Source organism: Vitis vinifera, chromosome 15, assembly GCF_030704535.1.
Source record: "Vitis vinifera cultivar Pinot Noir 40024 chromosome 15, ASM3070453v1".
NCBI lineage: Eukaryota > Viridiplantae > Streptophyta > Magnoliopsida > Vitales > Vitaceae > Vitis > Vitis vinifera.
The window spans coordinates 3,517,782-3,589,870 of NC_081819.1; the positions used below are offsets into that span (position 1 = coordinate 3,517,782).

The 72,089-nt window shown below is 30.6% G+C and overlaps 4 protein-coding genes across 4 annotated transcripts; 2 read left to right on the top strand and 2 right to left on the bottom strand.

Annotated features, from left to right (window-relative positions):
* Positions 1–18,768: 18,768 nt before the first annotated feature.
* On the bottom strand, positions 18,769–22,256 carry LOC100247260 (cysteine-rich receptor-like protein kinase 44). Its single transcript, XM_010662909.3, has 7 exons — positions 21,437–22,256; positions 20,519–20,635; positions 20,294–20,412; positions 20,012–20,222; positions 19,645–19,882; positions 19,268–19,415; positions 18,769–19,168 (listed from the first exon to the last, which is right to left on the bottom strand). Exons 1-7 carry the CDS (start codon positions 21,888–21,890, stop codon positions 18,857–18,859), a joined length of 1,599 nt encoding a protein of 532 aa, XP_010661211.2. The 5' UTR covers positions 21,891–22,256; the 3' UTR covers positions 18,769–18,856.
* Positions 22,257–29,598: 7,342 nt separating this feature from the next.
* Positions 29,599–31,921, top strand: LOC132252577 (uncharacterized). The gene is made up of 8 exons (XM_059743149.1): positions 29,599–29,728; positions 29,846–30,421; positions 30,528–30,668; positions 30,762–30,842; positions 30,939–31,119; positions 31,243–31,329; positions 31,456–31,651; positions 31,749–31,921. The coding sequence occupies exons 1-8, from the start codon at positions 29,693–29,695 to the stop codon at positions 31,864–31,866; spliced, it is 1,416 nt and encodes a 471-aa protein (XP_059599132.1). The 5' UTR covers positions 29,599–29,692; the 3' UTR covers positions 31,867–31,921.
* On the top strand, positions 31,916–33,165 carry LOC104881716 (uncharacterized). Its single transcript, XM_010662852.3, has 5 exons — positions 31,916–31,990; positions 32,082–32,180; positions 32,308–32,439; positions 32,529–32,632; positions 32,742–33,165. Exons 1-5 carry the CDS (start codon positions 31,922–31,924, stop codon positions 32,845–32,847), a joined length of 510 nt encoding a protein of 169 aa, XP_010661154.2. The 5' UTR covers positions 31,916–31,921; the 3' UTR covers positions 32,848–33,165.
* A 2,130-nt stretch (positions 33,166–35,295) lies between these two features.
* On the bottom strand, positions 35,296–36,981 carry LOC104881737 (uncharacterized). The gene has a single exon (XM_010662908.1). It carries the CDS (start codon positions 36,979–36,981, stop codon positions 35,296–35,298), a length of 1,686 nt encoding a protein of 561 aa, XP_010661210.1.
* Positions 36,982–72,089: the final 35,108 nt, after the last annotated feature.

Genomic DNA, 72,089 nt, shown 5'->3' on the forward strand with positions numbered 1-72,089 from the left:
TTCATCATCAATCAAGTACAAATTCTTTAATACTGTGTTTCTTTTTCTTGATATCCTTGAATTCTTTAATCCCATATTGAATTCTTTTCATAACAGTTCTCATCACGCCCATCATCAGCACCACCAGTAGACCATCTGTAACCAAAAGCAACATCAGGCTCATCCACCACACACCAGAACATATCTCACCTGTGCATCGAGCCACACCATCGTCTTCTCACCTCACTGCTCCATCATTAGCATCACACGAGCAGCACACCATCAGTGGAGCACCACATGAGGAGTGCACCATCGGTGGAGCAGCACCACTGCACATCTCCAGTTGCTCACCACTCACCAGTTCATCACCAAATTTGCAGAGACTCCAAGTCAGTTTTGTTTTCAATTTTGATTTTTAATCTCTTTTTCTTTTCTTTCTCACATAATTATAGAAATATTAGGACCTGTTTGGGTGTGGATAAATTAGGCCACACATGAGTGTTGTTAGATGTATTGTATAGGTGGTTATGTGACTAACTCTTGTTGTTTGATGATTTAGAATTGAATTTGGGCTAATTCATCTCTAGTTATTTTTACCTAAACAAGTCATATGATAATCATATGATAATTGGCTTTGAATGAATTTTTTGATCTTGATTCATGTCTTTTGATTTTTTGTTTTTAGTTAATTAATGTTTGTAAGTTTACATCTCATAATTCACATACACACTTTATGTAAATAGGTGATCATATGCTTAGATTTAATTAGGCACTTGTTTAGGATTCTTTTAGTACTAGATTTTTGACACTTAAAACGGGTTTTTAATCAATCACTTATATGGTTGCACATTTGACTTACACATTAGCTCACATTTAGCTTTTTTTCAGGACATTTTTTATTCTCAATTTGATGCATAATTGGTTCTAATTTTTGATGCATTGGTGTGTTCTATGATCTACTTGTTTAGGCACTTCCTCAGGTCACTTAGAGACATATAATTAGCTTATTTAGGTTTGGTTTTAGGTCACAAATTGATCTTATGCACAGCTGCACCCTAGGTTCTTATTTAGGACACTTGAAGTTCATATTAACATGCTAGAATTCTTATGTATACACATGCACTTTTTCTTGATTGTTTTTGTTGTTTTATGTGTTTTGATGTTTTTGAAATTGCTTTTAATCTTTTCTTAAGTAAATCAATCCTCCAACTTCTCTTTAAAGTTCATCATATGTGATTAAGCATGAAAATCTGTTCTCAAAAAGCTATGCTACCTATTTCATTCGGTATGCACTTTTTCTATTGATTTTTAAATGAATTTCAACTCTGAAACACATGAAAATAAATTCATGCATGGCTCCACATCAATTGAGTAGTTCCTTGCCTTGGTGAGCTTATCCATAATAACTTGAGGTTAAAGAAGTATGAATAATTTTCATGGGCATTAATTTGGGAAGTGTTAAATCTCTACATTGAAGTTCTTCAAGAACAAGTATCCTATTGACTATTTGGTTGATTTGCCGAATATTTTGAATAAAAAATTAGATTTGGATTATTTGTAGTCTTCCTAAAATTTTCCTCATAAGTGCATAATGTTGTAGACTTCCTAAATATGTCAATAGAATTTTCTTTATATCAAAAATCATTTTTCAAATAGGAGATATCAATCAATCTTTAAACCCTTAACCAACCTCAATTTTGTGATTGGTCAAAATAGGTTGGTAGCACCAAACAAGACACAACTTTGCTCCTTTATGCTCTATGACATAACTTCCATAACCATCCTTGTAATGAAAATAGATGTAAATGGGTGCTTTAAAATTTTTAATAAATATTTATATAATATACCCAATTCTTTTATCCTAAGATATATATACAAAAAATACCCAATATAACTAAATGAGTCATACCTAAACTCTTTTGGTATATCAAAATATGATTTTTAGTACTTGGGGATAACCTACAAGATGTTAAGGATAATCAATCATAGACAATTCAAGTAGAATATGAAGTATTAAAAGATAAAGAAATATAGACAATGAGGCACACAAATTTTTTACATGGAAAATCCCCACACTAATTGTAGAGATAAAAAAACCATAAGGTATAATACTGTTAATCTAAATCCACTATTCAAAATCAAATTACACAAATTTACCTAACTGCTTTATCCTGAAGACTTACCCTCTAGTACCTATAACTTGATTCACATCCACAATGCAACAACCAAAAATTGCTCCCTAATAGATCCTTCAGCCATTCTGAAAGGATGATGGTCTTCAGCCAAAAATTCAAAGATCAAATCCTTGAATGAGAGATTGAGAATGGTGTGACACTTTAGGCTTTCTCTCTAGGAAACCTTCTCTACAGAAAACATGGTTTCTCAATAATCTTTATGCGATCTCTAAACCTTTAGGGGTTAATAGGGGGGAATTTATAAGCAAAGGCCCAAAAAGTATTTATTTTAAAAGGTTTTTCAATTGAAATTGCATGAAAATCTCAGTAGAAATTGCATGACTGCTTGAGCCAACTCATTGATTACTTGAGCAGCTTGGGAGCTTGAGTGATCCTAAGCACTTGAGCACTCGAAGCAGTTTGAGTGGTCCTACTCAATTTAAAAATCCACTTTTAAGTCATTTTAAGTTTAAAAAAAACAAAAAAACAAAAAAAAAAAAACCTGATCCTCTTAATACCTCAACAAATCCTAATGTGTCACAAGTAAAACATTTTTAGACATACCTGTGACTTCCTGGTTGGACGAACAACAACCCTTGATCTTCTATCAGAGTAGGTCACTTGACTTCTGTGGCCAAACATAGAGTGAAAGGCCTGAAAGCTTAATGACATAATAAAAGTCTTAATTAAGCTTAGTGAACCATGCCCATGGTGCTTACTTCAAACCATAGATGGATTTGTGCAATTTATCCTTGCAAATTTACGAAGCATAATAAAAGTCTATCTCATGGTTGAATCCTTGTAAAATTTAGCCACTAAAATTTCATTTGATTAGGGCACGTCAAATGACAAGAAAGATTTATGAAGCTTTAAGGAATACAGTGTATGTATAAAGGAAATGATTAATTTTAATGTCTCAACTACATACGTCACTCTAATGAATACTTTGCAATCTAATAATTATCGTTAATTTTCAATCCACAAAATAATTCAATTTATGAACATGTTGTGATAAAAGTCTTAATATCAAAGGAATATTTCTTCATCAGAATTATTTATACATACATGTATATTCATATGGCACACAAACGCCTAAGAAAGAGGGCACTGACCATTCATTCATCATCATTACTGCACTGAATATTTAACATACAGGCAACATGATGAGGCTGAAACTTATTAATAAAGTCGAGGGGCTGAGACATGAAGATCTCTTCATGCACATGTCCATGAAGGAATGCATTGTTGACATCAAGTTGATGCATTGGCCATTCCCGAGAGAGAGTAATGGAAAGAACAATCCAAATGATGGTAGGCTTGATCACAAGGTTGAATGTCTTATGATAGTCAAGACTAAGGTGTTGGTGAAAGCCCTTTTCTACAAGGTGAGCCTTGTATCAAGCAATGCTACCATTAGGATTTCATTTGATCCGAAACACACACTTACAACTAATGATGTTTCGTTAACGCTCGTAAGAGACCAACTATCATGTATCATTATAGGAGAGAGCTTGGAGTTCTTCACTCATGGCATCTCAACTTTCTTTGTGCTTTAAGGCTTAGGTGATGATGGTAGGTTCAAGGCTTGGAGGTATGGGGTGCTTAGTGGCATGGTGGGCAAAGAATTCTCTGGGTTTAAAAATGTGTTTTTGACCGAGTTTGCATGGGATGATGAGGAATTTGGATAGGAATAGAGGATATGTGTAGAACCTCCATTTTATTCTCTTGGCACATGTTTTCTAGTGTTTATCCTTTTTTATCTTATGCTCCCTCATTGTACACTTAATTATGATTCATTTTTTAGCTTTTATTGAGTCTCCATTGGTGGTCCACTATAATTTACTTGTTCGTTGTTTCTAAAATTCCTTTATAGACATCTTGGAAGGGATTTTATGAAACCTTATTGTGATTATTAGTGTCCTCTGATTTTAGTTTAGGATTTTGTTAGTTTTGTTGATTTTAGTGCATTTAGGTTTGATTTTTTTTTTCTATTGCAAGATTTCAGGATTAGATGAGTATTCGATTGTTATTTGATTTTTGATTGCATGAGAGATTGATATTTCAATATTTAATTAAATATGATTGACATTTTCATTTTGATACACGTGATTGATATTCTTTATTTTTAGATATGCACATGGTTGACATTTTAATTTTTAATTTCATGAATTTGATATTTGATTTTTTTTAGGTGCATGAGATTGTTTTATGTTTTTTCTTAATTGTATGGTTTTGATTTTTGGATTTTTAGTTGCATGAGAGTGATTTCTAATTTTTTAATTACATGTGAATTAACCTTGATTTTATTTTTGTTTGTGATTATAACTTTAAATTTTCTAGTGTGTGATTTGTATTTTGATCATTCATACATGATTTTTTTATTTTTATGTGAGCATGAGTATGTGGGGGGTATGAGATTCACTTAAAAGAAAATTCTAGGAGTGTTCTCTTGCAAGTGGAAATTTTCTAGAAGGGGCCATTTTTAGAAGAGGGAAATTTTTATATTTTTGGTGTGAGGGGAAGAATTCTCTAGAAGTATTTTTGAAATTCCAGAATAAAAATTCAATGGGAAGAAATAGAAAATTCTGGAGAAGACTATAGAAGGGGAATTAAAAATTTTAGAGGGGTAACTTGGAACTTTTGGGGGACTTGGAGAGATTTCTAGAATTTTGGAGAAACTTGAGAATAGAGAGAGGTTTGGGAAAACTTGTTTGGATGATGAGAAAATCTTGGAGAGAAAATTGAGAGAATTTTGTGAGAGATTTGAGAGAAAATAGAAAGTGAACTTTGAGAATTTTTTAGAGAACTTTGGAAGAATTCTCTAGACTTTTTTGGAGCCATTGAAGACACTTTTGGCGTGAGAGATAATTAGCTTGAGTGGATGAAGAATTAGAGCTTAGATTTTGAAGAAATTTGAGGTAAGTTGATGGTTTTAATTTTTTATTTCAAGTCCTTCATAATCATCTTCATTTTATGATTTTGAATATATTAGGTTAGGTTGGGTGTGGAAATAGGCCACAAATAAGTGTTGTTTATTTGGATGTTGATAGATTGAATGTTTCTTGAATGTGAAATATTGCTTGTTGATAATTTAGAATTAAGATTAGGTTGTTTTTTCTTCTAAATTTGTTACATCAAAATAATCCATTAAAAAATCATGAAAATAGGCTTTGAGTACTTATGTTTTAGTATTGATTCATGTCTCTTAATTTTTATTTTTAGGTTAGTTGATTTTTGTTGTTCTCCATCACAAACCACACATACATAAGCCACTAGTTCAGTTCACAATGTGCCTCAATTTTTGTATCACTTGTTTATTCCACTTTTAGGTCAATTTCGTATGCTAGTTTAGATCACTTTAGAGGCTTAATTTTGGCTCACTTTAGGGTATATTTTCTGGTCACTTTTAAGATGCACAAATAGGTCACAATTCATTTCACTTTGAACACTCAATTTTTTATGTACACATTTGTCTTTAGGTGCCTTTTTTTTTTAGTGATTTATGATTTTGTGTTTTAATGGTTTTGAAAGTCTTTTTAATTGTTTCTAAAATAAAATGAATTTTCAAAGTTCATATTTCCAATTCATCTTAGGTCAATTAGGTGAAGAGAAGTCTATTTTAAAAAATAATGTTGCCTTGTTCATTTAATACACATATTTCAAAATATTTTAATTGATTTTCCATTTTTCTCATTACATGAATTAAGTTCATAGTTCCAAACATTGGAGTGATTCCTAGCCTTAGTGAGATTATTCATGATCACATGAGGTTAATGACGCATGGATGAATTCATGGAAATTAAAAAGAGACTCAGTGAATCCCTACAAAGTTTTCCAAAAATTGGTTCTCTATTGCCTCTTCTGATAGTCCACTGCACCTTCATAGTTGTAAATTAGAATCTGACTTCTAAAATTATTTCAATTCTTTAATATTGTTCTAGACTTTTTAAATGTGTGAAATGAATTTTGTTTGGGCCTAAAATACTTTTGAAATTAAGAGATCTAAATTAATCTTCCAATAGGTTCAATTTCAATACTATTCTGGAAACCTGAAATGATTTTGTAAAACTAAATTAGTTATCACTTTTATAATTATTTTTGATATTTTTCTCTTAATTTAGACTTTTTAAATTGCGATTTAGACACCTGTAGCACTCAAAATTGATCTTTCAAGTAGGAAAAATAGTTTTTCCTTTTTCACTTATTGCACAGGTCCTTTTCTAGAGTTAAGGGGTTGTTTATTTAATTTTAAATATGATAAGTGTATGATCATGATTTGTGATTATTTTTCATGTAAACTAGACATATTAAATAAGTTATTTTAGCACATCTCTAAGTAAGTCGAATAAATTAGTCTTTGTATGCCATGGAAAAATACTTTGTTTTGGACTAATTGAGACTTTATAAAAACTTATTAAATGGGACATAATTAATTAATTTGGTCTTTTAGTTTGTAATCAAGACAAATAGGAGATATTGCATAATTTTTTCATGATGAAATTCCACTTCTAGATATTTCCTTATCATTTATTTTGTAAACTCTTTTGTTCTAGTCATATGCAAATTATTCTATGTTGTATCCCAATTGTGGTTTAATTTAATATTAATTAGCACCTAATTAATTAATTTGGGTTTGTGGATTGTGATCTAGACATATGGAATATGTACTCTAGCTATTTTTTTATCTTGATGAAATAATACATCTAGATATTTATTCATGAATTATTTTGTGAATATCTCTAATCTACCCTATTGTATATTTTTTATAATTCAATCACCTTTATGCATGCTTGTGAGCTCTTTTGAATGTTGATTCACATTGTAGATATATTTACATATTAGTTACCCTAAACCCTAAACCCTAAACCCTAAACCCTAAATCCTAAACCCTAAACCATAAACCCCAAACCCCAAACCCCAAACCCCAAACCCCAAACCCCAAACCCTAAACCTTAAATCCCAAACCCCAAACCTCAAACCCCAAACCCCAAACCCTAAACCTTAAACCCCAAACCCCAAACCTCAAACCCCAAACCCTAAACCCTAAACCCCAAACCCTAAACTCCTAATCCCAAACCCCAAACCCTAAACCCTAAACCCCAAACCCCAAACCCTGAACTCCAAACCCTAAACCCTAAACCCTAAACCCTAGATAAGATATTTATTAAATTGGAACTATATAAAGAATGAGAATTTTATGAAAATAGATTTTAAATTTTGAGATTATTTTTATTATCAAAATTAATTTTTTTTTTTCATAAAACACCTTACAAAGATGTTAAATTTCAAGATTGCATTCTCCTATTACACTAGGCTTCAATTAGGATATAAATATTTTCTAAATTTCTCATAAAAGATGACCCATTCATCAATGTAATTACTAAAGTTTTAAAGCTCTTAATTAAATCAAAAGAGTAAGAGTGTGCTTGGTAGTGATTATAGGAAGTGTTGCTAACATCTTTAAAACTTGAAACATAAAAAATTTCAAGTGTTAGAAAGACCAGAAACCCTTCCTAAAATCACTATCAAACGCACTTTAAATGAAAGAGGGTTATAAGTAGGCCTACAAGCTCCAAGATCAAGCCCATCTTGATTAGGTCATTACCACCCCAATGGTAGATAGGTCCAAGCATCAAGGGATGTGGAACTTAAGACTCATCTTAATTTTGGGTCATCATTACCCCTACAGTGGGTTGAGTCAAGGTATCAAAGAATGTGGATTTTCTTAAGAACAAGACTAGATATATTAGTAGTGGGAGAAACCACCCCAATAGTGGAATTCTCTATAGTATAAAATTGACATCAAAGATCTTGGTTATACACTTAACTTAAAATAAGAAATTGGTCTACCCAACGTAGGGACTTTCACTTTCATGGACTAAAGGCTAAACTAAAAGGTATGTTCATCTTGCTTTAAGAACTTTCCAAGTTTAAGGTAGAAAGATCAATTTGAGAGAGTTTCTACCTTTACCCAATCTAGGTTTGATACTTATGATACTAGGATATCTAACGAAGAATATGTAGTCATAAGAGTTCTATAATTGTTAAACTATTATTTGCTTGGAATGCTTAACATTTAATGCATGCTTTTAATTTTTTGTTATAGATATCATCTCGTATAATTTTGTCACCTTTGTTCTCAAAATTAGTTAATAGACCAAACCTAACTATATGGATTGGAATGTGAACTGGATATAGTAATAACAACATTGAAGTTAAAAATATGTATTTCTTATAGCCAACTATTCCTTATGAATAATTCCAGTAGGAAGAAAAAAAGTTACATTAAAGGTGGCATAAGGTGGACCAAAAAACTAGTTGTCCTATACTTGGATATTTGGATAATGTGTCGTAATAATGACACATTTTATTACCATGGTCTATGATATTCTCTTTACTCTACAAGGAATTTTTGGTGACAAAGGCAAGTTAGCTAAATAGGCTACCCTTAAGGTCATTATGAACACCAAGCTAGGCTTATATGTTCTTAGAAACCTTATCAAATTCCTTTAGGATGACTAATGGGAGTTCTCAAACACCAAAAGAGTGTTCATATGAGAGTCAAAGGATAGGTTCTTTTTTATAAATAAAAAAGAAAAGAAAAGAAAAATAAAAACAACAACAACACCAAATAAGGAAAGTTTAAGAAAATGAACGAAAAAAAAAAAAACAAACTTTTAGATAGTAATTCCTTTATGGCTTATGGAACATTGGAAAATGATTACCTACGAAAAAAGAAAGTACACATCATACTCTCATTATTGAATATATAGTGGATGGATTCAAAGCTCACTATCTATAATTCTTTATAGGGTTTTCAATGAGAGTGAAGATTACATGATGGGGATGTGCTTACCTTAACTTCATTACCACTTTTCCAAGTGTTGAGAATAATCAAATCTCACTAAAAGGAAAAATAACATAACACTAATCAAATATTTGGTTTCTAATGTCAAAAAAAATTAATCTAAATAAGGTCGAAATATTGGTTAAGTTAGGGTCATTATACATAATAATTTTGAAGGATCTTCCAATCTGTGAATTCTTTATAGATGACAAAATGACCAAGAGGTCATTTACTATTAAAGGATGTAGAGACAAGGAATGTTTGGATTTAGTTCACATTGACTTGTGTAAACCTTTGTGATCATATTCAAAGAGGGTACGAGTATTGGGTATATTTACATAATGCATATGAAATTCAATGCCTTGGATAAATTTGTAAAATTTAAGGTAGAATAAAAAAAATCAATTAGGTGAACATATCAAGGCATTTTAATTTGAGTTAGGCGGTGTGTACATGTCTAGTAAGTTTGATTCTCTTTTTAAGGATCATGGGACTATGTCCAATTAAGTGTACTCGAGGATTCGTTGCAAATGAAGTAGTAGAAAAAAGAAATTGAACTTTGATGGACATAGTGAGATCGATGATAAGTTTTTCATCACTTCCCATATCCTTTTTGGGATATGTTTTAGATACAGTGTCTTATCTCTTTTACTTAAGACCTTCAAGTCATTACTTTTAACTCCTAGAGAAATGTGGACAAGTCTTAAACTTAGTTTGCAATATTTTTGCATGTTGGGTTGTCCAACACGTGTTGAAATCGAAGGTAAACAAATTGAAAGTAAGGTAAGAGGTATATTAGTCCATAGGTTATCTAAGAGGAACTTGTAGGCTACTACTTTTATAGTCAAGATGATAATAAGGTATTTATTGGTACAAATGTCCACTTCTAGAAGAAAACTATATCATAAGTAATAACAGAAAGAATATATAAACTAGAGAAAACTAGAAGATAATCTCACATTTGCACTAAATTTATGATTAGCCAACCCATTCATTCCATTCTTCCAAAGAGAAAGCAATAGCCTCTATTTCTTTGCCTCACAAGTGTGTAAGCACTCTACACCTATGTTTTATTTTTCCCATATTTTGTTAGATACATGAGCGCTTTCTAAATTTATTATATATATATATAGATAAAGAGAGAGATTTATTAAAAACATAGTCATTCCTATAGTTAAGAATTAGAACTTTGAGATTTACAATTTAATAATACTTCAAGATTCACACCAAAAAAGAAAACAAAAAAAAACACAGAACAAAACAAAAAAGATCAAAATGATTTATATTACAACGAATGAAAAGTATGATAATGATGGGAAAGTACTTCTATTTTATTATAAACAAGAAATCCACATTGGATCATGACCTTAAAAAGAATAGCAGTAACACCCCAAAATTTAATCTAGGGGTAAAATAGTAATTTATAAAGTAATTAAATAATTAATTAAATTCATTAAAGGTGAAAGAGTCCTTTTACAATTAAAATTCCTAGGTATAAATTGGACTTTTTCCTCTTATCTTCTTCATTCAGAAAACCCTATCACCCAAAAGTAGAGAATTGGAGATCGTATGGCTCAAAGGTTAGAGATTCAGAGTTGAAGTTCAAGTTTTTCCAGGTAAGATTCTAACCCTAAATTAATATATTATATTCGTTAGTTAGTTCTGAACATGCTAGTTTTTCTTTGGAAAAAAAAAATTAGATTAGGGTTAGTTATTTTTTTAGTTAATTTTTTTAATTTGTTTTGATATGAAAATATTGAAAATTTAGGATTATTGGTGGTTTTATTGTTAGAAATTGGGAAATCTTAAGTTTTTTAAAATAAATAAATAAAAATGATTCTTTGGAAGATTTTGATTTAGGCTATGGTTAACCTATTTAAAACTTTTAGGTCAAAATATTGAAATTAGGAATATAGATTGTTCTATTGATGAAAATAGGTAAATTCAAAATTCTTAGATGAATAGATCTAAGTAATGATTTTTTAAAAAAATAAAGTAAAAATAAATGAGTAAATAAATATATTGTTATATGTGGCTTAAGGGATTAGAAAATATTAGGAAAAAAAAAAAAGAAAGAAAGAAAGAGAATACGTGTGCAGAGGAGGAAGTTTTTTTATAAAACAAAAAAAAAAAAGAAAAAAAAAAGAAGAAGAATGCGTGCTTGTGGAAGATGAAGAATGGTGAAAAGAAAAAAAAATAGTAATACTAATAATAAAGGAAGATGTGTATGGATGGTATTTGGTGATTATATATATTATTATGTTAGCAATAATGGAAAATTATTGGGGATACAATTTATGTTTAGTGAAAAGAAAAAAATTGAAAGTGGGAGAATAGAAGTTATCAATATAATTATACTAATGATGAGTGCAAGTTCATAAGTAGCATAAAATTTAATTAGTAGAACAAATTGTAGTTTAATTAAATTATGTCGTGTCCTAAGAAATAAATTGAAAATAAAATTTAAGTTTTAAATGAATTAGAAATTTATTAATTTTTCTAAAATAGGAATGGATTAAATTATCTTTCATAATTAAAAACATTAATTTGAATACCTAAAATTTTAGGATTGTCAAACCTATAATTTTATATAAATAGTAATGGTTATTTCTCTTATACTTTGTTAGGTGAAGAGTAGATTTTCCAAAATTATTTTTCTTCTAAGTTTTTGAGGACTTCTTTTGAGGTAAGGGAAATTAATGCATTTTTTTTTAGAGACAAATTTTTATATACAGCATTTGGAAACGTTTTTAGTTATTATTCATTTTATGGATGGATCAAACATGTTTTGCATGAAAAGTATGTTAGAACCTTACATTTTGTTTACAATAGAGAAATTTGAAGATATTATGTTTTGCAAATTTGAATAATTGAAATAAGTGTTTGACTCTGGTTTGTTTGGCCCTTGTCAACGAAATATAATAGTTAACTTTTGACTTTTTGGTCCTTGTAAACGGGATATAATAGTTGACATTTACATTTCTTGGTAGAGAATGTAATTGCTTTGGATCCCAACCTGTAGGGGTTTGGTTAGAGGTTACTAGTACTAGTAGTGTTTGGTTTTGTCCACCTGAAAGGAACAATTTGAGGCTAGCCACCTATTTGAGAAGTCCCACCTAACTGGGCACCATTTGATGTTTGATAACTAGAGTAAATAAATGATTTGAATGTTTTGACTGAATTTGATATGAAATTGTTTGAATCAGAAATGAAAGTGTACAGTTAAAAGTTTTGAATGTATTGGCAAAACTGACTCAAAGGTTTATGAAAATAATTAGTTATAATATCTCCTATTTTGCAAGTGAACATGAAATATTTGATCCATGAAATTGTATTAATGTTCTTTATTGGGCTTTGAGCTCATTCCTATTTGTTGATTACTTTTCAGGTACCCTTAGTTCGGGTGAGGAGTGATGGCTAGGTTAGAGAATGGTCATCATTAGGATTTTGCTTAGGATGTTATTTTTGGACATTGTTAGCTTATAAGTTTATGTTTATTTGGATTATTTGGTTTTTGGAAGCTATTTAGATATTGAACTTTTAATTTTTTTTTTTTTTATGATAGTTTGAAGTTGAGTTTTGGAGATTATGAAAATTTTTGTTAGCACTTGAATTGTTTGAGTTTGCAATCTATTTGGATAATGGATTTTGGTTGTTGGATGCTTAGTTTTAAAGTTAAGTTTTGAATAGAATTTTGTTCCACTACTCTGAACAGGTATTTGGTAATTGGTGACTTCCAATTACAAGATAATTGTTTGGGTTTGGTTACACTTTAAGCCTTTAGGTTTGAGGTGTGAAATGACCGTCACGCCCTTGGAGTGGGTCTTGGGGCGTGATAGAGTGGTAGCAAAGCACTAGGTTGTGATCTTGATGGGAACTTGCTTAGTTTACCTTTGGGAATAGATGAGTGACGCATTAGTTTAAGTTTCAACTTCATCTAGTCTGATTCTTTTTATTCCTTACAATTCTGATATGCTTATTGGCTTCTTAGTGACTAATTTAGTTATATCTTTTGCTTGTTTGTTGGGTATGTTGATTGATAACATGGACTTTGATTTATTTGTTGCTACTCCTTTGAGAGATTTTTTTGTGGTTAATAAAATACTTAGAGATTATTATGTGATGATTGGGTATAGAGAGATGACAGTTGACTTAGTACTTCTTAACCTCCAGGATTTTGATGTGATTTTGGGGATAGATTGGTTAGCGTCATACCATGCATCTGTTGATTGTTTTAGGAAAAGAGTGACGTTTAGCATTCCTGGTCAGCCTGATTTTAGTTTTGGGGGGAAGCATGTGGATAAACCATTGCATATGATCTTAGCCTTGCAAGCAAGTTCTTTGCTTAGGAAAGGTTGTCAAGGCTTTTTGGCTTATGTTGTGAATGAGGAAAATGATTTAAAGTTGGAAAGCATACCCATTGTATGGAACTATCCTGATGTCTTTCCAGATGACCTACCTAGCTTGCCACCAGAGAGGTAGGTGGAGTTCACCATTGATTTGGCACTAGGGTTGGCTCCTATCTCTAAGGCCCCTTATAGGATGGCACCTATGGAGCTTAAAGAGTTAAAGATTCAACTTCAAGAGTTGTTATATAAGGGCTTCATTAGGCTTAGTGTTTCACCTTGGGGAGCACCTGTTTTATTTGTAAAGAATACAGATGGATCTATGAGACTCTGCATTAATTATAGAGAGTTGAATAAAGTAATGGTGAGGAACAAGTATGCCCTCCTCGGATTTATGATTTGTTTGATCAACGTCAGGGTGCATGTGTGTTCTCTAAGATTGATCTTTGGTCTGGTTATCATCAGTTAAGGGTTAGAAGTAAAGATGTACCCAAGATTGCTTTCCGAACTAGATATGGGCATTATGAGTTTTTGGTTATGTTTTTTGGTTTGACTAATGCATCTGCTGCTTTTATAGACTTAATGAATAGGGTATTCAAGCCCTATCTATATCAGTTTATGGTGGTTTTTATAGATGATATTTTGGTGTACTCAAAGAGTAGGGAGGAGCATGAGAGCCATTTGAGTATTGTATTACAGACTCTCAAAGATAAGCAATTGTATGCTAAACTAAAGAAGTGTGAGTTCTAGTTAGACAAAGTCTCTTTCCTTGGGCATATGGTGACCAAGGATGGCATCTCTGTTGACCCTAGAAAGGTAGATGTTGTGTCAAATTGGAGGAGGCCTAATACTGTGACCGAGATTCGAAGTTTCTTAGGACTAACTGGTTATTATAGGCAGTTTATTGAGAGGTTCTCTAAGATCGTCCTACCTCTGACCAGGTTGACTCAGAAAGGGGTTAAGTTTGAGTGGTCTAATGATTGTAAACATAGTTTCCAAGAGTTAAAGAACATATTAGTGACAACTCCTATTTTGACTATCCCTTCAGGCTCAGGAGGGTTTATGGTGTATAGTGATGCTTCTCGTCAGGGTTTGGGTTGTGTTCTTATGCAAAATGGGAAAGTTGTAGTTTATGCTTCCAAATAGTTGAAGCCTTATGAACGAAATTATTCTACTCATGATTTGAAGCTAGCTGAAGTGGTTTTTGCTCTTAAGATCTGGAGACGTTTTCTTTTTGGTGAAACTTGTGAGAGATTCACATATCATAAGAATTTGAAGTATTTATTTTCCCAAAAGGAATTGAACATGAGACAGAAGAGGTGGATTGAACTACTTAAAGACTATGATTGCATTATTCAATATCACCCAGGAAAGGCGAATGTTGTGGTTGGTGCGTTGAGCAGGAAATCTGTTGGTTCCTTAGCAACTATTAGAGGTTTTCAGAGGCAGTTATTGGAATATTTGAGGAGTTTACAAGTCCATATAAGAGTTTTGAACTCGGGAGCTCTTGCAGCGAACTTTAGAGTGCAACCAAACTTGGTTGGGAGAATTAAGACCCTAAAAAAGAATGATATGCAATTAGTGCAGCTTATGAAGGAAGTTAAAAAGGGTAGTAAGTCTGACTTTGTCTTATTAGATGATGGGATGGGATTTTGAGATTTGGGACTAGACTTTGTGTCCTAAATGATGGAGATTTAAGGAGAGAGCTATTAGAGGAAGCTCATTGTTCTAAGTTTGGAATCCACCTAGGAGGGACGAAGATGTATAGAGATTTGAAGCAAAATTATTGGTGGCTAGGTATGAAGAGGGATATTGCAAGATTTGTGGCTCAATATTTGGTGCGCCAACAGGTGAAAGCTGAGCATCAACGACCAGTAGGATCATTACAACCACTTTTTATTCCTGAATGGAAATGGGAACATATTACCATGGACTTTGTGACAGGGTTTCCAAGAACCTTAAGGGGTAATAATCTTATTTTGGTAATTGTGGATCGATTAACAAAGTCTGCTCATTTTCTGCCTATGAAAGTCAATTTTTCTATGGATCGCTTAGCTTCTCTTAATATTAAGGAGATTGTGAGAATGCATAGTGTACCTATTTCTATAGCATCTGACAGAGATCCTCATTTCACTTCTAGATTTTGGCATAGTTTACAGAAAGCATTAGGTACTAAGTTGAGTTTTAGTACTGCTTTTCATCCGCAAATTGATGGTCTATCAGAGAGGGTAATTCAAGTCTTGGAAGATTTGTTTAGAACTTATGCCTTGGACCTAAAAGGTAATTGGGATGATTATTTGCCCTTCGTGGAGTTTGCCTATAATAATAGCTTTCAAGCTAGCATTAGGATGATACCTTTTGAGGCGTTATATCGTAGGAGATGTCGATCTCTTGTTTGTTGGGATGATGTTAGAGAAAAGAAACTTTTGGGGCCTGAACTTGTGCAGTTGACTGTTGAAAAGGTTTTTTTAATTAAAGAAAGATTGAAAGCAGCACAAAGTAGACAAAAGAGTTATGTTGATAATCGCAAAGGAGATTTGGAGTTTGAGGTGGGTGATCATGTTTTCTTGAAAGTTTCACCTATGAAGTCTATAATGAGATTTAGAAGAAAAGGGAAACTCAATCCTCGTTTTATGGGACCATTTGAGGTATTAGAAAGAGTAGGCCCTTTGGCTTATAAAGTGGCCTTACCCCCAACTCTATCTAAGATTCATAATATATTCCATGTTTCGACTTTGAGGAAATATATTTATGATCCCTTTCATGTTGTGGAGTTGGAGCCTATTCAAATTTCTGAGGACTTGACCTATGAAGAGGTGCCCATTCATATTGTGGATGTGATGGACAAGGTACTACGTCATGTTGTTGTCAAGTTAGTAAAAATCCAATGGAGCAATCACAATATTCGAGAAGCCACTTGGGAATTGGAAGAGGAGATGAGAGAAAAGCACCTACATCTTTTTCAAGACCTAGGTATGTCAAGTTTAGAGGACTAAACTTTTTTTAAGGAGTGGAGGAGGTAACACCCCAAAATTTAAACTAGGGGCAAAATAGTAATTTATAAAGTAATTAAGTAATTAATTAAATTCATTCAGGGTGAAAGAGTCCTTTTATAATTAAAAGTCCTAGGTATAAATTGGATTTTTCCTCTTGTCTTCTTCATTTAGAAAACCCTATGACCTAAAAGTAGAGAATTGGAGATCGTATGGCTCAAAGGTTAGAGATTAAGAGTTGAAGTTTAAGTTTTTCCAGGTAAGATTCTAACCCTAAATTAATATATTATATTTGTTAGTTAGTTCTGAACACACTAGTTATTCTTTGAAAAAAAAATTAATTTAGATTAGGGTTAGTTTTTTTTTTTAATTTGTTTTAATATCAAAATATTGGAAATTTAGGATTATTGGTGGTTTTATTGTTAGAAATTGGGAAATTTTAAGTTTTTGAAAAAAAAAATGATTCTTTAGAAGATTTCGATTTAGGCTAGGGTTAACATATTTAAAACTTTTAGGTCAAAATATTGAAATTAGGAATATACATTGTTCTATTGATGAAAATAGGGAAATTCAAAATTCTTAGATGAATAGATCTAAGTAATGAATTTTTTTAAAAATAAATAAATAAATATATTGTTATATGTGGCTTAAGGGATTAGAAAATGAAGTTCTTTTTATAAAAAAAAAAAAGAAAAAAAAAAGAATGCGTGCTTGTGGAAGATGAAGAATGGTGAAAAGAAAAAAAAAAGTATAGTAATATTAATAATAAAGGAAGATGTGTACGGATAGTGTTTGGTGGTTATATATATTATTATGTTAGCAATAATGGAAAACTATTGGGGATACAGTTTATGTTTAGTGGGGAAAAAAAAAAAAAAAACTGAAAGTGAGAGAATAAATGTTATCAATATTATTATACTAATGATGAGTGTAAGTTAATAAGTAGCATAAAATTTAATTAGTAGAATAAATTGTAGTTTAATTAAATTATGTTGTGTCCTAAGAAATAAATTGAAAATAAAATTTAAGTTTTATATGAATTAGAAATTTATTAATTTTTCTAAAATAGGAATAGATTAAATTATCTTTCATAATTAAAAACATTAATTTGAATACCTAAAATTTTAGGATTGTCAAACCTATAATTTTTAATAAATAGTAATGGTTATTTCTCTTATACTTTGTTAGGTGAAGAGTATATTTTCCAGAATTATTTTTCTTCTAAGTTTTTGAGGACTTTTTTTGAGGTAAGGGAAATTAATGTAGTTGTTTTTTTTTAAAAAAAAAAAACAAATTTTTATATACATCATTTGGAAACGTTTTGAGTTATTATTCATTTTATGGATGGATCAAACATGTTTTGCATGAAAAGTATGTTAGAACCTTACATTTTGTTTACAACAAAGAAATGTGGAGAGATTATGCTTTGCAAATTTGAATAATTGAAATAAGTGTTTGACTTTGGTTTGTTTGGCCCTTGTCAACGAAATATAATAGTTGACCTTTACATTTCTTGGTGGGGAATGTAATTGATTTGGACCCCAGCCTCTAGGGGTTTAGTTAGAGGTTACTAATACTAGTAGTGTTTGGATCTGTCCACCTTAAAGGAACAATTTGAGGCTAGCTACCTATTTGAAAAGTCCCACCTAACAGGGCACTATTTGATGTTTGATAACCAGAGTAAATAAATGATTTGAATGTTTTGACTGAATTTGATATGAAATTGTTTGAATTAGAAATGAAAGTGTATAGTTAAAAGTTTTGAATGTATTGGCAAAACTGACTCAAAGGTTTATGAAAATAATTAGTTATAATATCTCCTATTTTGCAAGTGAACATGAAATTGTATTAATGTTCCTTATTGGGCCTTGAGCTTATTCCTATTTGTTGATTACTTTTCAGGTACCCTTAGTTCGGGTGAGGAGTGATGGCTAGGTCGGGAAATGGTCATCATTAGGATTTTGCTTAGGATGTTATTTTTGGACATTGTTAGCTTATAAGTTTATGTTCATTTGGATTATTTGGTTTTTGGAAGCTATTTAGATATTGAACTTTTAAATTTTTTTTATGATAATTTGAAGTTGAGTTTTGGAGATTATGAAAATTTTTGTTAGCACTTGAATTGTTTGAGTTTGCAATCTATTTGGATAATGGATTTTGGTTGTTGGATGCTTAGTTTTAAAGTTAAGTTTTGAAGATTTTAGAATTTTGTTCCACTACTCTGAACAAGTATTTGGTAATTGGTAACTTTCAGTTACAAGATAATTGTTTGGGTCATGTTTACACTTTAATCCTTCGGGTTTGAGGTGTGAAATGACTATCAGGCCCTTGGAGTGGGTCTTGGGGCATGACAATACCTTTATGAAGAGAACTTTGAATTGTGTTGACCTTTCCATGCTAAGATGTTTGTAAAAGATCAATATCAAATAAATAATACAAAAGGACATATCTACAATTAATTGCAATATATATGATGACTAGTTACAATATATCTAATGATCTTACACAAATTGGAATTTATCGAGGATATAAATCAGTAATTGAAACTTCATTCACCGTAAATTGGGTTGAGATTCTCATTTGAGAACTATGCCCCGCTATCTGTGTGCTACTTTGCAATAAAAATCCAGGTCGTGAGGGACTGGGAAGAGGGAGATAATAGCTGTTGAGCATGGAAACAATCAATGCCATTGTTGGCCTATTAGCTACACTTTCTTGTACACATAGCAACCCAATGTGAAGGCATCTTATTATTTCATTTCTTAAATTAGTCCCCAAAATTGGATCGACAATATCTACAACCCTCCCTTCATTCCAATGTCTCCAAGCCTGCAAGAATTTATATATTAGAATATTGGTTAGTACTCTGGATTGTAATTTCCTTTTTCAGGCGATGAAGAAATGTATTCTGTCCATGTGCATACTTACATAGGTTACAAGGTGCTCTAACTCCTCTCCATTATCAAAACAAATCTTTTGGCCACTTACAATTTCTAGAATTAATACGCCAAAACTATATACATCCGACTTAGTAGAGAAGTGGCCTTGATGTGCATATTCTGGAGCCATATATCCACTGCATAACATGATGAATTAGACCTTAATTCAAATCCATTGCCAAAAGAGCTCTTGAAGGTAAAGTTATTTTCAAAGTACTCAATATATGTTCTTTTACATAGAAAAGATGTCTCTCTATTATGCATGCAAGAACTGTCCTATTTCTTAAGACAAATCATTTTCTTTAACATCAATAACAAGAACATCAAAATATTTAATATTCAATAGCTTTGGAATGATTTACTTACTAGGTTCCTGCAATTCGACTCGCATTAGCATGAGTTTCATCCATTGAAAACAACCTTGCCATACCAAAATCTGAAATTTTAGGATTCATATCTTCATCTAGAAGGATGTTGCTAGCTTTGAGATCACAATGGACTATTCGAAGACGAGAATCTTCATGCAAGTATAGAAGTCCACGTGCAATGCCTTTTATGATTCTATGACGCCTCTCCCAGTCCAAACATACCCTATTAGCAGGATCTTGATGTCCATATGTACATACAATAACGTAGAGCTCAAATGAGCACTGTTTACTCTACTATTTATAAGTGAATAGAAGCTTCGAATTAGAAATAGTTTCAATAAAAGAAAAAAAAAATGGATTCTTACCAAAGATGAAGTGATCAAGGCTTGAATTGAGCAGGAACTCATAAATGAGAAGTCTCTCCTCTCCTTCTAGGCAAAAACCTAGGAGTCTAATCAAATTCCTATGTTGAAGTTTGGCCAATAGTAGAACTTCATTTTTAAACTCTGGTTCACCTTGATCAGTTTTCTTTGATAGCCTCTTCACCGCTATTTCTTGTCCATTTGAAAGTACTCCCTAAATATACATAAGATTAAGTCAAGATTGAAAGTGATAAGCTAATCTATGAGTTTGCAAATATATTTTACCTTGTAAACATCACCGAATCCACCCCTTCCAAGCGTATTACCATTTGAAAAATTGTTTGTTGCAACTTTAATAGTACTAAAGTTGAATTGTAAGGATTCCACACTTATAATTTCATCATCTTCACAAAAAGGAACTATATCAATGAGAGTTTTGGCTGTACATTATGTAAGCTTTAATATCATTTAGAATATTAACTAGAGAAATGAGAAGTTTTATGAACTTACTTTCAACTTTCTCTTTGCAATTCCACCTCACAATGAACCATATGAGAATGATAAGCACAACTATTACTGTAGGAACAGCCGTAGTCAGGACAATTCTGGATATCTTACTCCTCTTTTCTGCACGAATTTCACAATTGTTTTGTTGATTAAAATTTACTTACTACGATGCATTAATAGCAGTCCCTCCTTGCTGCTTTTATTCTAAATTCCTGATCAAATAGTGGATGGAGTTTAAGATATTGTATAGTGCAGGCAGCAAAAACTTGGGCACATATGTATTCCTAAAGGAAACTTTAAAACAAGAGTGTTGATATCATAAAATTCATGTCTTGTTTATGCCATATGAGGGTCAATCTATAACTATTGTAAGCAAGTAAAGTCATCAACCAACTTTAATTTTTTAAAAGAATTTTTATTAATTTTTTGAATTTTAAAAGAATATACAACATTAAGTTTGTTAATATATAGCCTTGGCTTTGAGAATGAAATGTAGAGAGGAAAGAGTATTCCAGAAAAGGACAATGGACGGAGGTTTTTTTAAAGCTTATTCCACCTCATCCTTGATAGAGCATATTTGATTATTTACTATGGTCACCCACAAGGAGTCAAATCTGGCATACTAAACTTTTCTTTTACGTTTGTTTTTCTATTAATTATTTATTGCAACAACTTTAAAGAACATTGATTATATTGCATTAAATAATTAATTATTTAGATTTCAAATAAAAAAATAAATCTCATACTTTATTAAATTATATCAATATATTAAAAAATGGGGAAAATATTAAAATATTTAAAAGATTTTCTAAGATTTTTTTTTAAAAAAATACATTTTTAATTTAATAATGTATTTTTTTTTCTTCTACATTTCTATATAATGATAAAAAAAGATAATAAGAGAGAAGAAAAATTAATTACCAGGAGGGATGGTTGGGTTGGTTGGTGGCTGCGAAGATGAAGTCGCAGCAGGAGACGATGGCACTGTTGTTCCATTGGTTTCGAAAAAGGGGCCTGATTCATATCTTATAGTGCAACTCGGTGCAAGAACTCTTCCACCCTCCCTTCCGCCACAGCACGTTGGAATATCACCTAATGCATTTCTCAAGCAAACATTACAGAAATGTTGAGATATATCTGGAGTGCACTGCACCAATCCATACAAGTTCCTGAAATCTGTTACTTTCACTTCTTCAATAGCAAACATGTCCTGAGGAGATCCTGAGACGGCTCTTGTCACCAGCCTGTCCATCAAATCTCCCAAAATCCTATTAAACTCACCCGAGTCTGAGCGGGTAGCAGTTGGACTCTGTGCAGACCCTCTAGGCCTTTGTTCCATGTAGGAGAATATGGCACGGTTGGCGTACCGCACCATGCACACATCAAACCATATGATTGCCTCTTTCTGGTTTGGGCACCGATTTACTAGGTCCTCACTGGCAGCCTTGACACAATCTTGGCATAGCTGGGGTTTGGTGTCCCCTCTGCATAGGAAGATGCCATAAACCCTGTCATCAGGACTCAGGCCGGCAGTGGTGTTGTAAAACCGGTCGGGGCGGCTAGCATTAGCAGACAGAGAAGAGAGGACGATGTTAAGGCTAGTGGAGTATGTGCTGTTGGCGCTGTAATTACCCGAAGCTACACACGCATGTTTTTTGAAAGTGAATAGCACTTGAGCAGTACCGAGTGAAAGGTGAATGGTGATGGCACAAAGGAAGAAGAGGATATTACAAAACCGGCCCATTTATGCCATGGCATGATTTCAAAGGCAATTTATAGTTTGTTTCTGATGAGAATGGCCCCAGTTTTCCACGTAAACCCTGGTTTGGTAGGTGAAGGTCTTAGTACAGTTGAATCTTTTTCCGAAGACACACGGTCTCGTGGAAAGTTTCAAAGAAAGCTACTAGGGTTGTGTTGTCAGTCAAAAGGCTCTCACATATTTTAGGGTCAGGAATATTCTAAACTATAATAAATTTGACCCACAACCAATGCCTCCGCGTCTTTGAAAGGCTGTCAAGTCTGACTCTAAATTTGGTGCATTGAATTGGTGTAAAATCTGCGAATTGGGATTGAAAGCTCAAGGAAGGTGCCCTTCTTTCTTTACTTAATAAAATATACCTTGTTGAAATCAAAACCCTCATGATTATAAATTCTCATATGTACTTGAGAAGCCCGCAACCAAGACGTACAAGTCTAATTGGGGTTCACAAAACTTGGTGCTGGCTCAAACCAGCATGACATATCTAGGTGCCATGCTAGTTAAGCATTTATTATGATAGGACATGAGATATCTTGGTATCACTTATTAAAATATGCCAATTTTTTTGTGATATATCGTCGAAATATCGCTGTATCAATACATATGGATACGATATTTTCAACCGAAATATCAACGGTCAACATGGGTCGAAGCTTTGTGTTGACCGAGTCAAAGCTCAATAAAATAAGTTATTGTGTTGTTCAAAATGAATTGTTTTACTGCTAGTTGCCCTTTGTTAATTATCATGCATCAATAAATATATATATATTAAAAGTTTTTATATACACAAAATATTAAGGTGTATCCGTACATATGGATATGATATTTTCAACCCAAATATCAACGGTCAACATGGGTCAAAGTTCCATGTTGATCAAGTCAAAGCTCAATAAAATAAGTTGTTGTGTTGCTCAAAATGAGTTGTTTTGCTGCTGATTGCCTTTGTTAATTATCATGCATCAATATATATATATTAAAAGTTTTTATATACACAAAAGATTAAAATAATGCTTTAAACAACGAATTAATTATAATTATTTTATATGTAAATAATTTTTTTTCATTTAATTAAGTAGTAAAAAGTTTTTAATATCATTAATATATTAATTAAATATATCATAATTTTAATATGAAATATATTTTAAAATTAAATATATTATAATTAAATATCACAATATTATTATTGAATAAGATTTTATATAATTTAATAATTAATATATATTAATTTCTTTAATAAAATAATTTTAAAATATTTATTATGCTTTTAATTTTATTTATAAGAGTTTTATTTTATATTTTTATAAATTTTGATTAATTTTAGGTTAATTGATATTTTATATTAAAATATTTATTAATATATTTTCGACATATCCATCAAATCGAAAATCCTTGGCTGGTGCGACTCTCAGAAGCAGGGAGACAATTCGTGGTGATATTTTATTTTGTTGTAGTAAGAAGAGAGGCAAGAAAGTCAACCGTTGTAATCCAGCTTAACATGATTTAGTGATTCATATTATAAGTGTCTTGTCAATTGTCATGACTCATGAGATGGGTTGGAGATAGGGTTGAAATAAGAGAGGTTAGTGTAACTCAATTTGACGCGTGTACGGACTTACGCCATCATTTTTAATACTTGAGTTCTTGAGTTTGCGGCCAAAGTAATCTTTGCTGAAAAAAAAAAAAAAAAAACTAATACAACTTTCAAATTATTTGTCAAAATAGTCTTTTGAATCCACATCAGCAATCCACATCAGCAATCCACTACTCTGAAGATCCAATTTTTTCATCCGAAATCATTCAACAAAAACGCTAACTATTATTTTATCTTCTCTGCGGCTTCCACCGTCTCTCCTCATTGTCTGCAAATCCCACCATCTACGGCTCCCACCATCAACAGCTCCCACCAGCAGCATCTACTAAGTAAGTTTTTTTTTCCCTCATTTTCCTTAGCTTTCTTACTAACTTGTTTATTTTCCTTTTTTAATAAAAAAAATTAAAAGTCCACTAGTTTATTTTCCTTTTTTGAATAAAAAATTAAAAATCCACTTGTTTATTTTCCTTTTTTGAATAAAAAATTAAAAATCCACTTATTTGTTTTCCTTTTTTAAATAAAGATAAAAAATTAATTAAAAATCCACTTGTTTGTTTTCTTTTTTAAATAAAAAATAAAAAATTAATTAAAAATCCACTTGTTTATTTTCCTTTTTTTAATAAAAAATTAAAAATCCACTTGTTTGTTTTCCTTTTTTAAATAAAAAATAAAAAATTAATCATAATCCACTTGTTTATTTTCCTTTTTTTAATAAAAAATTAAAAATTAATCATAATCCACTTGTTTTAAAATCTAGTGTGAACAAAAAAAAAGAAAAAAAAAAGAAAATTAAAATAAAAAAAAAAAACCACAAAGGAATATATATATATATTTCACTTATTATTATTATTATTATGAAAACTAAAAAATATCAAATTGTGTATAGTTATTAATTGTTTTCAAACACAAGTTTTTGATAGATAAAATATTATAAATAAAATATATTTTTAATAAATATTTAAATTTTTAATAAATATTTGAAAAACAATAAAACATGTCCAAAATCTTACCATATGTATTTTTATTCTAAAAAAAATATTACAAATAGAATAAAATTCCCATATGTATTTTTATTCTAAAAAAAATTCCCAAATTAAAAAAAAAAAAAAAAAAAACAATTCCTGAAAGGAAATATCCGGAGAAGATGCCTCCCCCATCCGGATGTGACCATATCACATCCCGGATATGATGAAATAGGATGAATTGAGACGGTATTTTGTAAATACGTAATTATCTTGAATAGATTAACCATTTCTTTATTTTCCGATATTTCCCTTGAGGAATTGTTTTTTTTTTTTTTTTAATTTGGGGATTTTTTTTAAAAAAAATATATTTTTTTTTCATTGGAACTCGTGAGTTTAAGACCAAAATAATTTATTTATAAAAAAATGATAAGAATAGTATCCATTTCAAAATATTTGTCAAAGTAGTCTTCTTTATCCACGTAAGCATCCACATGGATTTTAAGTGTAAAAAACCACCGTTGGTGACTGTGGTTTTAAAACGGACTTTTCTCAATAATACGGTAATTTTAAAAAGTTATGCTTAAATTATTGTAGTAGAAGAAATTATTACAAATATATGGTAGTTTTTTCCACCTAGGAGAGAGGAGATAGGAGAGAGGAGAGAGGGTTTAAAAAAATTTCAAAAGGGAAATCATCTTCAAGAGACGAGTTCCCATGAAATTTTTTTTTTTTTTTACAAAAATAAAATAAAAAAAATTCCTCAAGGGAACTCGTCTCTTGAAGAGACGAGTTCCCATGGAAAAAATATATATTTTTTTTTAAAAATCCCAAATTTATAAAAAAAAAAAAAAAAAAAAAAAAAAAAAAAAAAAAAAAAAACAATTCCTGAAGGGAAATATCCAGAGAAGATGCCTCCCCCATCCGGATGTGAGATATTCACATCCGGATGGGGGAGGCATCTTCTCCGGATATCTCACATCCGGATAGGGGAGGCATCTTCTCCGGATATTTCCCTTGAGGAATTGTTTTTTTTTTTTTTTTTTTTAATTTGGGAATTTTTTTTAGAATAAAAATACATATGGGAATTTGATTCTATTTGTAATATTTTTTTAGAATAAAAATACATATGGGAAGATTTTGGACATGTTTTCTTGTTTTTCAAATATTTATTAAAAATTTAAATATTTATTAAAAATATATTTTATCTATCAAAAACTTGTGTTTGAAAACAATTAATAACTATACACAATTTGATATTTTTTAGTTTTCATAATAATAATAATAATAATAAGTGAAATATATATATTCCTTTGTGGTTTTTTATTTATTTATTTTAATTTTCTTCTATTTTTTATTTCTTTTTGTTCCCACTAGATTTTAAAACAAGTGGATTACGATTAATTTTTAATTTTTTTATTAAAAAAAGGAAAATAAACAAGTGGATTATGATTAATTTTTTATTTTTTATTTAAAAAAGGAAAACAAACAAGTGGATTTTTAATTTTTTATTAAAAAAAAAGGAAAATAAACAAGTGGATTTTTAATTAATTTTTTATTTTTATTTAAAAAAGGAAAATAAACAAGTGGATTTTTAATTTTTTATTAAAAAAAAGGAAAATAAACAAGTGGATTTTTAATTTTTCATTCAAAAAAGGAAAATAAACTAGTGGATTTTTAATTTTTTTATTAAAAAAGGAAAATAAACAAGTTAGTAAGAAAGCTAAGGAAAATGAGGGAAAAAAAAACTTACCTAGTAGATGCTGATGGTGGGAGCCGTAGAAAAGAGAAAATAATAGTTAGAGTTTTTGTTGAATGATTTCGGATGAAAAAATTGGGTCTTCAGAGTAGTGGATTGCTTATGTGGATTCAAAAGACTACTTTGACAAATAGTTTGAAAGTTGTATTAGTTTGATATTTTTTTTTTCAACAAAGATTACTTTGGCCGCAAACTCTGAGTTCTTTTAGCCTGATATCAAATACTCGGACAACTCTCATTTAATAATTTAATATGTATTATTATTCTTTTTAGATTTTTAAAAGAAATTGGTTGTTTTTTTTTTTTTTTTGAATTACACTTGGATTAGTTATTAACTTGATTAACTTTTTTTTTTTTAAAAAAAATTACTTAAAGTAATGTTTGATTAATTAGATATAACATGAAATAGAATAAAAAAAAAATAGATATTATATCATATCCTATGTTATGATTGGTAATTATATTAGATAAATTATCTTATTACTTATCATGCATATGTTATGTTCAATCAAACATGAGATAAAAATAAATGGGGGAATTACCCTTAAGGGTAGGCTGGGGAAAAAAATGATTGAAAAGGGTGGGTAAGTTTACTAATTCCTTTGAAGGCCTTATATTTTTATTAGACTAATTTACCCTTGATTTGACCATTGAACCAGCCACTGTCAAACGATTGCTCCATTTGGATCTGCCTCGATTTTTCCCTTCATTTCTTCCATTCTTTCCCAAACTTACACCCCCCCTTCTTTCCAAATCCTCAATTCGAAACAAACCCTAAATTCCTCGAAACAAGCATAGAAACACATAAAACCCAAAACACACAAAATTTCACCTCGAATCGACGGCCTCCGACTGCACAGTCTTCTCCACTAAATTTCACCTTGAATCGACAGCCTCCGACTGCACAGTCTTCTCCACTTCATCCACAGCCGAATCAGCCCCTGCCTGATTCCTCCTCAACCACTGCTGCTGATTCTGCTGCTGAAACTGCTGGTAACTCTGCCCTACATTCCTTTGAACGTACTGTTGCTGGTTAGGGTTCCGATACTGAAAATTAGGATTGGGGCCGCTAGGGTTTCCGGTCCCCATTCCGTACTGTTGCTGGGAGGTTTTCTGTAAATTTTTTGGTGTTTTAATGTTCGTGTTTTTGCAAATATTAAATATTAAAATATTAATTTTAATATTAAAATAGCTTAGTTTTAGATTTTATTTTAATTTTTCTAGCATGACTTTGTATAATCTATTAGTCTATAATTTTAATTTCATTTCATTTTCTTAGTATATCTTTATTCTTTAATTTTTCAAAATTGTTGAGGAATGTGTTTTCTTAAACTTAGAAAAAATCAAATTAAAATAGAATATGAATAGTGAAAAGAAAAAAAGATCCCTGAGAAGAACTTGTGGAAAAAAGATTTAGGCAAGAAAATGAGAAAATTAGAGAAAGAAATGAACTTTCCCTTCAATTTTTTTTTACCTATATCAAATATCAAATTTGATAATCAATTCATATTAAAAATCATATGGTAACGGTGAAAGGTTATCGAAATTTTTTTCATACAATTAATTGATAAGGTTAATTTTATTGATCTTTTATGAGATTTTGATGAAATACATCTAACTTTCATTAATTTGAAATATCAATAAATATTTTTTTTTAATTCAAAATAAGAAAGATATTTCTTAAATTTTCAAATTATTGAGAATCAATTGTATTTAATTAAAACATTCGAAGAAGAATGGCAACGAAAATTAACCTTTTCAAGTATCACAATTTTACCTGAATACCATGAGGCAAAAGAAATCGGGCACTGTTGCTTGTGATCTTTGACACGTTCCGTGTGATGAGGTGCGAGAGGCAATCTCCAAATAAAGCCTATTTCTATTTTCTACCCATTTGCTATTTCTACAAGGAATTTGGTGAAAAAGGAAAGTTGTTGTCAGCACCCCCACCACAATTATTAAAGGTTTTTATTATTTTTTTGGGTAAGCATTGAGCAACAATCACGAAATTATATTTAATACAAAGAAAATATTAAATATTAAAATAGCTTAGTTTTAGATTTTATTTTAATTTTTCTAGCATGACTTTGTATAATCTATTAGTCTATAATTTTAATTTCATTTCATTTTCTTAGTATATCTTTATTCTTTAATTTTTCAAAATTGTTGAGGAATGTGTTTTCTTAAACTTAGAAAAAATCAAATTAAAATAGAATACAAATTTGATGGGTTTGATGTGTCATTGTTTAACGTGAAATCATTATGTAATTATTTTTGGTTTTTTTTAATGGTTGGAATTTTGGGGTTTGGCGTAGGTTTTCGATTATGCTGGGATTTTGAGATGGCATTTTCATGTTTGGGCTGAGATTAATTTTGGTTTTTGAAGTTATCAAATAGTGAGGTTTTGCTCAATATCCACTGGGGTGTTTTGATTTGAACACTTTTGGGCATGTGCATAATGGCTTAGAAAATGTTGGATTGAAACATCAGTCACTGAGTTTAATTTATTTCCTTTGATCTTTGGAGGAATATGTTTGTATTCCATATATCTGGGAAACTTGTATTTTTGCATTTAATATATTAGAGAATTTTGAGGTGGTGTTGGTGCTTTTCTTGAAAATGGCATTATAACCATCTACCCAATCTGAATAGAGTAGGACTAATTTTTGGTTTCACTGCGGTTACTTTGATTTTTTTCATGGGCTGTTTGGGCATGTGTTTCTTGGTTTCAAAAGCTTAGTTTGAACTGAAGATGTGATAGGTATCAAACATTGGGAATTTGATGTTGACAATTTCAGTTGGTCCAAGGAATATGCTTTTGTTGAATAGATTGGTGGAATTGAGATGATGTTGATTCTCTTGTTGAAAATGATGTTGACAATTTCAATGGCTCTGTGTGTTTTTAGTAGCATGTATGTAACTGTATTTGGGATCACTAATAGTAGTTAAACCAAAATAAATAATGGTACAATACAAATGCCCTACATTTACAATACAAGTGCACTAGAAGTACAATATATTACAACATTACTTGATTCATTATACATTTAATTATGACAATTGATTATTTGATATAAATTCCATAGTGCAGTGTGGAGTATAATACATGGATAAAAGGAAAAAAACAATACAATACAACCAGGTTTGAACATTATTTTAATTAGTATTCTTTTATTTTGACTATATTAATGTTTGACATTGTTGTTTAATTTGACCGTTTTAATTTTAATTTTATATTATCATTTATTTACTTTTACAGGAGATCAAAATAAATAGTCGATGCTCCAGCAAAAAACTTAGACATCTACTTGATGAGCTAAGTGATGAAAAGAAGAGTATAATTCAACATATTGGCTTTGGTGGATTACTTCAGCTCTCTTCCACAGAGATAACGCATAGCTTATGTAGATGGATAATAACTCATTTCAATATAGCCCACTGTAGGTTAGACATAGGACAAGAAAGGCAATTTCCAATAACTTGTTCTGATGTAGGTGAAATTCTAGGTATTCCATATATTGGTAGGAGGCTCCTACTTTCACCTACCAATAGGAATAATAGGATGGAAAACCTATCAGATCTTAGAGAGAGGCTGATTTTAATGGAAGACATGGCCGAGTTCAAAAAATTGTTTATCTTCTTCTCATGTGCTACATTACTTGCTCCAACATCAAAGTTGGATGGTAGTCATGAGTTGTGGTGTACTTTGATGGCTGGAGACTTTGACATCAATGTTAATTGGGGTCAATTTGTACTTGACACACTGGTTGCTGGAATTAGACATTTTCGATTGGGTAAAGGCTCATGGTTTACAGGTTGCCTTATTTTTTTACAGGTAAATACCTTTTTTTATTAAATGCTGAAGGTTTCCATATCATTTTCTATGTTTTAACAAGTCTTTTCTAAATAACGTATTAATGTGTGGAATATTTGTGTTTCAGCTTTTTTATGTAAATAAATTTTACACTCCAACCATGTTGGTGCCATGTACCATCCCAATATGTGCAGCGTGGACTGATGACTTGATGAAGAAAAGGGTGCATGCCGAATTGCATGATTATGGTGATTATGGACTAGCTGATGTAAGAGACAATTTTCTTTCAACATTTTCGTTTATTTTCATATTTGAAAATTAAATTTATAAAAATTATATATTCTTCTTTTTATTATTGTAGGTTCAAGAAGATGAAAGGGAGGAAGATGCACATGAAGACCTTGGTAATCCAGTAAATGAAGTTGAAGAAGAGACTACTGATGTGAGAACCTTCTACATCTATTCTTTTATTTAAAGAGAAAACCAAACATGTTATGCATAATAATATAAATCTTTGACACTTTGTACCATTTTGTAGGAAATTATAGCAGAATATAATGCAGCGGAGAGACAAATTCACCAATTGCTGCGAACAATGAGAGGAGCAATTGATAAACTAGCAAAGTGGCAGAATACAAATAAAACCCCATCATCTTCTCATCAAAGTAGAAGTCATAATCAACCTGATATCAATGATTCTTTCCCATCACCACCACATGGTAGTACGATTTTTATAGCACTCGTCATTATAATTTTGTATAACTTTTAATTTAATTGCAAATGTTGTATAATTTTTTTTTTTTGGGAAAATTAATTTTGGTTATTATGCATTCTGAAATTAGCTTATGGATCGCCACTGAATGATCATTTTGCTGATGGTGAAGATAATGTAGGCCCATCAACCTCACAGCCAGCAGCGCAGCATAGCAGTATACTTTCTGCTTCTTTATGGTTTAATATCAAAATAATAGTGAGTATATAATAATGGATAGTATTTCCTGTGCGTGTTATTTTCATTAATGAATTTTATTTTCCTTTATTTTCTATACATATAGTTGAGGATGAAGTTCAGATGAATGCTATTATTCCTTACGAGACTGGACATCCTCCAATACGTTCATATCAGCTACGTCGACATGCTACTGCCCTTCAATCACCATACGTGGTACAACCGTCAATCAAATTTTCAGCTTCTTCATCTGTAGCAAAGCAAGTTTTGGCATATGCATTGGACGATACACATGATGAAAGGTAAGGTTGAACTTAATTTAGTATAAACAAATACAATTAAGATAGGCAATTGAAATAATTAGTTTTAATTTCTAACATCATAATTATTTATGTGTAGCCAAATATTATGTTCCATGCACAATTTCTTCTTGACAAGGTTTGACTTGAAATGCTTGGGACCCGACAAATTGGTTGACAATAAGGTATTCATATTTAGTTATGTAAAGTTAGGATAAAATTACTCTAAAATTATATATCTAATTTTCATTAATTTACATGAAGGTTGTAACTATGCATTGTCGAATTTTGAATGGTATGGATAAAGAAAATAGGAAGCATTTCTTATCTCCAAACTTTGTGGTAAGATATGTTGTAAGAATTATAGATTGGTTTTCTTGTTTTACGTAGATTGTTTTAATCTAATGTATGGTTTATAATTTTTTTATTACAGTCTGATGTGGAAAAGAAGAGGGGTTCCTTATCTCCAAAATACATATGTGACAATTTATGGAAATATTTCAAAAATACTCGGTTGTGCACATATGAACAGGTTTTATTTAGTTTAATAAAAGTACTTTGTAGTTGGATATTTTTAAGTATTGTGCAGAAAATACATGAACACAACTAATTTGATAAAATCATTGTTTTTTTTTTTTTTTTTTTTTTGTTCCTTGTAGTTGTTCATACCAATATGCAGGAAAAATCATTGGTATTTAATAATTTTGAATATTCATGCGAAAAGAATCGAGTTATTGGATTCATTAATTGACGGAAGGAAAAAACGGATGGATGCCTTCATAGAGAAACTGGTAAATATAGTTATAGTCCAATTACTTATGAGAATCGTTGTCATTATTTTTTAAAGATGTCCATATTTATAATTGTATATTGTGTTAAGGTGAACATTTTGTCAACTGTCATTGGGATTCAAGAAAGAAGACCATCAGTGGACATGATAGAATTTGAATTTGTTGTTCCAGAAGTTGTCCAACAATTGAATCCGTAAGTTGCAAGATTTGTATTCCTCTTTAACTATGGAAAGCAAATCAGGTTATAAATTTACTAATTTGATACCCAATTGACTTATAATTTCCTTAATTACTATTTGCAGAACGGATTGTGGCATATTTGTAATGAAGTTTATGCAATTATGGAGTAACGGTGGAATTTCTCGTGCAATTGCAAATGTATTATATTTAAATTATATTCCAGTTTAGGCATGTAATCTGTGAAACCCTTTTTGGGTTGACTAATGGAAACTATGGAGTACGTTCTTGCAGGTTATACAGGGCTAAGAAATTCCCTGTTATCCTGATAACACTGCATGGCAAGTGGAGAAGCCCCACTGCCAGTAATTATTGTATGGTATATGTGCTGCTGCAGTTTTAATCTGTATATAGAGTTACTAGAGGATGAACATAAGATGTTTTGTTATATGATCCAGCTTAAATAGATCCATTGTGTACTGACTGCCCTCATGAGATGGACAATATTCTTGTCAATATTATCTACATGCAAATGCATATTCTTATGTAGCTGATTTTTGCCTCAATTATTTCAATTTGTGAACAATATACTTTATTGTTTTATGAACAACTGATAATGTCTCCAAAAAATTTCTCTGAATTGCTGTAGGCATCATTCATCAACGCCATCACTCACTTACTCACTTGTTTTGATGGGTCTTTTAATTATCTTAGTAGAGGAAAAATAATTTAAGCTCAGTTTGGTTAATATTTTTTAAACTAATTTTTATTCTCTTGAAAATATATATATCTGAAATTAAGATAATAGGAAAAAAATTAAAAGGAAAAAATAAAGTATTTTTAAAATTTATTTTTTAATTAATTTTTACTTACTCTTGTCATAATTGTTTTAAAAAATAATTATACAAATATAAAAAAAATCAAAAATAAAACATAACATATACAAATTATTTTTAAAATACATTCAAAAACAAAGAAACAAACAAATATTTGTTTTATAAAATAATAGATAATAGTTTTCAAAAAATTATTATAAAAAATTGTTTTTAAAAATTATTTTCAAAAATAAATATCAAATAAGGTCTTAAACTTTGTTTGATAACTATTTTAAAAAATAATTTTATGTTTTTTAAAAATATATTTCAAATAACTAAAAAAAGGTTTTTTTTTGTTCTTAAAAAGGAAAAATATATATTCTTGAAAAATAATGGTATAAATATAAAGAATAATTAAAAGTAAATCATTATATATAAAAGTTATTTTTAAAATCCATTTAAAAATATAGAAAATAAGTTTAAAATATTTTAAGTTTCAAAGTGATTTTTATTTTATAAAACATAATGATTTTTCAAAAATTACTTTTAAAAACTGTTTTATAAAATCAAAACAAAATCTTATCCCTTTTTTCGGAGATCTCTATCTTTTCTTTCCCCAGCAGTCCCAAAATTATACCTATGCACCTGCATTTTTATACTATGCTTGTTCCTAAAAATTAAGCCCATAAATTAGTTCTAGCTATACCCATCAATGAACTGACAAATCAACAATAAAAATGGCTCCACGAGAGCCGGACAAAGTGGAGTTCACAGCAATACATTGATAACTGTAGGCATTGCACTGTCAACTCATCATTTCCCAAACTAATTTGAGGTTACAAAAAAAAAAAAAAAAATTATTGAACCATTATATATAAGAAATTGGTAATCGACCCAAGAAATTGGACTTTATTTAGTCAAAAGACTGCATTGTTAGTTTATGTTGTAATTTATCATATAGTTAGTGTTTTTTTATCGTAATGTTAGTGAATTTATGTTGTAAATGTAATTAAAAATGTAGGCAAAACTGTGAACTATTATAATTAAAAATCTAATACAAGTTCACATAATGGAGATAAATAACCTATTACAAATAACTCCAAATACAAATACATCAAAGTACAATACAATTAAGCATTACATATATAATCCAAAACTTAATAGACATGAAGTAAGTGTATGATTAAGCAATTTTCAAACATAGAACAAAAAATAAAAGTAGTCCTACTACAATTACTTTCTGCATGAACTCAATTCTTGTTAAAATATGTTTAAAATCTTCATCCACGCCATACATTCTTCTTTGAACAACCTCTTCTGGTTCTTGGTAGGTGTTGCCATCACCATTTCCTTCCGGGAATGCCCATTTAAAGAAATGACAGTCATCTCTAGTATTTGCATATTGACAACAATAATATAACCTATTTGGGTTATCCTTTGATTCAGAGATTCTAACAGCCGCCCTCTGTCTGGGTGAACATTTACACATACAGTTATGATAAAGTAGATATTCACCATTTCTAGTATTACCTCTTATATTTCTAAATGAAGCACTTGAAGATGCCATGATGTAACCTGTATTTCAATGGAAAACAAGTTAAACAAATGTAATGAACATGTACAAAGTCAATAATGATCTTCAAAATAACATTAAAAACATGGTTACAAACCACCCTAAATAATGATAAGATCATAAGTCTAAAATAGTGGCATATGTAATACAAACATCTTTGTCATGACAATCAAGTAAATAAGTAAGTTCCAAAACAAATTCTTACAGATTTTAATTTCATAAACCACACATATCATCACAATCAAAATAAGATAAAAAGTAGCATGTCACCAAACAAGCATAACATTAGAATCATGGAGCGGGTAATGGATTTTTGCATGAAGCTCGATTATGGCCTGCAACTTGACATCGTGAACAGAAGATAAGCCTTTTTGAACTAAATTGAGACTCTATTCGACGGTTTCGAGGCCTTCCAGGTGGTCGTTTTGAGCATGGAGGTTTAAGTGAAGGATATAAGCGACCTTGAGCATCACGAACACATCCATCAGCATCAACTATAGGCATGTTGTGATTTGGAATTGAATTGAAGTGTCCAAAATATATCAACTGTTGCATTGGAAGCTTGAAATATGAGTCAACATATTCATAAACATCTTGTTTCATCTGGCGTATTGCTGCACATGCATGCTCACAAGGTATTCCGGCCATTTGCCAAGCCTTACAAGTACATGTACGCTCTCTCAAATTCATGTCTACATATACTTTCATATTGAATACCTTAAACACACCACCAACATAGGGATATACAGGCAATGACCCACTCTTTATAATGTTTTCCAACAGCTTTTCCTCGGTCTTTGGGCCAATTGCAGCTTTCCAATTTTCTGTAGAACCCATATGATCACATGCTAGATGAGCAAACTTATCCATATGTGTCATTACTAAGTTGAAAATTGTGTAATGACGTTCCTCCTTCAGCCAAGCATTGAATGATTCAGCAAGATTAGTTGTCATCTTATCCCATCGTTTTTTGGCAAACTTTGACATTGCCCAATGTTGTGGACTGTTCTCTTCAACCCACTTCGCTAGGTCACTGTTATATGTCTTTAATTTTTCCATGGCTACAACATAATCATCATCCAACCTAGCATACGCAACATTATCAAGTAACAACAATGCATCCATTTTACATTTTTTTCCCTTCATACTATGTTTCGTCACATAGCTACTAAAATTCTCTTTCACATGACAATAACAATATGCATGATTTTCTACTCCAAAAAGTTGAGAAACACTACGAAGGATTGCTTGATGCCTATCTGATATTATGACTACCTCTTTATCTTGAAGTATGCCCTTCAATTTCTGCAAAAACCATAGCCAATCCTCATAGTTTTCTGAACTTACCACACCAAATGCAATTGGGAACATGCCATCATCAGCATCATAAGCTGTTGCAGAAAATAAAGAGCCCCTATACGGTCCACTCAAATGAGTTGAGTCAATTGCAATAACAGGTCGACAACCCATTAAAAACCCTTGAATTGAAAAAGAATGTGCAATGAACAATTGCCAAAAATGCCCATCTTGTCTGCTATATTCAGCAATCGTCCCTGGATTAATGTCTACCAATCTCTGACATAACCATGGCAACAACATATATGAGTTTTCTGGAAGACCATATATTCTCTCTTTTGCCATTTCTTTGTATGTACAAGCTTGCTTATAACTCAATGAAACACCATACCGACTCCTGAAGTCTTTGCAAATTTGACGGGGCAAATACTCAGGGGTTGCCCTTATTACTTGCTCTATGATACGAGCACCTCTCCTTCCCCGCATTGAAGGTTGGCTTGAACACTCAACATCTGTACAATGATTGTGTACATCAATGAAGATGTTAACCTTCAAAATTTTGGTAGAGCCTACTGAATTAGCAGTTATTCTCCAAGGGCACCCATCCACTAAACAGCACACAGATATTCGCTTTGGAGAGTTCTTTTTGAATTTGTATTGAAATCTACCAACTAATGACATCGTATATAATGCATTTCTAAATTCATCTGCATTAGGAAAACTATGCCCACTCCCAATAATAGGTTGAGGACAAAGACTTAAATCATGTGGCATAACTTCAGTTTCTGCACATCTGGACATGAAGCCTTGAGAAAGTCCTAAATTAGACTCATTGTTTGCTTGACATGATGCAACTGAATTGTGTGTTTTCTCCGTACTATTGTGACTGCATATTATAGCACACTCAGTTAATTAATATTAAAACCACTTTGCATCATGGAATTAATGACAACTAATACAAGATATATCACTTACCAATAATCATTTTGCACATTGACTATACCTCCTTCAACTTCTACTCTTCGAGTCCGTTTTAATACATAAATACGAGCATAATCATAACTATGGGATAACATCATATGCATGTCCTCATCATCATCCAACTGTTGAAGTGCAGATGGATCAAACTCAAGGGTGTAATGAAATGTATATCCATTTGAATTAATATCCAACCGTTCACATGCCTTTGAAACAAATTCAACATATGACATCCTTTGTCCAATGTACATGCCTTTTTGTTGTCCACCCTTTTATTGTATTTGTTTATCCTCCTTAGGTACAATCTCCCCTCCTTCATGAAGGTAGCCATAAATGAAATTTTCCAAGTCCATTTACCAATTCAGAAGTACGTCTTCTTTCACCGACAATCAAATCAATCTATTTCACAATATTACAATCAATGAAAATTGAACAACGAATACAAAATAAACAAATGAAAATTATAATCAATTGAGAGAAAAATTTTATATATAAATAACAATATTTGTTGTATATTATACATGTTAGGGATATGCCAAAGAACCCATAATTGCCCAGTTTCATAAGAAATTTGACATTTTCAAAATTTTACTTTATCGTAATGTATCGTAATGTTATTGTATTTGTATTGTAATTGTACTGTATTTTTATTATACCTCTATATTTTTATATAAAAAAAATTAATTTTATAGATTTTTTTTTTTATCCATCATTGGATTATCATCAACAACTATTTCACAATATTACAATCAATGAAAATTGAACAACGAATACAAAATAAACAAATGAAAATTATAATCAATTGAGAGACATATTTTATATAATAAATAACAATATTTGTTGTATATTATACATGTTAGGGATATGCCAAAGAACCCATAATTGCCCAGTTTCATAAGAAATTTGACATTTTCAAAATTTTACCTTATCATAATGTTATTGTATTTGTATTGTAATTGTACTGTATTTTTATTATACCTCTATATTTTTATATAAAAAAAATTAATTTTATAGATTTTTTTTTTATCCATCATTGGATTATCATCAACAACTATTTCACAATATTACAATCAATGAAAATTGTACAACGAATACAAAATAAACAAATGAAAATTATAATCAATTGAGAGACATATTTTATATAATAAATAACAATATTTGTTGTATATTATACATGTTAGGGATATGCCAAAGAACCCATAATTGCCCAGTTTCATAAGAAATTTGACATTTTCAAAATTTTACCTTATCGTAATGTTATTGTATTTGTATTGTAATTGTACTGTATTTTTATTATACCTCTATATTTTTATATAAAAAAAATTAATTTTATAGATTTTTTTTATCCATCATTGGATTATCATCAACAACTTCATGTATTGAAATTACAATAGTGTATTTTTGTTGTTGTTTTTTTTTATAATTTTGGCTTGCAAGGATGCTTTATGATAGGAATACAACATGATAGCCTAGAAATGCCAAATCAGTAAAAAATAATTCAATATTTTGTCATTTTGGTATATTGTAATGTATCATAATGTTAATATTTTTTCATTGTAACTATATTGCATTTGTATTGTACTTATACTTTATAACTGAAATAATGGTTCTTTTACACAACCTTCAAACTACTAGGCATTCGACTCATCATACCAAAATAATACTTATACAAAAAGGTAACAAATTTATAACAAAAATATAGTGATCTTAACTCTTTAACAAATTCATAATAAAAGACAAAGTGGTCTCGTACAAAGGGGATTTCAGTTTTCAATGACAATCCAAATATGTTTATAAATACACAAACAAAGTGGTCCCAAACAAGCATGAAACAACTGAGAACATTTTTTCTTCAATCATGTCAAAAAGTCTTAACAACAAAACTAAAGTGCAAACCTTTTCAATGGAAATCAATAATAATCATATCAAACAACCCACCCAGCAAATAAATTAAAAATAAAAACACATCTTCAATATGACCTAAATAATATAAAAAAATTCAAAATAATAAATTTAAATAACATTTAAAAAAAATGTAATTTCTTTCTGAAAACCTCATTCAATATTTCAGATCTAATATCTTACAGCTACATTGTTAAAATTATTAACTTTTCCTTCATTTAATCCGATTTTTAAATTATTTATTTATTTTTCCATAAACTGACGTTTTTTTTTTTGTATTAAAAAAAAAAACTGACCTTTAATGGATTTCTTGCTAGATTCACAAAAAAAAAAAACAAGTTTTGTGTATCGATTGCAGAGAATGACCTGAAATGCGCACCTTTTTCCTTTCCCCTTTTTCTTCTACAACTCGGCTCCAGATAGGTTAAACAAAGGGAGAATAAACTCTTTTCCAGATAGGTTAAAGAAAGGGAGAATAAACTCTTTTTCACTTTCCATTGCTTTTCACTTTCCTTGCTTTTCACTTATTAAGGGTAGTATTGGCATTTAAATAAAATAAGTCATTTGGAGGAATTATCATCATTTTACCTTACCCTTTACAAGACTTATCAAAGTTACCTACCCTCATTGGTCATTTATTCCCCCAGCCTACCCTTAAGGGTAATTGCCCCAAAATAAATAGTGAGATATATTATTCATTTTTTTTTATATTTTTTATGATATATTAATCTTATGGGATATATATCTCATGTATCAAAAATTTACTTTTTATCATTTTTTTTAATTTTTTAATATATTCCTTTTATAAAATGAATTTTTTATTATAAATTAAATTTATGATTAAAAATAAAAACTAAAAAAATTATAAAATAATATTAATATATGATACATAAAAATTATTTATAAAGTTTTAATCTTGTTAATATATATGTATATATATATCTCTAATGTATCAATAGTATCGTATTTAATTGGAAATCATATCTTAAGATATAATATTGTAGAATATACATATCTTATCATATCCCACTAACTAAACACAACCTAAATATATAACTTATGATAAAGTATTTATTGCATTACACTTATAGGGGGGTGTTTGGTACGTGAGAATGAGGAGTGAGAATAAACATTCCATTCATTCCCTCCCCCATTCCTATGTTTGGATAAATTTTATAAAAGTAAGAATAAAATAAAAAACAATTCTAATAGAAATCAAATCTCACTTATAAGTGAGATTTCAATTTTTCATAAGTAAGTGATATTCTGATTTATTCATCTCATAAAAAATATATAAAATAATATAAAATTATTATTTTATCCTTAAATTTCATTCATCGAGCCCTCGTTCATTTTCATCCCATAATAAAACTTTCTTTTTTTTGAAGGAAAGTTGTGCTTTGGACCAATTAGGTACATAAAACCTGCCCATATAAAGCCCAAGGAAGTATAAAAATTGAAAAGAATGATATTGAACTTCAATATTTCCCGAAATGCCTTTTATTGATGGTGAAAAAACCACAACACAAAATCCAAGTTGAAAATCATATCAAAAACTTTAAAAAAAAAAAAATAAAACTCTTCAAAATAAAATTTGAAAAACGGTTTTTTTTTTTTATATAATAAGAGTAGAAAAAAATACCATTTTTATAATAAAATTGAAAAGCAAAAAAAAAAAAATTAATAAAATTGAATTTCCCTTTTTAATAAATTGAGTTTTTCTTTTAATAAATTATTATTTTTAAATAAATCTTTTTTTTTTTTAGAATTTGAAATCACATTTTTTAAAATAAATTTGAACTTTTTTTCTCTTATTTTTTTTATAATTAATTTAAAAAAAAAATTTAGTCTAAAACGGGGATAACTTTTTTTTAAAAATAAATTGTATTGCTTTTCTAAATAAATTTGAGAGTTTTTTTTTTTAAAACATAAGTTAATTTTTGTTAATAAATATTTTCTAATTCAAATAGAAATTGGCTTTTGTCAACAAAAAAAGATTGAAAGATATTTTGTAAATAACATTTTCTTCTATTTAATCAAATAAAAAATTTGGGTCTTTTTCAAGTCAACTAGCTAGCTTTTTAAAAAATCTGAAGTTTTATCTTCATGGGTATTTTTGTCTCTTATAATTTCATATCTTTCCTGTCAATTATGTCACTTATATGTACTCAAGGTGAATTTCAAGGCCCCACTAGGTCCAAAACATATATATATATATTTGAATCTTATTCTTTAGTGACAAAAAAATTTCTCAAAATTTATTTACTTTAAATAAAAATAAAAAATTATTTTACATTATATGTAAAATTATTATTATTAATTTATTTTTTTTTCATTTTCATCCCTATTATTATTATCAAATATTAAAATGAAAACAAATAATCATTTCAATTTTGAATTCTTAAACTAATCCAAATGCCATAAATTGAATCACTAAATTAATTTTCATTTACCAAAAAATAAGAATAAAAACAAAATATTCATTTTCATTCTTTATTCTCGTGTGCCAAACACCCCAATGAAAAACAATTAAATCTTTTTATTACAGGCGCCAAATTTTGGATTCATGAACATTTCGTGTTCCCAAATTAAATTTGTGTTATACAAAACATTCATTGATTTTAAAAACATAAAATTTTGTTTTCTTGTGAATTGTATGTCCAATGCAATCATTTTCTGGCAAACTGAGTGCAACAAAGGATTTTTTGTTCAATGACCACTTCAGAAATGTGATTGGTGCATGAACATACTGAAACATAACATAGATTGTTTTCCATCCATTCCATTGACAGGGGTTTGAAGCTTTGTATCAAAATACAAAGACAACAGAAGCTCCGGAAGGAGTGAACACCAACATACACTCTCATCCAATGTGGGTCCATGGATTTTGGATAGAATTTTGTTTTCATGGACCACCCTCCATTTCCCGTCCCCTTACTTCCCAATACAAAAAGGAATCTAATCTGCCCCCACACTTCACTCTCCAACAGGAGACATCCCCACTTCACATCAATCCCCAGTGCCAGTGTCCTCAACCTCACCAACACCCCCACACATTTCTTTGCTTCTTGGTGTGAAAATAAACCATTCACTTGGGAATGTAAATGGTTTGTGTTTCAATTCATTTTGTATTTGATCATATGATATGATTCTGTACTAAAGTCTCAGATATGATTCTATACTAAAATATAATTAATTGGTTAAAATTGATAAATTAATTTTCATAAAATAATCTGTTTTTGATATAAATGTCTTTAATTATTTCAACTATTTGCATGTAAGTTTTAAAAGAAATAGTTATTTTTACAATAAAATAATAAGAGCATTTTTATCAAAATGTGACCAAAACGATATTTTTAATCAAATAACCCAATAAAATATAGAAAAATTAGGAAAAAGTGTTTTTAAATAAATAAAAAATCATTAAATAAATACCAAGTTTAGAAAATATAAATTTAATTCATTTATCTCAAGATAATTGAAATTTTGCACACTTTTATGATAAAGGTACCATCTTTGACTACATAAATAGTACAATGTGTATGAAATCATACTTTTCAAAAAAAAAAAGAAAAAATCATTTAGAGATTTACATGCCTTATGCTCTAAAAAAATAAAATAAATTTGAAAAAAAAATTTATGTGAAAGAAAATATTGAATTTAGAAATATATATATATATATATATATATATATTTCTAAATTCAATATTTTCTTTCACATAAATTTTTTTTTCTAATTTGTTTCATTTTTTTTAAAGTATAATGTCATAGGATGCTTCAAATGACACTCTCCATGGCCTTATATAGAGCCTAGGAAGCTTCTGGACACTCTTGGAGCCATCTGCACTTAGCCATTAGTGGGAAGGGTGTGGAAGGTTCTAGAGATGCTTAGAGAAGTCCACACATGTCTACACTATGGTGGAAGACATGAGAAGAGTCCAAGGCTTTCTAGAGAAAACTAGAAATCTCTTGTATATTCTTGTACATAGAATTGTGTAGGGTGTTCTAGAATCTTCTTGATTTGTAAAGAACCCTCCAAGGTTCCAGAGAGTTCCATTGGTAAGGGCCTCATTTGGCCAAGACACCACCCAAAAACCTAACCAATCAAGCAAGTGAACTTCCAAGCATTGTAAAGCTTCCTTTGAAAGCAATAAAGCTTCCCATTCTTTAAGAGTCGCCTACTACGCCTTCTAAAACTTCGGAGTCATGAGTGTCTTAGCCTAGCAAGCTAAGCATTGGGAGTAAGGTTGACTTAGCAAGATTACGTGCCTTGACTCGTCTAAGTGTCGCACGAGCTTAAGAAAAGACTAAGTTCATGACAATAAGGCATGTAAATCTCTAAATGATTTTTTCTTTTATATATATTAGGGGTGAGGGTTTCTAATTAGTCATCTTTCACCTTTAGAAAGAGAGAACCAAATCTTCATCCCTTCCAAAGGCCACTCTTTGGAGTGCCAAGGTTGTGGTTAGTCATCGGGTAGAAGACTTTAGGTGTATGAGACTTCCGTAGACTACAAGTTTTTTCTTTATTGGCTTGGATTCAACCTGGGAACATCTAGATCATAGGTATGAGTTTCAAATCTTTGGATCTTAATTCTAAAATTTCTTTTGAAGCCATTAATTTTTATTGCATTAAATCTAGAGAACCTTGGAGATAAATGCATGCACCCTACAAGATACAGGGCTTGAGAATGGAGGAATTTGGGGTTCCTAGCACCTACAACTGGTATCAAAGCCATAACTTGGACTAGAGCATGATAGAACCTTTCTAAAGTGTGTTAATGGTTATTTTCTAAGGTTTATTGTTTATCCCATGGCCTTAGGGACAAAAAATTTGTGCATGAATTATTATGATCTCTTAAACACGATGTTCATTATTATCATTGATATTTTTTGAGATTATGGTTTTGCTCTAGATTGGTTGTAAGCCTCATTAAGAGAGGCATAAGATTTTTCTTGTTTGTAAAAATCTCATTTTTCTTATAATTGTTGTGAATTCCAATTTGATAGAGTATAGGTTTTTGTTGTAAAAATCATTCTTTTACCATTATTTGTAATCATTGGAGCATTTGGAAGGAATTTGAATGATTACATGGTGGTTGTGCACGTTGTCTTGTTGGAAAGAGGCAACTTTTATGGAGCAAATGACTATTGGAGTTTGGATTAGCAACATTGGGCGCACAAGGAAAGGATGTAACACTTGAGTGCTTAGATTAGTGCTTGAGCAATCAACTAAGTGCTCAAGTGGCTTGAGTGATTGAGAAGTGTTTTTAGTAGTGGTATACTACTTGTAACAGTCCTCAAAATTCTTGGGTGATCCAATGCTAGTGATAGCAAATTGGTAGTAAGAAAGGGATAACTACTAAAAAAAGGCATATTTTGGGATCTTTGTAATAGATTAGGGTTTTCTTGTGACCCTTACTATCCTAATTTTTGTTATAGGTTTATTTTTGGTAAATTTGGATTATAATCCAAATAAGTTACCAATTTTATGCAACACGATCCCTAAGGCCATGAGAGTTGTTGATTTATTTTATTGTTTGTTCTATGCTATGTTTATTGTTTAACATGTAATAAATGAATAATAAAATATTGAAAAAGTACTTTTTTTTACTTAAGAAAACAATTTTTTTATGAGAAGTTAAATTTCCATTGTTGTTTTTCTTTAAAGTGATTCTTGTTAAAAGATTATTGCTATTCCTTTTTAGACTATCCACTTTTTTAGATAAGTATTTCTCTTAGTTGGTCCCCCTAAAAGGAAACCATCAAGTCCTTTAGACTCTCCACACTTGAGAGAATGAGGACTTTCGTGGATATAGATAGTTCAAGGATAAAAGAATTAGAAAGCAATTCTTTTAGGGCAAGAGTCCCAATTTAAGAAGTAAATAGTGGATTTAGAAAATCTCATGATAGAGAATTTATTTTAAGAAAGGTACCAAAACTACTAAAAGTCTCTCTTTTCAAACTATAAAGTGGGACAGGCATTAGCAAAGCTCACGACCTCTATTGTCAAGCCCATCTTGATTTGGGTTCATTACCACTGCCACGATGGATTGGGCCCTAGGAATCAAGTGACATGGATTCTCCTTATGGAAGAGACTTGACATGTTTGTAGTAGGAGAAACCACCCCCACGATGGGATTCCTTACTTAGTGACACTGATAGTTCAAGAACAATGGTTATACACTTAACATTGTATATGGAGTGGTCAAATCGCCTTATGCAGTCCCATTTGCATAGTTCTTGGGCCAAAGAAAAGGTATGTTGATCTTGCCTTTAGATATCATTCATGGTTAAGGCACGGAGATCAATCTAAGATGGTTTTTAACTAGTAATAAGATCATGACCTACCCCACGTAGGTTTTATTCTTATGATACTAGGATACCTTGAAAAAGGACATTTAGTTTGAGAGCACTACATTTTTGCTAAATTAATTACTAGTTTGTTAGGTATGCTCAATAAATTAATGCATGGTTTTTATTTCTATTATAGATATCATGTCTTATAATATGATAAATCTCATTATCACTACTAATAAATTGACGGGACTAAACTATATGGATTGGAAAAGAAATCTAGGCATAGTACTCACTTGAGAGAAGCTTAAATGAGTGACTTAAGAATTAGCTCCATCTCTCTCTAATGAACATTCCACTCAAGAAGTGAATGATGCATATCATAGTTAGCAAATGATGGATTAGAAGACAAAGTGTATTATACTTTGGCTTTTAGATAAGGTGTTGCAACATCAACACATATCTATTCCAATAGCTTATGATATACTTACTAGTCTCCATGATGTGTTTGGTGGCCAGGGCAAGTCAACTTGATAAGCTTCCCTTAAGACAATTATGAATAATCAAATGTCATAAGGAACTCCCACTAGAGATCATATGATTCATATGGTCAAACTCTTTAATGAGATGGAGATCCTTGAAGTTGAAATCGATGAGGAAATCTAAGTTAACATAGTTCTAGAGACCTTGTCAAATTCTTTGAAGCAGTTCAAGCTTAATTATTTTATGAATAAGATGGTGATGATCTTGACTAAATTGATAAGAGAACTCCATATGGTTGAGGGGATTCTTAAGGATCAGAGAAGCATTCATATGACAGTCAAGGGTTCTTTAGGTTCTTTTAGCTAGAAGAAGAACACTACTAAGACTACCAAGCAGAAGGGAAAGGGGATGAAGAAGAAAAACAAAGGTTGGGGCAAATGTTTCTTTTGTGGTAAGAAAGGCCATTGGAAAAATGAATGCTTTAAATTCCTAAAGAGATAGTCAGGTATGCATCATTCTTTTCTTGTTGAATCATGTTTAGTATTAGATTCCACAAATTATTGGTGGATAGATTTCGAAGCTACTGATCATGTCTGCAATTCTTTTCAGGGGTTCAATCTAAAGAGAAGGTTGAATTATAGGGACATGTGTGTGAAATTAACTTCTGAAGAGAGGATTGTTGTGCAAGCAATGAGAGATGTTACCCTTATGTTAGATGATAGTTGTCTTCTAGAGTTGAAAGATTCTCTTTATGTTCTAAAGTATAAGAAAAATTTGATTTTGGTTTCTACTTCATGTGAACAAAATTATTCATTATTTTTTTTTTATAATAAACAAGTTTTTATTAAATTAAATACTTCATTTATATACTCAGGATCATTGATAGATAGTCTTTATCGTGTCTATTTTGCCAATAATGAGAGTTATCATATCTCACAAAAAAAGTAAGGAACCAAGCACTAATCAATCATTGTTTTGGCACTTACGCCTAAGTCATATTAATCTAAACATGATTCAAAGACTGGTTAAGTTTGAAATTTTATTTTTTCCTTTATTCCAAAAGATCTTCTAGTATGTGAATCATATATAGAAGGTAAAATAACCCAAAGGCCCTTTATTGTTAGCCAATGAGTATTTGGAGTTAGTGCATACTAACATGTGTGGGCCTTTAAATGTCCATGCATAGGGAGGATATGACTATTTCATCACGTTTATGGATGATTACTCTATGTTTAGATATGTTTACCTAATGCATAGAAAATTCGATGCCTTGGACAAATTCATTAAATTTAAGGTGAAATAAAAAACCAATTGGGTAAACATACCGAGGCACTTCGATCTAATCAAGGTGGCGAGTACATGTCTACTTAGTTCAATTCTTTCCTTAAGAAGCATAGATTATATCCTAGTTGAGTGCACTTGGTATTGCACAAAAAAATAATGTGGCGCAAAGAAGAAATCGAACATTGATGAACATGGTGATATATATGATGAGTTTATCTTGACTTCTTGTATTCTTTTGGGGATATGCCTTGGATAGTGCATCTTACCTTCTCAATCTAGTGCTTTCCAAGTTGGTACCTTCAACTCCCATAGAGATGTGGAAAGTTCACAAACCTAGTTTGCAACACATTCACATTTGGGGGTGCTTAGCACATGTGCTAAAAACCAAACATAGACAAGTTAGAAACAAGGTTTAAGGTGTGTTAGTTTGTAGGCCATCCAAAAGGAATGAGAAGTCATTACTTTTATAATTAGGTTGACCAGACGGTATTAATGGGTAGAAATGCCAGATTTCTAGAAAAGGACCATATGATGAGTAATAGGGCAAAATGTGATATATATTGAAGGGCACTTGAAGACACTCTGCCATTAACATAGGGGACTATGGGTCTAAAGGTTCTTGCACCTACCATTCTAGTTAGTTTTAGCACACAAGTGCCTCATCGTAGTGAGAGGGTTTTCATACAACTAGATAGGTTTATGTATTTGTGAGTCTTTCGAGGTAATTAAAAAAGAACACAAGACTGATCCCACAGATTATGATGAAGCAATGAGTAGTGATGATGTTATTCTATGGCAAGGAGCTATGGAGGCAAAGTTAGAATCTATGTATTCTAACAAAGTCTAGGATCTTTTAGAAGCACTTAAAGGGATCAAACCCATAGGGTGTAAGTGGGCCTACAAGTAGCAAAAGGTTATAGTTAGAATCCTAGTTTCAACTATGAGGAAACTTTTTCACCAATAGCCATGCACAAATCAATAAAAATACTCTTATCCATCATGATGTGGCTTGATTATGAGATATGGCAAATGGATGTTAAGATAATGTTCTTGAAGAGCGCATCTATATGATGTAGCCATATGGATTCATAACAAAGGGCCAAGAACACCTTGTGTGCAAATTACATATATCCATTTTTGGGTTAAAGCAAACATCTCTCTCATGGAATAGGCAGTTTGATCAGGCTATCAGGACCCTTGATTTTGATCAAAATGAGGATGCGACTCATGTGTACAAGAAAATGCAAGGAAGCATGGTGGTGTTTTGGGTTTTGTATATTGATGACATTCTACTTATTGGGAATGATGTAGAGTTATTGTATTTAATCAACATTTGGTAATCTACTCAATTCTAGATGAAAGATATGGGGGATGTGCAATATATTCTTAGGATTAAGGTCTTTCAGTAAATATGAAAGTTGCATTATCACAAGCCACCTACATTGATAGTCTTTTAGTCAAATATGTGATGTAAGACTCAAATAAAGGTTTAGTACCCTTTATGTATGGAGTATTTTTTTTTCTTAAGATTAGTGTCCTAAGACTACTAAGAAGAAAGATCACGTGAAGGTAGTACCCTATGCCTCAGTAGTGGATAACTTATGTATGTGATGCTATGTACTAGACATAACATTTGCTTTGTTATAGGGATGGTGAGTAGATATCAATCTAATCTAAGGATGAAGCATTGGACCACGGTCAAACATATACTCAAGTATATTCGGAGAACAAGGCATTATATGTTGGTATACTATTGTAATGAGTTGTTAGCCCTTGGGTATATGGATTTAGAATTTTAGTCTAATAGAGACTCATGCAAGTTTCTTTCTAGGTTTTTGTTCACTCTAGGTGGTGAGGCTATTAGTAGGAAAAGTGTGAAAAAATCTTATATTGCTGACTCCACTATGGAAGTCGAGTATGTTGTTGCTTTTGAAGTAGTAAAGGAATTTGTTTAGCTTCGAAAGTTCCTGATGGGACTTGGAGTAGTACCCTTAGTTGTATTGCCCCTAATACTATTTTGTGACAATAGTGGGTCGGTGGCATAGTCTAAAGAAACAAGAAACCACTTAAAGGGTGAGCACATTGAAAGGAAGTGCGCTTGATACGTGAGATAGCATTGAGAGGGGATGTGGTTGTGGAGAAGATTGCTTTTGCAGAGAAACTAGCGGATCCCTTCATGAAGACTTTATCTACTAGAGTCTTTGATGGTCATAGTGATAGCTTAGGTGTCATGCTTCAGGCCTAGTGGGAGTTTGTAGGGATTGAGCCCTAGAAAGCATGACATGATGCAACAGATTGAGATTCATTTATAAATTTTTATTTATCTATGTTTCTTAGTTTTCCATTTATTATCCTATATGCATTAATTGGTTATTTGAGCATACACACCCACATTACTTGTATTTTACATGACTTAGGTGTATTAAGAGTTGTATAGAAGATCTAATCCATGGGTTCCTTATAGAGTGATGAGTAATCAACAATTAGTTCATGGATTTAGGCAATCTAGCAGAGATTGTAATGCATTACCTCTAAATTGGAGGGATGACTTGTCTTGGTGAGTACATTAGTGTATGTGACTCATATTGGATAGGACCTATGGTGAACTATGATGTAAGGCTATCAGTTGTGATGATTCACTGAGTTACTATACTATATGAACTCTTAACTTTGAGAGGATATTGATCTTATACCGAAGTCAATAGTAGACTATGACTTATGGGTGATACCCTAAAGTGGTCACATATCCTTATGGATTGGGTCAATATTGGAGGTTGGTGGCAATTGATATTCTTAATAAAGGCACCATGATATCTCATGGATTGAGACAATGTGTCCCTTTGGGTGATCCAAAGGACATGTGTTCTAGAAGACTATGGCTATAAATTTTCCTTTAGTGGAAATTTGACATAAGGTTTTTAAAGCTAGAGTATGCCAATTGATCACATAATAAGTGGGATCTATAACTCAAGGATTGGAGAGGTAATCTTGATAGGTGATAGGACTACCTTGTTATATTAAAGACACCAATTCATTGGGAGTCTGTATGTAGTGGATAGTAAGTTACGAACTTGATCTTCGTGTCATTGTTATTTAGATAGGGTATTGAAGTGTAGTTGATTCTCTTTAGTGGGATGTTGAATTGACTTTAGAATTAAATTTTGAGGAAGCCAGTATTCTTATGGGTTCCAATAGTCCCCACTTTGAGCTCATATACCATTGACACAATTTATGAGGTTTAGATTAGCTCTAGGTTTACTTTTGTGCATAAGGGCATTCAATTAAGATAATTACACAAGGTTGCATAGAGGATAATGAACAAGGTCTCTAGAATAGACTAAATGATTAATTAGATGACCTTGGGTGGTTAATTAATCAATTAGAACTTGGTTTAGGTTAGATTAAGTGACACAAACTCATGTGGGATCAAGTCACTTAAGCCTAGTAAGGGAACACTATAAATACCCCCTTAGGGGTTAGGGTTTCCTAATGATTCTCCAAAGAGTTGTTGATTCATGCCCAGTCGGTGTATCAGCTGATTTATGTCCAGCTGGTGCTCCTTGGCTGAGGGAGTAATCAACAAAATTTATAACCTATTACACCATGAACTAGGGTAGCAAAGACAAAGCTACTATAGCATAGTGGCTCTAGGATCGTTCACTGGGAAGGGTTTTCAATTCATAAATGATACCAATTCAAAGCTAAATTGGTGCCTTTTCATTTCAAGGTTAGCTTCAAAAGAAAACATAAACTTTGATTGAAAAAGGTTTGGTGTAATCTAACGGCAAAGAAAGTAATAGAAATTACTTATAAAGAAAAGCATTCCTTGGAGGTTTAGGTTAACAAGGTAGGTTCCTCGTGCAAAAAATAGAACTCAGGTCATTTGGTTCATTTCCTCCCTTTAGAGAATTAACATATAGTCAATTCTCTAACCGGTGCTGTACAGATGCTTTCCCTTAATGGGTTCAAACATTAAATCCCTCTCACTGATGCACCTTGCAATGGTTCGTGCCTCTCACCTAGCATTTGCCATTCAAGGTGATCCTTAACCTTGGATTACCCGTCAAAAGCTCGTAAGAGATAACTAATGGATGTCTCCGTGGAGTCCAAAAGCTTACCAAGTGTTGGCTATTCTAGAAAATCCTACCTTCAAACCACCTCCCAAAGGCTCGCAAGAGATAAACTAGTGCATCTCAATGGAAGGAGATCACTTGCCTTATCAAGTGTTGGCCCAGGTGATTTAAAGGCGTTTTAAGTTAACTAAAAAGATAGAAATCATTAACAAGTCACACTTTCTCTTCATTAATGGCTAAAACCACAAAGCTACTAATTCTTGCATTTGGAACCTTTCCCGGAAACCTTAACTCCAAGGAACTAAAAGTCTAGCCACTCATTCTCTGAAGAAACTTCCTCATAGCTTGTTTGGCTAGAAATAAAAAGAACGAGAAAACAAAAATATATTTGTATGAAAAACAGAGCAAGTGCTCTGTGTATATATTACTTATTCAAAGGGTTGTCTCTAAGAACAAGCTCCTCGAGAGCCGCTTTATCAAAAAGATTACAAACTATATATATGGGTTTATTTACCCTTTGTTCTTACTTAAAGACTAAGGAATCCTATGATAGGTGGGTTACAAGGAGACTTTGGGAATTTAGACATCAAATATCTAAAGCAAAATATCCCAGAAGATCTTAAAATGTCGGTCGCAAATATCAGGAAGCTTCAGGAGAACATTACAGCTGTGCAACATTCTGCCTTCAGCTTGGAGTGATCCGGGTAAACGCCATGGAGGATCCGGACATGGCTGATCGAGGAAGTTGAAACGCCTCCTTTCCCATCTGGATCCTGAATTCTGGATGTCATCCGGGGGGTGGATGCGGCGCCGGATGTAAGTGGCAGTAGCCGGATTCCGGATGTGATACATCCGGATGGAAATGGCGGCAGCCGGATGGAATTTCTACCCGGATGGAAATGAGCTGGATGTAGTTGTCTTGCGAAGGCCATATCTTCCTCATTTCAGCTCCAATTCGTACACCGTTTGAAGCATTGGATTCTTGACTTCCTAAGATTTGAACGACTGCAACTGCTCCAAAAGTGCTCCAAAAGTGCGAAAGAAGACTGCAACTGCTGTCCTCTGTTTTCTTCACTCTGTTTTTCCTCTCTCCGTTGTTCTTTCCTTGCATACTTTGAACGACTTTGGCAAAGGGCTATGGAGCTCCAAAGCTTGGTTCTTCATGAATTTGAGCTTCCAAAAGCTTTGCCATGAACTATATACAGCTCTCCCTCATTCTTGGATTGCTTTGGTGTAGCTAAAAGCTATCAAAAACACCAAAACTTAACGCAATTTGATTAGAAACGATTGCAAGGGTCCTTAACATGTCAATTGAGTTAAAAGGTAATAATTACTACTCAAGAGTGTTTAAAAGAGTTAATTACAAGCTACAAAATAGCACTTTTTGAGTAGTAATCAGTTGTGTTTCCCTTTTAGAGAGAGAAAGAGAGGAGCCAAGGCATCCTCTCTTTCAAAGCCTACCATTTGAAGTGTCATGGCCATGGTGACAGTCAACAAGGGAAAGACTTTGGGTGTACGAGACATCCAGAATATTCATGCACCTTCTTTACTACAAGGAATTGATATGATAACATCCAGATTTAGGTAAAAACATCTATTGCACTATTCTTCTAGTCCTTGATTCCTAAAAATCATATATTGCTTCGGTGGTTGGGATCTAAAGTCCCTAAGATTAGTTTCATGCACCCAACCTAAGCTTAGGATAGGGAATGGAGAAACTTGAGGTATTCCTACACCAAGTGACCCAATGAGTTCTTCAAGTAGAAGATTGATGAGAACCTTTGCTTATTAATTGTTGTCACCTTTGCTTCGTACTTCTTTTGAAAAGGCCTTAGGGTCTTCCTAACCTTTTCAGTCTAGATCTTTCCCAAAGCTTAAAGTTCATTCACAATCTCCATGAACCTAGTAAACATCTCACTATTGATTTCAAAATCTTTTATTGAAAATAATTCATCCTTAAACTCTTTCACTTGATTGATTCCCTCATGTGTTATTTCGAAGAGTCTTCATATGTCTTTAGCAGTTTCACATTGGCATAGCCTATTATATTCATTTATGTCTAATGCATAATGGAGAAAACAAATAGCCTAAGCATTTAGTTATGTATTTTTTCTTTTCTTGCTCATTTGACACATAGCTTGCCTTTGGAATGAACACCTTATTTTTAATTTTTGTTAGTATATCAAAACCATTTTTAATGACTTCCCATAAATTAGAATCAATAGATTTTTAAAACCAAGTCATTTTCTTTTTCTAATACCTAGCTATAACCATTTTGAGAAAAGAATAAGAGTCTAGAAATTGGAAAACCTTTCATGACTAGTGAGCAAGGTCAATTATGTATTCCTTTAAGGTAGTTAAACCCTATTCTAGAGGCCAAACTTTGATACTAATTAAGAACTTATGGATTACTTTTTTGATGCTTAACAAAAATATGTTATCCTAACTTAATTAGTGCACTCATCATCTCACATAAAATATCCAAATGATAAACTTGATAACCCTTTTCTTAATTCTTTTGGATTTCCTTGTTTGCTCTATCTATTTTCTTTTTACTAGGTTCAAGGAGATGATCTTCTTACCGATCACACTTAAATATAACCATTAGATCCAATCTTTGTTTCTTATCATCAAAATATGAAATTAATCAAACCTTGATAACTAAAAGACTCAACTTTGACTAAGACTACATTGGAGAAAAGAGAAAGTTTGATCAAATGGAATTGAAAGTACTAAGGAATGAGACTTAGGAAAGTAGTAAAAGGGAAAAGAAAAGTATATGAAATATTTTTGGAACACAAATCATACAAAATGTGCGTGCCTATCCTTGTACAAGAATGTAGTTCTCCAAAACAAAGACATTTCATTTATTCAAAACAAGGCCTATCTATAAGTAAGGGTTAATGGAGCAATATATATATTCTTTTGGCAATAGTAAATTTTTTTAATTTGTTGTTAGATTTTTTTATTTTTTTTTATTTTTTTTTTATTTTATGAATTGCTTGATTATGTATAAGCATTTGTATTATGTCTACACTTAAATGGATAATTTATATCCAATGATTGAATGATATCAAATACATATTTGAATATATTATGAAAGGCAAATATGAATAATTTATTTTGTGTTAGAAAATTGAAAATATTTGATATGATGTATGATTGAAATAGGAAAATTGTTAATCTAAGTCAATTTAATTTTGTATCGTTAATATATATAATAGAAATGGATTATTATATGATTATATTGTACTTAATTAGAATGTTTATGTTCCTTGAGTACAAGGCACCCCACTAAGAAACATGTGGATTCTCACGCCCCTAGAATTATTTTGGATGAAGATATAGTTTTTCTCCGACTACAAGAATATCAGAGAGGGAATCTTCGAAAGTGTCAATAAATGAAGGAATGACCTAAATGACTATCTTTTTAACTTATATTAATTTTTTGGCATGTATTAAGTTGGATTATACGGATGATTGTAACTTCAACTATATTTTGTATAAAACCTTTAGGAATACTTTGGCATAAAGACTATTGTAGATTTTGGCTAATTACCTCATGTGGATAAAATATTAGCAAATTAATTGTACTTATGAGCAAGTGGTGACTAATTACGGGGCATTAACTTAGCTAAACCTTTATTTATTAATTTCTTTAAAATTACATTTTAATTTGTTTCATGAAAATTAGGTTATCTAGTTGACTATCAACTTGGATAGAGTATGATCCTCGAGGTTAAACCTTTGACATTAGGTCACCGTGTTAGGTTCTAGTGTCACCTAGAATTTGGATTTTGATATATATATATATGTCCAAATATTTATTGAGGGTTAACCCAATAGAGAATGTACGAGGGTAGGTAATTCTAGATTTTTAAAACATTATATATATAACATGGGCATTGCCTTATGAATTCTCTTGGAGCACAAGGAAGTTTTGTACTACACCTATTTGAGCTACTTGAATTAAAACATCAACTGTTTCCACTAGAATAAGTATATGTAACCATAGGAATAGTGATGCAACAATTAGTAATTCTTGCTAAAATACAGTCAATAATTATTGTAGGATATTTGATTTAATAGATGGTGAAATTTAGTGGAAGAATTCACATTCCCATATGTACTTCCAAAAAAGATAAGAAAGAAGATTTTGCAAACCTTTCCTCTTATATGGTTGGACTGGATTAAGTTAACAGAAATTTTGGTCTTTGACTGCTGCAATTTTTCCAATAGGCTTACACATATCATTCAACTGGATTGAGTTAGCAGAAACATTGGTCTTTGGCTGTGGTGATCATGACTGATGTATTTGTGATTTCAGGTAGTTATCTCCACCAAATGATTTGGGAATGTTACTGCTTTCAGACTCGTGTTTGATTGGTGACACAAGTACTTCAAACTACAACTTTGGGGTACAAGATTTATCTTTTTATCATCTTCCATTGTCAGCAACTTTTCCCATGAAGTGGTTCATATAGAACTTTTTCATTGTCATAATGCTAGCTTCTTCTTCCACCTTTTAAAAGGCGCAAGCATTGTTTCGGAATGGCTAACTAAAACCTACTGTTGAGAAAATTCCACTGGCTATTCCTTTGAATTCTTGAGGATCTTGGGTGTGGTATTTGCATCTGCCCTTCTCACTGAGAACCAAAGTACTTGTTTCACCTAGACTGCTTGGACAGTTACGATCATATGGTTTCGGCTAAGAGGATGAACTTGGCATCCCTTGACCACATGTGGGTGCAATATTGAAATCTGAGCCAATTTCTGGTGTATCACTCAGCTTTCTCTTTTTCTAGTCCCTGGGAATTTCCAAATTGAGCTGCAACACATGGTGAGATTTCGTAAATGTATTACATTCCAAATAATGCATCCAAATATATTGCATTTCAAACAGTGACAAATGTAAGTAGACAACAAAATCACTTAAAGAATGCAATAAAAGAGACCTAAAAAATCATTCAAGTCAATTATATTCCAATATTATTTTCTGTTCACTGGTGCTTAAAAGGTCCTTTGACTTCTACATACACTAGTCTGTAGAGGTAATGATAATTTTTAGAATTCCAGTAACAATATCTTAGGTATTTCTTCAGATAAACTCTTTTCCTCCTTGGTAGTCTCAATTTTTTGAACATTTGAATCTAAAAATGGAAGCAGTTTAGCATCTAGTTCCTCTTCAAATAAACTCTTTTTAGGTGTCCACCTACGAGAAGCTCCCCTACTATTTAACCTTTTTAATTACGTTTATAATATAAACATATCTTTTAATATTTTTAAACCCATCTATGGAGTTAAATGTTGATATTTCTTTATAGCAATGTCTGGTCCTTCTAGGTACTTCTCTATAACTTACATTCTATTAATCGCTACATCATATATCTAGTCTTTCTAGGTACTTCTCCCTAACTTATATTTTATTGATGACTGCATCATATTTTATAGTTGTTGCTAACTTTTAGTAATTTGAAGTCAACAGAAAAAAACGATAACTTTGTTTGAAATTATTGCGTATCATCCAAAAAAAAAATTGTTTTTTGCTATTGATAGGCTACTAAGCTTTAACTATTTAAGTATACCAATGCAAAAGAAGTTACATCCCATGATAAATCTTAATCTGGATATTTGTTCTCCTTGACATATATGCTTTCTCAAATTGTAGCTAACAAACTAAAAAACAAACAAATAACTAAAAACAATGGAAAAGAGAGCCTAGAGATGGTGGTTTGGCTTTGAATTGTTGTTTTGCAATGTGTCAGAAAGCCTATATGAGGCCATTTTTAGATATCTTAATAGCCTAAATTACTGCACAATTTGCATCTAAATGATCGTTTGTTTTAATATTAACACATGAAGTCTTTCACCAGTGGTCCCTCTCATCAATGGTAACTTTGATGCCTCATCAAAGAACAAGAAATCAACACTGTTCCACTAAAGTATCATGATTAGTTCTTCCTTCAACACTTCATTGAAATTTATCTTAGTAGAAAACCAAAACCAACAGCAATTCTCATCAGGTTGAGAATTTGAAGAACACAACTTGATATTTAAGAATTAAATATCTTTAAGTCATCTTTAATAGTCTTCTAGAAGAGTAGATATTAAGAACATCAGTAGAAAGCATTGTACGGTTTTCAAACTTCTATTTCCTCACGAAATACTTGTCTTTGGAACTAACATGAAATTCAACTCCTTTATTCTTCTTCTCGTTCTCCCTATAATAACTTTTTACTTAGTTTTACATAATATATAACCAATAAATTTAGATTTTGAAGACAATAATAGCTAAAATCACTAGATAGATTGGGGATACAATTAGTAAAGTAATTTATAGAAAGTTTCAACTAAAAGATGACTTTAATAGGGACTAATGTGGTGGGTTATTTTTGGAAATGGGCTATCTACCCCAATAGGAGAAAAAGTTACAATTGAGACCCTTAGGTTAGAGTCCTTAAAGAAAGAAAGACAAACTGTCCTTAGGTTAAAGACCAACAACATACCTTAAGAAGAACCTTGTTGGTATTAAATAATTGGGGGCATAAACATATGTTTGTAAGTGAAAGTTCCTAAATTTTAGCAAATTCAATTGAATACAAATAAAAGTACATCAAAGCTGGTATTGCTTGTTGTGTTATATGGATGATCATGTAGCTAATGACATATTAGTGAGTTGTGTGCTTATTACCAACTACGTATTATGATCCCTTGTATTTTTGTTTAAATTTTACAATAACATCTTCTACTATAAAATTTTTATATAGTTTTAATTATAGCAAAGAGTCTTCTACTTCATTAAGTAATTCTAAGATTAATTCTTGTTCTCTAGAGATAAAATTTATTATTTTAGGTTGACAATCATATTTACCTTTGATGCACTTTTCTTGATCACTAGAGATTTGACTTACACTTTCATTAGTATCTTCAAGATGGTTAATATGGTCTTCATTATTTGATTTAGTCATGGATTCAGATTTTGAGATGTTTAGCATTGAATCACATAACATATTTTTTACTTGATCTAAAGCATTCAATCATTAATTCCTTTTTTTAATTTTACAATCTTTCTTAAAATGTCTAACTTTCCCACATTTATAGCATATTGGATTTGAGTGTGACGAAGTTTCTATTTTCTTATGAGGTTCTTCTATGGATTTTCTTATGTTATGCCTTAGTCTTTTAGTTTTTTTTTTTTCTATATTCCATGTGTTCCTTTTTTGTTATGGAAAGCTTTTTTCCTTGGTTTCCTAATTATTTGTCCCTCCTTACATTACTTAGATGGAGATTTTTGCTAAATCCAAACTAACAACAAAATGTTCCAAATTCATTCCTATAAATATTTCATTCAGATTTCATTTGTTGGTTAAGCTTAAAATCATTACATAAGTTAATTCCTTCTATAGTGCTAATATTTATAATTTCTCCATATATTCAATTACCATAAGGGATTTGACCATTAAATTATTCTTTAATCTTAATCCTAACATTTTTGAGAAAAGTCTTAAGTAATTTTGAGAAAAAAATTTCTTTCCAAAAGATTGATTATTGTTTGATCTTAACATAACTTTCATTAAAAAACATGTCTTTCTACCATCTAAAATCTTGAAGTTTGGGACACTTATGGTTGGTTAACAAATTCACTATTTTATCTTTGATCTTGGATGGATTTCTTATGAAATGTTTAGAGATAGAGAAAATTGGAGTAGTAGTTGCATCCTCTATAGCTTCTCCTTCTTCATTCTTGACTACTCTATTTTTTGAGTTAGTTTTGTAGGCACTTATGATAAAAATCCTATCTCTATCTTCTAGTTATGAGTTCGTTGAACTATCCTTTTCAATAGATAATATAGTTAATCCATCTAAAATTTCTTTTGACATGGTAGATCATAAATAAGATTTTATTTATTTTAGTTTCAAATAACTTATTTATGCAAAAGCAACCATCACATGTATATTTAATAATATTCTATACACAACACATGCATTTGACAAATACATGAATTTGGAAGAGAATTTAATTTCTTTATATTATTTAGTATTGAAATTGTATTATGCATTCGTACTTGCAAAACCTTCTTTAAAACATTTAACTCTGAAAATAAATTTAAACCATCAATATGAGATAGCTCATCATGTTACATGATCTATTAAATCTTGTTTATTATTACTGGAATATTCACTTATTGTTGTTTTTCGTAATTCAATTAATGTATATATTTTCTCTTTTCTTTTTAGTTTTTCATATATCAATTTATATTTTCAAGCAAACATATTATTATTATTTTTTTTAAAAAAATACAATAACATAACACAACAAAACGTTACAATGAAGCATACAATTTGGCACCACAAATGAAAATAAATTATAAACAAAATTGAAATATTAAATAAATCAAAATATAAAATTAGAACAATATAACTTAATTTGGAGGAATATTTTATTGTGCTTGAACTTTGCTTAATATGAACTTGATAGAAATTGATTCCTTATATTTAGTACAAAGCAAGTAGAGACCTACTCCAATAGTCTACTAGGATATATTCATGTAAAGGAGTCTCTTGTTATCATAAAGGAAACATCTTATAGTTTTCTTACGAATTGATATGTTTGATAATTATACAATTAGTTTCCTATATGAAATCTTTCTTTCTCTTTGTCTCTCTCTCTCTTTCTCTCTCTCTCTCTCTCTCTCTCTCTCTCTCTCTCTCTCTATATATATATATATATATATATATATAGATAGATAGATATATATAAGTAAAGAGAAAGTAAGAGAGAGATTTCAGTTGAGTGATCTCTCTTTAGATGTACTTGAGACTTATGATTTTAGATTTCTAGGGTTGTAATCTCCTTCAACAATAGTAGAAGTTCTTCTTTGTTTTTGTTCGTGGATGCAAGTTTTAGGCCTAACCATGTAAATTGGCGTGTGCTTTGTGTGTTTTTTATTTTTGTTTTCTTATTTTCTTCTCCCTATTATTATTTTTCATTATTGTTTTTCATAACAAACCGATATCAAAGCTTAGGTTATTAGACCTAGTATGGTAACAAAGTTTGAGGTTGAGAAGTGTGATGAAAGAAATGATGTTTAATTATAACACATTAAGATATAGGACATGTTGGTTCAACAAGGGTTATCCAAAGCAATGAAAGGTAGAAATGCTTTACCAACAAGGATGTTTGATGAAGAAATGGATGAACTTATGGAGAAAGGGTGTAGTGCTACTTTAATGTACTTGGTAATGAGGTATTTCGTGAGAGGCTACAAAAGAGGATATGATTGCCAAGTTATGATTGAAGCTAAAAAGTCTATATATGACAAAGTCTTTTACAAATCATTTCTATTAGAAGAAACAATTCTTCACGTTGTAGATGAAAATGGGTACATCTTTTAAAGATGGACCACCTTGATGAGTTTCATAAAACTATTATGAAGTTAAAGATTATTGATTTTTGAATTAATGATGAAGACCAGATCTTAATTTTGATACATTCTCCAATGAATTCCCATGACCACTTTATGGATATCATGATGTATGGCATAGATAATCTCTCTATAGAGGATGTTAGGGCAATGGTGAGCTCAAAGGAGTTGGAAAAGAGAGCATATGAGAGTAGAGAAGAAAGCTAAAGTGAAGTTTTTAATGTTAGAGGTAGAACAAAACAAATAATAACAATGATAAGAAAGGTTGATCTAGATCGAAATCAAAGTCCAAGGGAAACAACAAGTATTTCAATTACCACAAAGAAGAACATTATATGAGAAATTGTGCAAAACATAAAGAAAAAGAAAACGACAAAGCTTCTAATTTTGGTGATGCAATAGTTGTAGAAGAAAATCCATATACTATAAATATCCTTTCAGTTATTGTTGGTAACTTAGGTGATGAGTGGATCCTTGATTCAAGGTGCTCCTATCATATGTCTCCCAATAAGGATTAGTTTAGTACCTATAAACTTATAAATGGAAAGAAGTTTTCATAGGAAACCATGTAGCTTGTAAGGTTGTTGGAATTGGCATAATTCAAATTTTGATGCTTGATGACATTGTAAGGACATTAACCGATAGAAGCATGTTCTAGATTTGAAGAAATTTTTTTGTTTCTTTAGGGACACTTAACTCCAATGGATGAACTATAATGATGGAGGCGTAATTGTGAGAATTTACAATTTCAAATGGAGTTCTTGATGTGATGAATAGAGAGAGAAAAAAAACCTAATATCTTTATACATTATAAATAGCATTGTTACAAGTGTAACTATAGTTTCAATCTTAAAATTAACTTGAGAGACTATGAAAATATAGAATATATGGTTTAGGCATATGAGTGAGAGGGTTGAAAATTTTGAGTAAATGAGGTTTGCTTGGTGGGCATAAAAGGGGAGAACTTGATTTTTGTGAGAATTATGTTTATGGGAAGCAATGCAAGTTTAAATTTAGCGTAGCTATTCATGAGACTAAAGTTACTTTGAATTACATTCATTTAGATCTTAGGGCCCTTTTCAATTTGTATCACATGGTGGTTGAAGATATATGTTGGTCTTCATTGATGATTACAACATAAGAATGACGTCTTCAAGAAGTTTAAGTAATAAAAAGTTATCATTGAGAAAACAGACAACAAAAAAGATCAAGCGCTTGAGAATTGACAATGAAATGGTAAGGGAAAAAGTCCAATGAGTTTGCAAGAATGAAGGTATTGTGATACATTACAAAATCAAACATACTCCATAATAAAATGATGTTGCATAATGGATGAATAGAACTCTTCTAGAGAGAGCATGTTTTGAATGACTTTCAAGTTAAAGTAGCTAATTCAACTTATTATCTTCTTAATACGTCTCCTTTAATTTCTATTAATTATAGAACTTTTGAAGAGATATGGTTTAGTTCTTCTACTAATTTTGAAAAGTTCAAAATTTTTTATTGTCCTTCTTATGATCATGTAAATAAAGGTAAATTAGATCCAAGAACTCGGAAGTGTATATTTTTAGGATATGAAATAGAGTAAACGGGTACAAGTTGTGGTGCTTTAATTCAAAATCTTCCAAATTTTTTATTACTATGGATGTGACCTTTGTAAGTCTATAATATTGAAACTTAAGAATGAGCAATTTGATAAACAAAAGAATCTTAGTGGGAGAGAAAAGTTGAGTTTGAGTCTAGAGCTTTAGGAACTATAGAAAACATGTTTTAGTAAATCAAGATAAAGAAGAGCTACAACATCTTGACAATAAAGAAAATGCATCATAAGAGAAACAACACACTTTGCCTAGTGATTGAAAAAGGAGGCAAATTAAACCACATAAGATGCATGGTTATACAAATTGGGTGTCTCATGCACTTACTATGTCAGAATGAGGAGTCTCATGCTTATCATGAAGCCATCATTGGTAGAGAGTCTGCAAAGTGAATCATCACTATGAATGAGAAGATTAGATATCTTTAAAAGAACCATACTTGGCAACTAGTTGAGAAGCCTAAGGAGCAAAAGGTTGTTGGGTTGCAAGTGGGCCATTAAGGAAAGGAATTTCAAGGATGGAGGATGCTCGATGACAAAGGGATACACATAAAAGGCCAATGTGGACATCAATGAAGTGTTTTCTTTAGTTGGGAAACATAACTTAATCAAGGTGTTAATTTCTATTACTACTTTATTTGATTTATAAACAAAGTACTTTTGTGTTAAGACTACTTTTCGACATGATGATTTCGAAGAGCATATTTATATGCATTAATTTGAGGGATTTATTATTGGGAAACGAAGGTCATGCTTATTTTTTGAAGAAAAACTCTTTATCTCTTAAAGCAATCTCCTAGGCAATGGTATAAAAGGTTTCGTACTTTTATGATTGGTAATGACTAGTGTAGAAGTGGGTGGGATAAAGGTTTTCATCGAATTGTCTAATGGTTTATTTATTTATTGTAATATGTTGATGACATGTTAATTGTCGACAAGAATATGTCTGAGATCAAAAGGCTAAAAACTTAATTTGATTGCAAATAACATTGAAATCAATAATTCAATAAATTTATCCTCCAATGGGACATTTACTCATTGAGTTCAACAGAATAATTTTACTTTGGTTATATCTCTTTTGCTTTTGAATGGTTACATGGTCTACTTAAACTTAATTGGATTTTCTACTTAATTGTATGTGAAAAAGGTGCATGATTTGATCTCATTCTCATTAATTTTTACTTAATTATTTATTATTACAGTTCCAACATGTTTGGAGACCTATTTTCATGTTAGTTCATGTGTGTTTGGTTGTTTTATTTCATTGTAGGTTTCTTGGATGAATTTTTTCATGGTTATGCATTACAAAAGATGTTTTGGGTGCTCAAAGGAGTATGGGAAGTTGAATGAACATTTTGGATGCTTAAGCCCTCAAAGTTGCATGAAGCCATCCTTGAGGACTCAAGTGCTCTTAGTTCCATCCATCTCCCTTTCTCAGGCTTGAAGCATTGAAGCGCCAATCTAGATAATTAAGCATTGCATTGAGCTCTCCCACATGTTCTTTTACCATAAATAGCTCTTTCTCATGTCATTTTCACCATTTCATACATTTTAAAGGGTTCGAGTGGCCAAGTTCATGTGTTATCTTCATTGTTGCTCATCTCTATGTTCCAATTTCAAAGAATTATTAGTCTTGGGGGTTCCTAAGTACTTTGACTAGTTTACTTTTTCATTGCCTAAGACTTGCTTGGTATGTCCTAGTGTACCTACTAGTGTTGGGTTCCTCATACCCATCATCTTCTAGTTTTGTATCTAAGCTTAGTTCCCCAATTGAGGGACCATTTAAGGTTGATAACCCTTTTTTAATTCTTTTTCCTTGATTTTGAGCATAAAGAGCTACAATATGTTTGTTTTCATGATTATTGAGTCGTGGTTGCATGAGAGCCCTCATTAGTATCCTTAAGATATATTGTGGTCCCATAGATTTTTCAGGATTATCATTCGAATTCTCTATATTCACATTCTATGGTCACGTATTCCCATTATGTTTGGATATTCTATTTAAACATTCATTTTGTTTGCCCATGCATCTTTTTTCCTTCCATGATAGATTATTCTGATCTTACCTTACTCCATTAATCAAGCTTTACATGTGCAACCTTTCACAGAGGTCATTCTTCATTTGTTGGATGAGGTTAATTTAGAGTTAGAATTAGTTAGCGCTAGCTTGCTAACCTATTTAGGGGGGCACAAGAGCTTCCTATGTTTTCCTTAATTGAACTCATTAGATTCCCTAGTTTGTAGTTCATTTTATCCATTCTATTCTTAGTGGCCAACCTACTGATATAGCTACTATGATGATAGATATTAGGGTTAGCTATCGAAAGTCAACTCAACCTAGAAGTTTACAATTTGCACTCATCATTTCCCATATATTGGTGGATATTGTGTTTGACATCTATGTGACTTCTAGGTGCTTGACTATTATGCTCCATTGATGAGAGTTCCTAATCCAAGCATGTGAGTCATACCCTTAACTGTGATTAGTGCTTTGACTATTGATGAGGTAGATGTGATTGATGAGTTGGAACTGAGTTATAAGACCTCACACTCATGGCTTGGGAGTCAAGGTCATCATGCAAGCAATTCTAAAGCTATAATAGGGTTATCCCAGCCTGTGGATGGATTCTCTAATTTGGGTTTTAACATCATTGATCAACTTCACCTTTATGTTGATTGTATTAATTGACTTTGTGGCCATCTTAACTCATAGATTAATGAGATTTATGATTCATCTCAGGATGTGGACGACCAACTAGCATCTACTTTAGCGTAGATCATGTTTTCTCTTGGCTCAAGCTTTAGTTTTCTACCACCACCTTCAAACAACTCTAGCAAGATTTTTTAGAATGATTAACTCTATGGTTAGGATTTTTGGATGTATGATAGACTTATTTATAGAATTTCTTATGATGATATTTTGAGCTCATTATCTGTCTATATATTTGCATTCATCTTTTGATTATCATTGTGTTATCATTTATCAATAACTTTTGTGATAGAAGTATGCGTCACTATTTTTAGTTCAAGATATTTGATCATTGGATTAGTTTGTTATATTTGGTTGATTCTAATTGCATTATGATATTGTTTGTTTTTCTTTCCACACATTACTTTTCATAGATATTAATGTTTTAGTGTGTGCAAATCACAGGTTCCATAGCTCATGAATTTTCCAAATGGGTTGCAAATATTTCATATTAGTGATTACAATGTTTGTTTGAGGTATAAGTGATATTGAGTGATTTTTATAATCAACCTAGATTAAACATGTAAGTATAGTTAAGTTCATTGAGGATAATGACATAAAAGTTATAAATTGGATTCTTATAGAAATAAAAAATATAATTGTTTTGCACACAAATATTAAATTGGATGTTATGTTATATAAAAAAAAGAAATTGAAAAAAAAAAATAGTGAGAGTGCTTAAGCACCCTCAAAGGCTACTAAAGCACTCCTAGTACTGAAGCACCATTCTAAGGTGTTCAAGTACTGCTTGAGATCAATTTTACTCGGTTTTGAGGATTTGTTGATGTTTTAATTCTAATTTTTGTAAAAATTGATTTCTAAATATTTACAAGTGCACTAGGGCTTACACAATATATGTGTGTGTGCTTGTGTATGTGTGTATATATATATATACCTAATATTGATCAATTTTTCTCTTTAGGTGTCTATGATTTAGGTTAGAATTCCTTGCCTTTAACTTGATACTGTCAAATTGTTTCAACATTGTTTGTTTTTTTATATTGTGGTAAAAAGATCACATTCCCTTAAAGTGTTAAAGAACCCACTAAGGAACACAAAAATGTTATGGACATGAGAGTAGGTGTGTGTATTATAGTAAGTATCAAGGAGTAACAACTACTATGTGTACCTATTTCTTAACATATAGTTAGTGGATTTTAGCTTTGTAGTCTATGACCCCATGGTCTTTACATTTACAAAGTTTCTAAGGGCCTTTGTGGGTTGTTTTCCACATAAATCTCATTTCCTCTTGTGTGATTGATTGTCCTTTGCTTTCATTGATTAATTATATCTTAATAAAATAAGTAAACAAATAATAATTAATATTTTTTGTGCGATTATATAAAGAATTCCCTATTCATCCCTACCCTATCTCCCCATCTAAGAAATTCTTGCAATGCTATTGCAATTCATTTTTGCTAATTTTCCTTTTTGTCATTATCATGATTAGTTACTTTGAGCACTCATGGTTCACCCACCACATTAATTTTCATGGTTGTTATTCATCACCATCACTATTCATTAAGTATAAGACCTTATATCAAGTATAGGATAGAACCATGTTATAGTAGTACTAACAAAAATTGCATGATGAGTAAGCAAAACTAGGTAGTAAGCAAAAGATTTAATTAGGTATGAATAAAAAACTCATATATTAACTATCAAAAAATAATAAAAAATAAAAATAAAACATCTTAATCAAATCTTTAGAATAGAGTAAAACCTCCTTTATAAATGGTCAAAACTACTATATATCTAATTTATACTATTGCATTTCGTATCATATTAATTAGAACAAAGTGGAAGATTTCTCTTGTCATTGTTTGAATCCGTAACACAAAGGAAAATTTTCCTTTTAAATTTTTTTGCTTCAAAAGCACTAAATTCTTAATTTGTTGTCAATTTATCTTCTAATATTCAAGTCTTAGAATATGCAATACCATTGTTCATGTATTAATACCATTGAAGAATAGTTCTTGCAAATATATTGTTTTCATCACCTTATCATAAAAATAAAAATAAAAACAAAAAAAAAAAGTGAAAAATACCATGAGGAGAAATAATTTACACAAAGCAAAAAGAAAAAAAAAATACAAGAACTTATGGTCTTACATATAACCATAACTATAGTGACAACTTGCTCCCCATGAATACAAAGGCAAATAAAAACCTCCCTAAACTATTTTTTTTTTTATCCTTTTGGCAAACTTTGATTTAGAAAAGATAATTACAATATAATTTATTATTAGTTAAGTCACTTTGTTGATATCCCTTTACTAAAAAAACTAAGTCAAAAAGAAAAAAAAAATTACTCCTATAGTATTAAAAACCTAAACTCAAGTAAGAGACCTGCTTCAAAATATAATAAATTTAATCAGTAAGTGAGTTTTATGTGCATCACTATGTGAAATTAGATAGAAATAGAATTTATCAATTGTAATTAATATATTTTGGTAACATACACTCTTTTTTAGTTAGAAGAAAGATGAAATCCAATTATATTTAATAAAGCAATAAAACAATAACTTCTATATCTATATAGTTTAACCATCATAAAATGGTCAATATACTCATATGTTGTTTCCATGATAGTTTACCTATTTTTAATTTACACTCGTACATTTGTATGTTGAAGTTTATTCACAATAACAAAACATAAAGATAGTTTTACAAAGATAAAAGATATTTAAACTTAATGAACTTTTTTTTCAATTGTTTTTGTTTTCTTTTTTCTTTTTATTGCATTTATCTCTTATTGTTGGTTAGAGTCTCAAACCTAAGGGAACCAAAGTTTGACTACGTCATGACCAAGACTAGTTTAGTATTATATAAGTCAATAGAAAGTATAATTGGAACAACTTTTTGGGAGATGAACATTCAAACATGGAGTGTTCCTAGTGTCCTCAATATTCAAACATTCCCTATAGGACATTCAAATGTAGGTTAATTTTATGTTATTTTCATTTTGCATTTCATAGTTTTTGGAGGTAATAATTGCTCTTCAAATCTTAACACTAGGTTTTTAGTATAAATACTAAGTTTCTTAATCGTTCAACAACATTCTTTAAATACCTTCTTGCAAAGTAGAAGTTTAAGAATTTGATTCACTAAAGAATCAATACTATTTTTGAGGTAGTCTATTAATGAATTATGAGGGAGTGTTATGTTGGTGATCTAAAAGAAGAGAGTAGGTGTTAATGATATAAAATCCTACTGAGTAGCAACATCTACTTAGGTAAACCTATGTATCTTCTTCCCATATTTAATGAATTATTTATGGTCGATAGACCATCCATTGGTTTTTAGACCTAAGGATTTTTAGGTAGTTTGTTAACATAAATCTTATATTCATTATCTAATTGATTTTTGTTGTGCATGGGATTAATCTATTTTTACTATTGAGGTATCTATGATGACAAATAAAAAATCAAGTTATAGATTATAACTTTAGAGATCTCTTACTTAAACCACCTATTTACCTTCTCTAGAGAATTCTATATGTTAAGACAAGTTCTTTCAACTAATAACAAATACTACATAAGTTTTACCCACTATTAGTTTTCTTCATGCATTTTGACAAATTTATTAGTGTGTAAATCCAATATGATGTAAAATAATATGAATCAACGATGAATTAAATTAGAAAATCTCCAAATCATTAAATTACTTATCTATTATAACTTTGAATTATACATACACAAATTAAAATAATTTTTTAGAAAAAAAAATTGCAAGTTTTACAAACAATTGACTGGTATAATTTCCAATTTAATTATAAATAACATTGAAATGAATAATTCAATAAATTTTTACTACAATTAGACATTAGTTTATTAAGTTCAATAGAATAATATGTTTGTATTATTAGTTAAACTGTAAGTCAAAATTATTTTGAATTACCATTGAAATTAAATATGTAAAATTCATACCTATTTCCAACTTCGCTCATACCATGAATTTTCTCCCCATGTGAGGCTACATTAAAAAAGAATTCAAATGTAAACTTGTTAACTTTGTAGGGTCATTAAAAAATTGATAACCAAGAACGAAATACAAAATCACAAAGAAGAAAACAACTTTGTCATTTAAGGAAAAAAGGAAAAGGAAAAAAGAAAGAGAAAATGGCAAGTTAACAATTGACGTCAAAAAAATAAAAAAATAAAAATGGTATGGATGTCATACATTACCAAATCATGCTTTGATATGTTAGGATCTTTGGTTCATTTTAACTGCAATCTTAAATAAATTCATATTTCTATTACTACCCATGATAAAAAATAATTTTGTAGGTTCATTTTTTAAAACATAAAAGGGTCCAGGAACAATTTAAATTGCATAACACAAGGGAAAATATTCTAAGTAATGTATATAATTTAAGATATTTGACTACATCTTTTAGGAAAAGAAAATTCTAATGGCTTAGCATCTAAGAAAATTGCAAGTAGTATTTTACAACTTTATGATAAATATATATATATATATATATATATATATATATATATATATATATAATTCAATTACTAAATATTTCAATTTCAGTTAAAAATGCAACGTTAAAATTTAAAATGTGTTCAAATTCTTAAAGTTGATTGTTACACTCATCCTATAACCTAAATTCATAAAGTTTTTTACATTATTTAGTAATTTAACTATTGTGCACCTTATTTTAAAATGGAAAAAAAAAATCATTTAGGTGCAAGAGTGTTCTTGAGATTTAGTAAAATAATAAGTTACTCATACATAATACAACCTATGAAAGTAAAGTAATTTTAGTTTCTTAAGATACCTCAAATTAAATGACGGATCCCTACTTGAAATTGAGAGTTCGTTTAATGAAATGCTAAAAATACAAACTTCCACATGGAGTCAATTTCTAGTGAAAATCTCCTTGAAAATTGTTCTATTAGATTGTTGGATGATAATGTATTGTTTCTCTATAAAGCAAAAGGTCCTTCACGCAATCTATTATTGAGATTTCTTCTCACCATCTACCTATTGATCATGAGGAATACCCTCTTTGTTAGGAAACCAACTTATAAACCATTAATGATAACTAATATAAGTTCTAAGCAAGTTTATTATATGAAAACACATAAAAAAAAGGGGTCCATAATGGTACTCATTCTATTTTGGAAAAGTAAAATGGATTGCATAAAATAGAAGGTATAGATGAATATCGATGATGATGCAAAGGAAATAACAATAGCATAGGTTGTGAACACAACAAAGAGTGATTGATGAGGATATGACAATGAGTTTATCATCCAAACTTTAAAAGTAAAGAAATAGACTTTAATACTTCCAATAATATTTGTTCATTGACCTAGTGTAGCAATGTTTATCATACTTGAATATATATACTAAGAAAATATTGGATATTGACACATATAGTTATAAGAAGCTAATAATAATAAAAACAATGGTTCTCCAATTAAAAATTTATGCATTTAGTATAGAGCTAAAACTTGTTAAATTGTATAGGATACAATGTTTATATATGAAATATATAATTTGTAGTAATACAACTAATGTCAAATTTAAGACTAAATTGAAGACCACCATAAATTTGTCTATTAGGTTTTTTTTTATTATGAAGAATACACAATATTAGAAGCATCTATTAACAAACTTGATAAAAAAAATTCATGGTGGACAAAAACTATTGATCTTAGAAAACATATATTTCAATTATTTTTAGGAAAAATTATTATTATTATTATTATTATTATTATTATTATTATTATTATATCAAAATTAAGAACTAAGGTGATGTTTGGTGGAATTGAAATCCCAAAGTGAAACATGTTTTGGTATCATATGAAATTTTAGAGCTAAAATATACTATAAATTTAAAATTTAATCATCTTTATTCTTTTATCTTACAATTATGCTTTAGAACTCTTATTAAAACCTTATTGATATGATAATAGATGTATAGATATGTTCTAGCTAGGCATAGAAGATCGTATAGAAAAATCTAATGAGATAATCCACTATGTTTAAATTTTTCTACAACCTACAATTTTTTGAACTTCAATTATGAAATACTACTAGTTATGTCTCATTATAATGATTATTTTAATGTTTATAACCTCTAGTCAATTGCCCAACTTTTTATGTGTTCCTTTTACCTCATATGCCCTTTGATATTGATCATGCATGTGTTATAACTCTCATCCCTCTTGTCCTTGTGAATTTCTCATAAGCACCATCCCTTTTGCACAATGGATTTAGAAGTTTTCCAAAGACATAATTATTTCTTAGCTATTTTTATCTTCGTCCAATATCAATGTTCATTTCTCTTGAAATATGTTTTTTTCAAACCATGTATAGGTTATATCTAATAGTGAAATCTGAAAAAATGTTTTGATTAAAATAAAATCTATCAATTCTTGGGACTTATTGTTCACAAAACCCTTATTGAACTGAATGTTCTAAAAAGATTGTACTTTGGGATGGATGACAATAAAGTTGAATTGAGGTGTCGACCAATTCTCCTTTGCATCATTTTAAGAACAATTTCAAAACTCAATTTAAAAAACTCTCTATCAAAATGTTTAATAAAGCTCAAATGTTGGAGCTTTAAAACACTTGGTGTAGAATGTAGTATAAATTTATAATTTTGTTTGAGTGAAATTTCTTTTTAATAGGCACTTTTGATTAATTAAAACAATTGTAAGAAATATCTATGAGATAATCTTATACTTTTCCAAATCATTTTTGGAAAAGATAATCTTATACTTTTTACAATGATTTTTTATCCTTATCAATTTTTTGAAGAAATATAAACCTATGGTATTTACAATTTAGTAGCTTTAGGAATTACAAACATATATTTTTCACATCTACTTGCACATAATAAATGTAAAAAGCCACACACTTTGAACAAGTTTAGTAACCAAGATATTTCAGTTAAGGCAAATTAGAGCCAAAGATAACAAAAAAAAAAAAATATTAAACTCAACAAACTCTTTTTAGCAACATTTAGCAAATATTTCTTA

What these genes read in the sequence shown, in the direction of transcription:
- LOC104881737 (XM_010662908.1), bottom strand. Translation starts at nt 36,981, where the DNA reads ATGTCATTAGTTGGTAGATTTCAATACAAATTCAAAAAGAACTCTCCA.
- LOC132252577 (XM_059743149.1), top strand. Translation starts at nt 29,693, where the DNA reads ATGGATAAAAGGAAAAAAACAATACAATACAACCAG. An exon ending in GTGATTATGGACTAGCTGAT is followed by an intron (nt 30,669 to 30,761) that starts GTAAGAGACAAT and finishes TTATTATTGTAG; the next exon opens with GTTCAAGAAGATGAAAGGGA. An exon ending in TTTCCCATCACCACCACATG is followed by an intron (nt 31,120 to 31,242) that starts GTAGTACGATTT and finishes TTCTGAAATTAG; the next exon opens with CTTATGGATCGCCACTGAAT.
- LOC100247260 (XM_010662909.3), bottom strand. Translation starts at nt 21,890, where the DNA reads ATGGTGCGGTACGCCAACCGTGCCATATTCTCCTACATGGAACAAAGG. An exon ending in GATTCGGTGATGTTTACAAG is followed by an intron (nt 20,223 to 20,293) that starts GTAAAATATATT and finishes ATGTATATTTAG; the next exon opens with GGAGTACTTTCAAATGGACA. An exon ending in CCTTGATCACTTCATCTTTG is followed by an intron (nt 19,883 to 20,011) that starts GTAAGAATCCAT and finishes ATGGACATCAAG; the next exon opens with ATCCTGCTAATAGGGTATGT.
- LOC104881716 (XM_010662852.3), top strand. Translation starts at nt 31,922, where the DNA reads ATGCATTGTCGAATTTTGAATGGTATGGATAAAGAAAATAGGAAGCAT. An exon ending in GGTTGTGCACATATGAACAG is followed by an intron (nt 32,181 to 32,307) that starts GTTTTATTTAGT and finishes TGTTCCTTGTAG; the next exon opens with TTGTTCATACCAATATGCAG. An exon ending in ATGCCTTCATAGAGAAACTG is followed by an intron (nt 32,440 to 32,528) that starts GTAAATATAGTT and finishes TATTGTGTTAAG; the next exon opens with GTGAACATTTTGTCAACTGT.